The 72,089-nt window shown below is 47.2% G+C and overlaps 2 protein-coding genes and 1 long non-coding RNA gene across 3 annotated transcripts; 1 reads left to right on the top strand and 2 right to left on the bottom strand.

The window, feature by feature from the left end:
* Positions 1-16,494: 16,494 nt before the first annotated feature.
* On the bottom strand, positions 16,495-17,583 carry LOC135827254 (uncharacterized). Its single transcript, XM_065339782.1, has one exon. The coding sequence runs from the start codon at positions 17,581-17,583 to the stop codon at positions 16,495-16,497; it is 1,089 nt and encodes a 362-aa protein (XP_065195854.1).
* An 18,144-nt stretch (positions 17,584-35,727) lies between these two features.
* LOC135827253 (THAP domain-containing protein 1-like) lies at positions 35,728-36,078 on the bottom strand. Its single transcript, XM_065339781.1, has one exon. The coding sequence runs from the start codon at positions 36,076-36,078 to the stop codon at positions 35,728-35,730; it is 351 nt and encodes a 116-aa protein (XP_065195853.1).
* Positions 36,079-37,016: 938 nt separating this feature from the next.
* On the top strand, positions 37,017-70,688 carry LOC135826985 (uncharacterized). Its single transcript, XR_010555354.1, has 4 exons — positions 37,017-37,120; positions 45,476-45,586; positions 46,251-46,373; positions 70,566-70,688. It is a non-coding gene; the product is annotated as an uncharacterized LOC135826985 (long non-coding RNA).
* The last annotated feature ends 1,401 nt before the right edge of the window (positions 70,689-72,089 follow it).

Here is a 72,089-nt window from a genome sequence, read left to right as displayed (position 1 = left end):
GTGGAGTAGCTGGCTGCTGCCACAAGACCCTGGCTGTTCGTCGCCGCTTCGATCTGGAAAGTGAGCTGGAACTACTATGGCTTGAGGTTATAGTTCCCGGCCATGACTCCCATGTTATTGGTTGCTGTTACCGGCCACCTAACAGCCCAGCTGCCTTCTGGGCATCACTAGAACACAACATCGAGCGAGCTGTGGAAGGCAGGCAAAAGTCTACCACGATTGTCGGCGACTTCAATGTGGACTTTGCCCAGGATCAGCCATCTGCAGTACCTCTGCGCTCTATTATTAGCCGCTTCAACCTTTCCAACTATGTACCATCTCCCACCCGAGTGACCTCCCATACAGCTACGCTGCTGGATTTACTCCTTTCATCAGCTCCACCGGTTGGCAGCTGTGAAACAGTATACTTAGACATGAGTGACCATTTTGCGATTCTTGCCCACTTGCATATTCCAGTGCCGAAGCACAGCTCATCAGCACCAACGACCACGCGGCGGTTGCACCTCGTTGACTGGAACCGCTTCAGCGAGGACGTCCAGCGCAATCAGCAGGCATTTCCTGACAATGGCAACTTGGAGGACATGATTACATCTTTCACTGAGTCTCTTCTATCACCATTAGGCCACCACGCGCCTCTAGTTGCTCAGCGTGCTCATCGACGTCTCCCATGCCCATGGCTGACGAATGAACTAGTTGTGGCTGTACGGAAGCGCAATGGCTTACACCGGAAGTTGATGCGGGACCAGGGTAATGCAAGATTATGTGAGGAACATAAATCAGCTCATTCTGTGGCTAGGAAGCTTGACAGGAAACTGCGCAACCAGTATTTTACCACCCAATGCCAAACTACCAACCAGAGGAACCTCTGGAGGTACTAAATACTGTCACAGGCAGAAGGAAGAAATCGCAAATCCCTCAAGCGCCTTTGCCAGAGCTAAGTCGAGTGTTTGGCGGAGTACTGAATGATCCAACACGTCCACCCCACCTCCAGCTGCCGTTGGGCCCAAGCCTCCTATCCAGCTTATATGTATTTCAGCCTGTCACGGTGACAGATGTCGAGTCATGCCTGAAATCAGTGGATGCAAGCAAAGCCACGGGCAGTGATGGGATTCCCGGTTTCCTGCTCAAGCAACATGCCTCTGTTCTTGCACCGAATCTCACCAGCATTATCAATTTGTCTCTTAGAACTGGACAGGTTCCACCAACCTTCAAAGTGTCACATGTCAGTCCCTTATTTAAGAGTGGCGACCCAACACTGCCCCAGAACTATCGTCCAGTGTCTCTCCTCCCCATTATCTCCCGTATTCTGGAGACAATGGTTAAGAGACAGCTCACTGCCTATCTGGAGACACACCAGCTATTGCCCGACAGCCAGTTTGCTTATCGCAAGCAACATTTGACTGAGGATGCACTTGGTTTAGCTGTTAATCGATGGTCCACTGCTAGATGCAAACGAGAGTTCACTGGGACAGTGTTCGTTGATATGTCGAAAGCTTTCGACCGTGTTAAGCATGAACGTCTAGTTAAAGTTTTGTTTTCCCTTGGTATAGCTGGAACTGCATTAGAATGGTTCACTGACTATCTCTCAGGGCGTTTCCTGAGTGTCAAAGTTCTTGATTCTGTTAGTGAAGCCGTCAGTTGCTCCCGTTGTGTTCCACAAGGTAGCGTCCTTGGGCCACTGCTTTTTGTGCTCCACACTAGTGAACTCCACACCATACTGCCACCGTCGGTACAGCACCAAGAATTTGCAGATGACATTGTCATCGACTGCTCCCATTCTGATCCTGCTGTAGTGTGCAGAACCCTCACGCAAGCCATGACAAACCTTGCTACCTGGCTGGAGGACATTGGCCTGCTCCTCAATACTTCCAAGACACAATTGCTCTTCATCCGGCCACGAGGTGCGGCTGCAATACAACCGGAGGTCTTCTGCAATGGCGAGAAACCTTTTGTGACCCCTACAGCCCAGTACCTTGATTTAGTCCTGGATAATGATTTATCCTGGGCTCCACATGTGGAGTATATTGGTCGCAAGACAGCGCGAAAAACTGGTCAGCTCTGGAGGCATGGGCGAGGACTGAGTTTGCTTGCCCGGAGAACGTGGTTCTTGAGCATGATCCTTTCCCAGCTGTGTTATGGTTCAAACAGTTTCTTTCCAGGACTTAGCGCACACCTGCTTGGTCAGCTTGAAAAGATGTTCAAAGCTGGCATTCGTGCAACCTTGCAACAGCGGCTCTTGACTCCAACTGCCCCGCTGCTCTCTCTGCTCAGCATTGTTAGTCTACCACATACATATACACACAAAATTGTCGTATTTGTTCATCGATGCATTAACTTCTCCTGTAGCCCCTTCTTCAACAATTATTTACCCGAACGGCCCCAGAGACTGTTCCGGAGGATCAGCGCACCACACGGGGACAAGTGTCGAACTTGCTTCAAGTTCCCTTTCTTCGTGAGCCTGCGAGACAATCGACCATGATGTTTCGGGGTAGCATTCTCTGGAACGCTCTCCCCTCTGATTTTAGAGTGATAGGTGTCCCTGGTCCCTTCCGAAAAGCTCTTTCTGCCATTGATATACTTACCTTGTGAATATCCTCGTTATACCTTTATTATCTGCCATAAACTCCAACCTTCTCATCTATCAATCATTTGTGCATGCATGTCTATAAAATCAACCACGTATTCCTGACTCCATGAAATTGTCCTTCTATTCTTTGACTCCTTGAAATTATTGTCTTTCTATTTCTGACTCCATGAAATTGTCTTCATATAATTTTTCCTTTTCTTCTTTTGGTCCTTTCTGTCTTATATTATTATCATTTCTTGTTTTCCCTTGCATATCATCCGTTCATCATTCTGTGAGAACCTGTCCTATGGGTAGGTGAGAAGGCATCTCTGCCTGTTCATTTGGTGAAGTAAAATAAACAACAACAACAACAACAACCTGAGCCAGTGAAGAACGAGTAGAACAAACAAGCTGGCAAACTGCAACGGAGCTGGAGTTGACACCACCAGCAAATAAATAGGCCAGGCAGAGTACCAACATGGGTGATGATGATCTTGCACGTTCAGTGACTGGTCAGTGGTGCATACGGCTGTGGCACTGGCAGTCAAGATCACATTTCCCAAGTATATGCCTCATTTCTTGTGGATGAGAGCAACGAAGTAAACAAGAAATGCTGTTCTTTTCGAAACGCGAGTGCACAGTCCAGAGTTCACCGACTGTGCTGCACAGTGCGGAGTTGCAGCATGCACATGAAGGTGCATGCTGCTCTGAAGACAGTGTTCTTTAACTTCTTTTTGTTCTTGCACTGCTGCTGTACAGTGCGAATACCACCTGCCCACCCAATTGGATAGTCATTGCTAGAAATGTATGTGCATATGGATTTATTGGCTGAGTAAGCAGTAGTGCATGTATGTGGCAAGCATGTTTTCGTGTGTGGGCCAATTTCAGATAATTTTGTATTAAGGTAGCACATTGGCTTTAGACTGGCCCTTTTGGGGTTATTCAGCATCTCCACAATTGTCGCTGGCGGCAATTCCCATGGTATTTGCACTTCTCCATGCCTTGGTGTGATTCGTGGAGAATCCGTAAAACATACTGTTGCATGCTGGCTGGCACAATAAACCGTTCGCCCACAGAGAGGATGCCGTCCAAATATGAGATTCTGTCCCTCATGCTCCAGAATCGTCTGACACAGGGCGGTGTAGCCTTGAACGTTTCCGGCCAACCATCCTCCACGACCTTCTTCAGTAGTTGCAGCTCACTGTCTTTCTTTGTCTCTGCAAGTAGCTGGTTGAGTCTCTCCTCTGTGGTGTCTGTAAGCTCGCCCATATCATAGACCAGGACGCCGTCCTCTAGGGTTTGCGAGGCTGAGTCCACTGTAGCTCATGATAGAGGGTCTGCAAGCACCATGTCCACGCCTTTCTTGTACTGGACATCCAGCTGGTACTGCTGCAACCATAGCATCATTTCCTGTAGGCGCAGAGGAGCTTCATGAAGTGGCTTCCTCAAGATGATTTCCAGCGGTTTGTGATCTGTTTCAACCACGACATTCTGCCCCAGGATGTAATGTCGGAATCTATCGCACGCAAAGCAGATAGCAAGTAGCTCCTTCTCAATTATGCGCGTAGTTTTCTTAAGACTTAATGAGTGCCTTTGATGCATATGCGACTGGTCTACCTGCTTGAAGTAGGCAAGCACGCAGTCCATCCTTGGATGCATCTGCTTGAATCACAACGTCTTCTTTTGGGTCAAATAGTTTCAGCACGGGAGCCGTCGTCAGCATTTCCTTGATTGTCTCGAAGGCTATAGTATGTTCGTCACACCACAGCCAGTCTGTGTCGTCCTTGAGTAGCTGCCGGTGTGGTGCTGAAATGGCCGACTCATTCGGAATGTACTGTGCTAGAAAGTTGACCATACCCAGGATTCGTGTCAGCTCAGCGGCATGCGATGGTGATCATAGAGACTTGATTGCATTGACCTTCTCGGGATCAGCTCGAATGCCCTGCTCTCCAATTAGGTGGCCCATGTAGCTGAATTCCGATACTTTGTATTGAAACCTGTCAAGATTGAATTTGACTCTTTCCTCTCCTGCTCGTCGAAGTACAGTCTCAAGTACTTCATCATGTTCACCATCTGTCTCTCCAGCGACAACCGTGTCGTCTACCATTATGTGCATGTCTTCGATATCTCCAAACCTCTCGTAGTTCCATCTCCGCAAAATGTCACTGGCGGAGCGTATCCCGAAACGCATTCGGAGAAATCTCATTCGGCCCCATGGGGTGTTGAATGTGCAAAGCTTTGATGACTCTTCGCTGAGCTTGACTAGCCAGAATGATGATGATTGGTCAAACACAGAAAATACTTTATTGCCCGCCAACCTGCTTTGGACGTAGTCAAGTGTGGGGGTTGGAAATGGCTCACGGATGATGGCTTTGTTCAGCGGCTTTGGATCCAGACATATTCTGAGTTTGCCATTTTTCTTTTCAAACATCATCAAGTTGCTGATCCATTTCGCTGGCTCTCTCATATCCGTGATGATTCCGCCTTTCTTCATTTCATCTAGTGCCTCCCTCAACTTGTGAAGATGACTGTGCGGGATTTTCCTTGGTGGCTATGCGACAGGGACAATGTCAGCATCGATCTGAATGTGGTAGCTTTCACCTAACGTCCCCTGGCCAGTAAATACGACCTGATATTGCTCGATGACATTCTCCCGGTTGTCAGCTTTCGAGCTTGGTTGGAATATGCATTGAACGAGGTGTAGAGCTTCGCGCATTCATTCTGCCCAAGAATCGGGCAAGATACTTCCCGGCTGACATAATAGGTAACTGGTATGCTTTTGTCTTGGTAAGTCGTCTTGATAGTAGCCGTTCCCTCTGGTCAAACCGTGCTCTGATCAAAGCCAGAGGCAATGGTAGTAGTTGTGTCAAGCTGCTGGTCCGGCCGTATGCTCCTGAAGACCGACAATGGCAGTACGGATGTCATTGCAACATACTAGTTGATATCCAGCCCTGCCCTAGCTTCTCTTGCTTTTCAGTTCCCCTTTCATTCTTTTTCTTTCTCCCCTCTAGCTCTATCACCGCCATGGCTGGCTATCGCCCACATCACCATTTTATTGGCTAGTGCCACGTGATTGTGAATAAATAATAATAATAACAATAATAAACAAGAAGGTGACAAAACACATTTAGGCACAAGTGGCAACAACGTTGCCACACTACACAAAAGAACATTATTTGAACAATTTTAGGGTAATAACACTATCTTTCTGGACACACAAATTCGGCTTATGAATGCGCTGACAAACAGCTTCCAAAACTTGTAACTGCAAAAGATAACCATGACGAGCACGGCACAAAACAGAAAAACAGGAATCAGAATAAGTACGACAACAGTCAGTACTAGAAACCAAATGATTGTATACTGAAGACTTATTACGAGACGGACGCACACAATCTCGACTCACGCGCACACCCTCACACTCACTCTCACCCTCACTCAGCTCACCTTCTCCCTCACTGTCCGAATCAGAACCTGATCCGTCATCCACAGCGGTTCGACTCTCCTCCTCACTTGCATCTAATCACAAAACATGACAAGACCTACAATTGGCTAAGACAGAAAAGATATGGACATGTCACCATCGATCCTGATACCACCATAATTAACATGACATCACTAGAGCTGACCACTCTTCAGAAAGAGCTCCTTTGTCGTGGAACCGATTTCGGGATTCCACCAAAATCAAACAAGAAGGAAGTCATCATGACCGAGTTTGAGCTCTTTTACCGCAAGTTATTACGCTTCAGACCGGTGTCCGAGTCACAACAGTCCATTTGCGCCGCAAAGATCCGGGCGGAGGCCGAGGAACACGCTGATGCATTACCGGATAGAAGAACGTTCTCATTGAAACGCGAACATCTCAAAGCCCTGCATGAGCTACGGAATAACAAAGACATTGTCACGCGCCCTGATAAGGGTCGTGCAACTGTTTTAATGAATAAAACTGACTACATCGAAAAGATGTCCGTTATCCTAAATGACACATCAAAGTGCCGTACACTTGGTCCGGTCAAGACCTGTGATCGAACTGAAAAAGTAGAAAAGGATCTAGTAACTTATCTTAAGAAGCTAAAGAATGAAGAACAAATATCAAAACATGAATTCGATCGCATCAAACCGACTGGTACCCTTCGTCCTAGACTCTATGGCCTTCCTAAAATCCATAAACCTACATGCCCTGTTAGACCAATAGTATCCATGACCGCCTCCCCTCAATACTCTATCTCGAAATGGCTGTGCATCTACCTACAGCCTGTTCAAGATTACTATTGCAAACGCACTGTGAATGATAGCTTCGACTTTGTTGCGAGGCTTCGTGATAGTCCGGTCACTCTCAATGCACACATGTGTTCCTTCGATGTTGTAAGTCTCTTTACGAATGTTCCTATTGATGAGACTGTTGACATCTGTATGGATGTATTGTACCGTAACGATGATGTTGATACTCCATGGGTATCGGAAGCGGCGTTTCGTCATTTGATGCTGTCAGTTACAACTGGTGTCGAATTTTCGTTCAACGATGTGATGTACAAGCAAGTGGATAGTGTGGCGATGGGATCTCCTCTTGGTCCCGTCCTCGCCAATATATTCGTAGGTTATTGTGAGTGCAAGATTGATGAGTCGCTTTGGCCCGCGTTCTACGTGCGTTTTGTTGACGATTCGTTCACGCATTTTGACATTGTTGAGAGCAGTGAATTGTTTCTCGATGTGCTCAACAGCCTACATCCTTCCCTCCGCTTTACTTGTGAGCACGAGCAGTCTAGTAAGTTGTCATTTCTAGACGTGCTTGTAGAGAAGACTGGCTGTGAAATGTTGACTTCCGTGTATCGTAAGCCTACGTTCACTGGTCAGTACATTGCCTTCGATTCATATTGTTCGTCTCAATATAAGGTCAACTTAGTTCGTAACCTCGTGGACCGTGCGCAACGTATTTGTTCGCCCAGTAAGCTGCAGGCCGAGGTCGATTTTCTTCGATCTGTTTTCTTGAAGAATGGCTATCCGGAATTCTTGTTGCGTAAGTTTCTGTCCATGGAGCAGAAACCGAAATCGGTGCTGATTGGTCCACCTCGCTGTCCCGTTTATCTATGTTTGCCATGGAAGGGGCAGGAATCGATCAAAGTGTGTCGCGAAGTCAAGTCTATCGTCCGTCGTACTTATTATGCAGTACATTTTGTGCCAGTCTTCACAACAATGCGTGCGTTCACGGTGCGGAAGGACGTCCTACCAACCCTCCACCTCAGTCATGTTATCTACAACTTCGAATGCCGACATTGTGCTAGTCGGTATGTTGGTAGGACTGTTCAGCACCTGAACGCACGTATCAAAAAACACACTCCACTTCACATCCTTCCACCCAGTGCGCAATCTGAGAGGCCCAAACGCGGGAGGCCTAGGAAAAACCCATCACCTACACGGCAGGATAGTTCCCTGCCGCTGTCTGCCGCTCCCCCTCTGACATCTGTGTTGGACGGGCTTGAGCGTGGCAGCTCTTTGGAGGTGCGTGCGGAACCGCCATTGGTGCAGCCCTCGGGTGTGCCTAAGTCTGTGCCTCTGGGTGCTTTGCATGGGGCTGTGCCTCGAGTGGTGACAGCACCTCTGCCTCCCCCTGACCTTCCTCCTTCAAGGTATGTGCTGGTGGAGAGCACCCGCGGCGGTCGATTTGTCCCACCGGAACTAGAGCTGGATTCAACAAAAAGACCAACAACCATGGCTGCAACAACAACACCAGCTTCACATCCAACAACAACACCAGGTTCACATCCAACAACAACAACAACAACAACTAATCCACAAAACAAAGCAGCAAATGACAGACCACGGTGATCTACAGCAGATTACAACCGGAATTCACGGTAAAAATACAAAGGAAACAATCGGAAAGGACGACGACTGACATGAAGGCAACGGCATTCACGGTTGGCGTGGGTGGTGAAGGTGAGACGCAGGACGATGCAAGTGAGGAGGAGAGTCGAACCGCTGTGGATGACGGAGCAGGTTCTGATTCGGACAGTGAGGGAGAAGGTGAGCTGAGTGAGGGTGAGAGTGAGTGTGAGGGTGTGCGCGTGAGTCGAGATTGTGTGCGTCCGTCTCGTAATAAGTCTTCAGTATACAATCATTTGGTTTCTAGTACTGACTGTTGTCGTACTTATTCTGATTCCTGTTTTTCTGTTTTGTGCCGTGCTCGTCATGGTTATCTTTTGCAGTTACAAGTTTTGGAAGCTGTTTGTCAGCGCATTCATAAGCCGAATTTGTGTGTCCAGAAAGATAGTGTTATTACCCTAAAATTGTTCAAATAATGTTCTTTTGTGTAGTGTGGCAACGTTGTTGCCACTTGTGCCTAAATGTGTTTTGTCACCTTCTTGTTTATTATTGTTATTATTATCATTCGTTCTCACTTTTTTGTTTTTGTTGCTGATACACACTTGTCACGCTTAGTTCTTACTTGTATACCCTTGTGTTCTGCACGCTTTTGTGAGAAATCGCACCTCGATATTCCAGTGCTGTCATTGTATCGTGTCACCCTACCTTGATTGCAATAATAATAATAATAATAATAATAATAATAATTGCACCTGTGTCCAGCTTGAACATCGTCGGTCGCTGATCCAGGATAATGGTCTCCTTCCATCTGTCTGCTGATAGTTCACCGACTAGGATCGTTCCAAACGACCGCGTCTGAACGTCTTGCTCTTGTACTGCTGTCTGCTCCATTACTGTGACTGCTGATGACTTTTGTGGGTTCTGCACACCTTAGCAAAGTGGCCGACCTTGCTACACTTCGTGCATGTTTTACCGTACGCCGGACACTTTCTTGGAGGATGTGTTCCCCCACAGTATCCGCAGGACTTCACTGGTGGTCTGACTTTTATTTTCTTCTGCCATGACCTAACAGCGTCGATGTCACGTTTGTCTGTCTCTGAACCAACCGCTTCATGGGTCAAATGTCCAATATGTCGTTGAGCAGCTTCTCTGCATCTGCAGGAGGACAGCACTTTTTCTAGACTCTCGTCTTGTCGAAGACGTTCCTTGCGAAGTCTGTCATCCCGCAAGCCCAGAACGATGCCTATCAATGCCTTGCGCCCCTTGGCGATAGACTTATCCTGTGACAGTGCTCGCTTCATTGAATTTTCCTGTGTTTGAGTAGGGTTCCAATTTTTCTATCACATTCTTGCTTTCATGCAATTGTTTTCATTACTTGACTTGTGATCTATTCCTCCTATTACGGTTTACCGCCTGGTATGTCAGCGGCTATCACTGAACCCAATTATTCACAAATATTCTTAATGAACTCTTCTCCTCTCCCTTTGTAGACACCTGGAGAATAATCAACTTGCAAGCCTTCCTACAAATGTATTTGCCAACCTACAAGCCCTTCATTACCTGTAAGTTAATGCTCATTCCGGGTTGTTGGACCCAAACAGACCCCAGGGGTATGATTTTTGAAATATTTTTACTTTGCTGCATCACATCTCCCTGAAACTTCATGTATTTCTCACAGACACATTACCCGAGGTAAATACTCAATCTGCGGATGAACTTGTTTCGTCCTTTGTGGACTCATAAGCGCAGCACAGAGGATATGAGGCCAAACCTGGTGGCAATGAAATTTTTTCCAAAGCCCTATTTAAATAAACCAGGCCCGAACGTACCCTGTCGTAGTTCTCAAACTGACAAGTCAGTGAGCTCCAGGATAACGCAAACGGAAAAAGCGCTACCCCACACAAGAGTGCTCAACTGCTACATGTGCAGGAGCGAAATCCTCAATCTGCGAACAGACCTGTTTCGTCCTATGTTGACTCATCAGTGCAGCACAGAAGAAATAAGGCCGAAACTGATAGCAGGAGGAAAATACTCAATCTGCGGACAGACCTGTTCAAGACCGGTTTCGTCCTTTGTGGACTCATCAGCGCAGAACAGAGAAAATGAGGCCGAACTTGATAGCAATGAAAAATAAATTAACCCTCATGCCACACAAGAGGGTGTCACAAGCGTTTATTCCAGCATGAATAATCATGAGCCTGTGATCGGTAATCAAGTATGACGTACATGTACTCAGTATGAGGTCATGATTATTATGATGTACACATATCACACATCAGAGAGGCAAGGACAGCAGAAGCGACACGCGGTGTCGTGCGCCGTCGGAACGGCTACATGTACTACTAAGTTGCTATGGCAGCGGAACAATAAATCTTAGTACTCATGAATAGTTCACGGGTGCCGATGTGCGTGCACTATGCGGCGCGCATCGACAGCACCCTTGCCTTGAATAAACGTACCGAATGGCTTGCGACCCACAGGCTCTAGTAGTGCTGTGGCATGCCTGCAGACTTGCAAATGTACGTGCGATATGCCCTGCTGGACCAGCGGACTACCTTAAACAGGGCATACTCTGGGGCGCCTCGATCCGCCATGTGTGTGGCTCCCCCGGTGGGTAAGGAGTGGCTGCTGATGCTTGGACCTAGCACTTTGTGTAGGACAGCATTGATGTCGTTCGGCTTGAGATGGCGACCATCCTAAAACTTGAAGAGGGGTTGCTTGTCATTGATTTATTTGCTGGACCGAACGTAAGCCTCCAGGGCTCGGACGGGACATAAGGCTGGGTCAGTGTAGCGATGCAGCGCTACCTACACGCCTGTTTGTAATTGAGAACTGCTGGAGTAGGAGCGAGTATTATTGTGCATTATTGTGCACTATTGCTGGTACACACCCTATGTCACGCTTTTGTCCAGAAGCGCCATACTTAGTGACTAGTGTATTAGAACGGATGATGGCAATAGTTGCTGTTGCGCTATTCTCACTTGGATAGGCAAAATCGCAATGAAAATGCATGTCACGCTTGGAGAAAGTAAGCTTGCAGCGTCATCATCTTCTGCATACACGCATAGTAACTGATTTGGAAGTTAAGCGTGCGCGCCTACTTCTCAAACCGAGAAGTCGGCTGAGAACGAAAAACATTTGCTCCTAAATGCTTGCCAATTATGAATGTCCGTGCACAGCTTTGGGATGGCCAATAACTCGAAAACCTTCTCTGATAGACCCATAACCCATTGCTGAAGAGATCTTGTACTCCATCTCGCCCGACCTGGAACGCCACTTTTTTGAAGGTCGGCTTCCGGACTAGATGTTATTCAAGCGGGGCTGGCGACCCTGGACAGACACACAGATCAATAGACAGCGGGCGGCGAAGCCTTGGTTCCGTGGAGCCGTAGCATGCAGCGGTAGTGTCTGTAAGCAATTCTCCAGCGTGTGTTATATGCCCGGCGGGTTGTTATCCGAGCGGGGCTACCGACCCTGGATGGACACACAGAACAAAAAAACAGTGGGCAGTGAAGCGTGGGCTCGCGGAGCCGTTGCTTGCGGCGGTGGTGTCTGTAGGCGGTGGTGTCTGTAGGCGGTGGTGTCTGTAGGCGGTGGTGTCTGTAGGCGGTGGTGTCTGTAGGCGGTGGTGTCTGTAGGCGGTGGTGTCTGTAGGCGGTGGTGTCTGTAGGCGGTGGTGTCTGTAGGCGGTGGTGTCCGTAGGCGATCATCCGACGGGAGGTGTACATGTTGAATATTGTCACTTCACCACATTGCAACTTTGCAAATTTCCTACCCGACATCGCTTTCCTATAGACCTAATGGTGGAGTAGCTGTACACTGCCACGAGACCCTGGCTGTTCGTCGCCGCTTCGATCTGGAAAGTGAGCTGGAACTACTATGGCTTGAGGTTATAGTTCCCGGCCACGACTCCCATGTTATTGGTTGCTGTTACCGGCCACCTAACAGCCCAGCTGCCTTCTGGGCATCACTAGAATACAACATCGAGCGAGCTGTGGAAGGCCGGCAAAAGTCTACCACGATTGTCGGCGACTTTAATGTGGACTTTGCCTAGGATCAGCCATCTGCAGTACCTTTGCGCTCTATTATCAGCCGCTTCAACCTTTCCAACTATGTACCATCTCCCACCCGAGTGACCTCCCATTCAGCTACGCTGCTGGATTTACTCCTTTCATCAGCTCCACCGGTTGGCAGCTGTGAAACAGTATACTTAGACATGAGTGACCATTTTGCGATTCTTGCCCACTTGCATATTCGAGTGCCGAAGCACAGCTCATCAGCACCAGCGACCACGCGGCGGTTGCACCTCGTTGACTGGGACCGCTTCAGCGAGGACGTCCAGCGCAATCAGCAGGCATTTCCTGACAATGGCAACTTGGAGGACATGATTACATCTTTCACTGAGTCTCTTCTATTACCATTAGACCACCACACGCCTCTAGTTGCTCAGCGTGCTCATCGACGTCTCCAATGCCCATGGCTGACAAATGAACAAGTTTTGGCTGTACGGAAGCGCAATGGCTTACACCGGAAGTTGATGCGGGACCAGGGTATTGCAAAATTAAGCGAGGAACATAAATCAGCTCGTTCTGTGGCTAAGAAGCTTGACAGGAAACTGCGCAACCAGTATTTTACCACCCAATGCCAAACTACCAACCAGAGGAAACTCTGGAGGGTACTAAATACTGTCACAGGCAGAAGGAAGAAATCGCAAATCCCTCAAGCGCCTTTGCCAGAGCTAAGTCGAGTGTTTGGCGGAGTAGTGAATGATCCAACACATCCACCCCACCTCCAGCTGCCGTTGGGCCCAAGCCTCCAATCCAGCGTAAATGTATCCCAGCCTGTCACGGTGACAGATGTCGAGTCCTGCCTGAAATCAGGGATGGAAGCAAAGCCACGGGCAGTGATGGGATTCCCGGTTTCCTGCTCAAGTAACATGCCTCTTCTTGCACCGAATCTCACCAGCATTATCAATTTGTCTCTTAGATCTGGACAGGTTCCACCAACCTTCAAAATGTCACATGTCAGTCCCTTATTTAAGAGTGGCGACCCAACACTGCCCCAGAACTATCGTCCAGTGTCTCTCCTCCCCATTATCTCCCGTATTCTGGAGACAATGGTTAAGAGACAGCTCACTGCCTATCTGGAGACACACCAGCAATTGCCCGACAGCCAGTTTGCTTATCGCAAGCAACATTTGACTAAGGATGCACTTGGGTTAGCTGTTAATCGATGGTCCACCGCTAGATGCAAACGAGAGTTCACTGGGACAGTGTTCATTGATATGTCGAAAGCTTTCGACCGTGTTAAGCATGAACGTCTAGTTACAGTTTTGTTTTCCCTTGGTATAGCAGGAACTGCATTAGAATGGTTCACTGACTATCTCTCAGGGCGTTTCCAGAGTGTCAAAGTTCTTGACTCTGTGAGTGAAGCCGTCAGTTGCTCCCGTTGTGTTCCACAAGGTAGCGTCCTTGGGCCACTGCTTTTTGTGCTCCACACTAGTGAACTCCACACCATGCTGCCACCGTCGGTACAGCAACAAGAATTTGCAGATGACATTGTCATCGACTGCTCCCATTCTGATCCTGCTGTAGTGTGCAGAACCCTCACGCAAGCCATGACAAACCTTGCTACCTGGCTGGAGGACATTGGCCTGCTCCTCAATACTTCCAAGACACAATTGCTCTTCATCCGGCCACGAGGCGCGGCTGCAATACAACCGGAGGTCTTCTGCAATGGCGAGAAACTTTGTATGACCCCTACAGCCCAGTACCTCGGTTTAGTCCTGGATAATGATTTATCCTGGGCTCCACATGTGGAGTATATTGGTCCAAAGACAGCGCGAACAATTGGTCAGCTCTGGAGGCATGGGCGAGGACTGAGTATGCTTGCCCGGCGAACGTGGTTCTTGAGCATGATCCTTTCCCAGCTGTGTTATGGTTCAAACAGTTTCTTTCCAGGACTTAGCGCACACCTGCTTGGTCAGCTTGAAAAGATGCTCAAGGCTGGCATCCGTGCAACCTTGCAACAGCGGCTCTTGACTCTAACTGCCCCGATGCTCTCTCTGCTCAGCATTGTTAGTCTACCACATACATATACACACAAAATTGTCGTATTTGTTCATCGATGCATTAACTCCTCCTGTAGCCCCTTCTTCAACAATTATTTACCCGAACGGCCCCAGAGACTGTTCCGGAGGATCAGCGCACCACACGGGGACAAGTGTCGAACTTGCTTCAAGTTCCCTTTCTTCGTGAGCCTGCGAGACAATCGACCATGATGTTTCGGGATAGCATTCTCTGGAACGCTCTCCCCTCCGATTTTAGAGTGATAGGTGTCCCTGGTCCCTTCCGAAAAGCTCTTTCTGCCATTGATATACTTACCTTGTGAATATCCTTGTTATACCTTTATTATCTACCATAAACTCCAACTTACTCATCTATCAATCATTTGTGCATGCATGTCTATAAAATCAACCACGTATTCCTTGTCTTTCTATTCTTTGACTCCATGAAATTATTGTCTTTCTATTTCTGACTGCATGAAATTGTCTTCATATAATTTTTCCTTTTCTTCTTTTGGTCCTTTCTGTCTTATATTATTATCATTTCTTGTTTTCCCTTGCATATCATCCGTTCATCATTCTGTGAGAACCTGTCCTATGGGTAGGTGAGAAGGCATCTCTGCCTGTTCATTTGGTGAAGTAAAATAAACAACAACAACAAAAACAACAACAACAACCTGAACCAGTGAAGAACGAGTAGAACAAACAAGCTGGCAAACTGCAATGGAGCTGGAGTTGACACCACCAGCAGATATATAGGCCAGGCAGAGTACCGACATGGGTGATGATGATCTTGCACGTTCAGTGACTGGTCAGTGGTGCATACGGCTGTGGCGCTGGCAGTCAAGATCACATTTCCCAAGTATATGTCTCATTTCTTGTGGATGAGAGCATTGAAGTAAACAAGAAATGCTGTTCTTTTCGAAACGCGAGTGCACAGTCCAGAGTTCACCGACTGTGCTGGGAGTGCGGTACGCACTGGCTGCACAGTGCGGAGTTGCAGCATGCACATGAAGGTGCATGCTGCTCTGAAGACAGTGTTCTTTTTGTTCTTGCACTGCTGCTGTACAGTTGCGAATACCACCCATTCATTCTGCCCACGAATCGGGCAAGATACAACGTTGGCCGTTGATCCAGGATAATGGTCTCCTTCCATCTGTCTGCTAATAGTTCTTTGACTAGGATGGTTCCAAACGACCGCGTCTGAACGGCTTGCTCTTGTACTGCTGTCTGCTCTATTGTTGTGACTGCTGGTGACTTTTGTGGCTTCTGTACATCTTAGCAAAGTGGCCGACCTTGCTACACTTCGTGCATGTTTTACCGTACGCCGGACACTGCCTTGGAGGGTATGTTCCCCCCACAGTATCCGCAGGACTTCACTGGGGGTCTGGCTTGTATTTTCTTCTGCCGTGACCTAACAGCGTCGATGTCATGTTTGTCTGTCTCTGAACCAACCGCTTCGTGGGTCAAATGTCTAATACGTCGTTGAGCAGCTTCTCTGCATCTGCAGGAGGACAGCACTTTTTCTAGACTCTCATCTCGTCGAAGAAGTTCCTTGCGAAGTCCGTCATCCCGCACACCCAGAATGATGCCTATCAATGCCTTGCGCCCCTTTGCGATAGACTTATCCTGTGACAGTGCTCGCTTCATTGAATTTTCCTGTGTTTGAATAGAGTTCCAATTTCTCTATCCCATTCTTGCTTTCATGCAATTGTTTTCATTACTTGACTTGTGATCTATTCCTCCTATTACGGTTTACCGCCTGGTATGTTAGCGGCCATCACTGAACCCAAATATTTCTCAAATATTCTTAATGCACTTTTCTCCTCTCCCTTTGTAGATTATTATTATTATGAACAGTTTCACGTACTTGAGGACCAGCCTCTTTCCGCCTCTGTGTTCCTGAGCAATAGAAGGAGAGAGACAAAACTATACTATTATGATGATGACAAGGGAAGACATGGACTGCAAGGTACGGTTTACAAATCGACAATAAGCAAATAGCACTGAGAAGGATGGGCAACTTCTGTTTCGTCAGTGTTCACTGTGCGTTTTTTACGAAGGCCTTCCACACCTGCCTGTCGGATGCCTTCTGCCGGAGGCTCTGCAGATGCGGGCTCCTCTTGAGTGGCGTTTGTCTGTGGACGCAGTCTTGCTGGATCTGGGTGACTAAAGTAGTCAGAGGTCTTCCTGGCTTGGCTGTGTTTGGTGGATTGAAGTAGAGTGCCATGGCTTGTTGCGGTGGTGTGTCTTCGGGTAGGCGTAGGACATGTCCCAGCATGGTCATTCTTCGTCTGTGGACTTCCTCGGAGATGGGCTGGCTCTGACATCTCCGGTATAACTCGATGTTTGTGATACGATTGGGGTAATGTATGCCCAGTAGCGAGCGAAGCTGTTGCCTGTGGAACACGTCCAGCTTGTCACTGACTGCCTTTGTTGATCCCCACGTACAGCAATTGTACAATAGGGTCGGCAGAACATATGCGTTGTAGAGGCGAACTCTGCGAGCTTCTGAGACATGCTCCCTCCGCAGCCACAGAGTGTACATGTTCTTGAAGGCAATCGTTGCCCGCTGCTTTCGCCTTTGGATGTCTTCGTTAGTTGCCATGAGTGATCCCAGCTGCTTTACTGTTTTCCAATTTTCTGTTGTTGACGATATTGTGACCCATTCCGTCTTCTGGGTGTTTACGTACAGCGACCAGGATTCAAGGACCTTCGCAATGATCGGCAGTGCAGCTCGTAACCAATCTAGACTTGTGCTGTAATAGTTGACATCGTCAGCATACCTGCTCTCATGGGGTAGTAGTCTATCGCTTTCTGGACGGGGTGGCAGATGGGACAGGACATCCCTCAGGGCCGCTTCGAGATAACAGGTGAACAGGACTGGGCTTAGGCCATCGCCCTGCGGTGTTCCAACTGTGTTACTGAACGACTCTGAGGTCGCCTGTCCAACACGGACCACGAGGGTAGTTCTCTCCAGGAGCAGTCGCAAGAGTTTGCGTTCGTCTGGGCCAACTACTCCATCCATCACTTCCAATAGACGCTGCCTGTTGATAGTGTCAAAAGCACGACTCATGTCGATTCCCAGCATGTGGTAGGTGAATGGATGCCTCTGTGTCTTAGCACTCATCCAACGCTGTGTCCATACGACGTCTGCCGTGCTCCTGCCTCTTCTGAAACCTGATTGTATCGCGCCAAGGTGTCCATCGACGGTTGGGGCTATTCTTTGTAGATACCTGGCGAATAATCAACTTGCAAGCCTTCCTACAAATGTATTTGCCAACCTACCAGCCCTTCAGGACCTGTAAGTTAACCCTTATTCCGGGTTGTTGGACCCAAACAGACCCCAGGGGTATGATTTTTGAAATATTTTTACTTTGCTGCATCACATCTCCCTGAAACTTCATGTATTTCTCACAGACACATTACCCGAGGTAAATACTCAATCTGCGGATGAACTTGTTTCGTCCTTTGTGGACTCATAAGCGCAGCACAGAGGAAATGAGGCCAAACCTAGTGGCAATGAAATTTTTTCCAAAGCCCAATTTAAATAAACCAGGCCCGAATATACCCTGTCGTAGTGCTCAAACTGACAAGTCAGTGAGCTCCAGGATAACGCAAACGGCAAAAGCGCTACCCCACACAAGAGTGCTCAACTGCTACATGAGCAGGAGCGAAATCCTCAATCTGCGAACAGACCTGATTCGTCCTTTGTTGACTCATCAGTGCAGCACAGAAGAAATAAGGCCGAAACTGATAGCAGGAGCAAAATACTCAATCTGCGGACAGACCTGTTCAAGACCGGTTTCGTCCTTTGTGAACTCATCAGCGCAGAACAGAGAAAATGAGGCCGATCCTGAGAGCAATGAAAAATAAATTAACCCGCATGCCACACAAGAGAGACGAGCCCATGGGGTGTCTCAAGCGTTTATTCCAGCATGAATAATCATGAGCCTGTGATCGGTAATCAAGTATGACGTACATGTACTCAGTATGAGGTCATGATTATTAATGATGTACACATATCACACATCAGAGAGGCAAGGACAGCAGAAGTGGCCCACGGTGTCGTGCGCCGTCGGAACGGCTACGTGTACTACTAGGTTGCTATGGCAGCGGAACACTAAATCTTAGTACACATAAATAGTTCAATGGTGTCGATGTGCGTGCACTATGCGGCGCCCATCGACAGCACCCTTGCCTTGAATAAACGTACCGAATGGCTTGCGACCCACAGGCTCTAGTAGTGCTGTGGCATGCCTGCAGACTTGCGAATGTACGTGCGATATGCCCTGCTGGACCAGCGGACTACCTTAAACAGGGCATACTCTGGGGCGCCTCGATCCGCCATGTGTGTGGCTCCCCCGGTGGGTAAGGAGTGGCTGCTGATGCTTGGACCTAGCACTTTGTGTAGGACAGCATTGATGTCGTTCGGCTTGAGATGGCGACCATCCTAAAACTTGAAGAGGGGTTGCTTGTCATTGATTTATTTGCTGGACCGAACGTAAGCCTCCAAGGCTCGGACGGGACATAAGGCTGGGTCAGCGTAGCGATGCAGCGCTACCTCCACGCCTGTTTGTAATTGAGAACTGCCGTAGTAGGCGCGAGTATTATTGTGCCTTATTGTGCACTATTGCTGGTACACACCCTATGTCACGCTTTTGTCCTGAAGCGCCATACTTAGTGACTAGAGTATTAGCACGCACGATGGCAATAGTTGCTGTTGCGCTATTCTCACTTGGAAAGGCAAAATCGCAATGACAATGCATGTCACGCTTTGAGAAAGTAAGCTTGCAGCGTCATTATCTTCTGCATACGCGCATAGTCACTGATTTGGAAGTTGAGCGTGCGCACCTACTTCTCAAACCGAGAAGTCGGCTGAGAACGAAAAACATTTGCGCCTAAATGCTTGCCAATTATGAATGTCCGTGCACAGCTTTGGGATGGCCAATAACTCGAAAGCCCTTCTCTGATAGACCCATAACCCATTGCTGAAGAGATCTTGTAGTCCATCTCGCCCGACCTGGATCGCCACTTTTTTGAAGGTCAGCTCCCGGACTAGATGTTATGCAAGCGGGGCTGGCGACCCTGGACAGACACACAGATCAATAGACAGCGGGCGGCGAAGCCTTGGTTCCGTGGAGCCGTAGCATGCAGCGGTAGTGTCTGTAAGCAATTCTCCAGCGGGTGTTATATGCCCGGCGGGATGTTATGCGAGCGGGGCTAGCGACCCTGGATAGACACACAGAACAAAATAAACAGTGGGCAGAAAAGCATGGGCTCGCGGAGCCGTTGCTTGCGGCGGTGGTGTCTGTAGGCGATCATCCGACGGGAGGTGTATGTGTTGAATATTTTCACTTCACCACATTGCAACTTTGCAAATTTCCTTCCCGACATCGCTTTCCTATACTGTGAAACGACAAACTTTCGCGAGCGATTAACTTTCACGAGCAGGGTCGAATCGCGAAAGTTTGACTCGCGAATATGAAATTTTGTAGTATTACGTACTATGCAATGCCTCGATGATCGACCGTTTTGTGCCACAGATCTGTACAGTACATGCGCATGCATCACTCACTGCACTGACTATACATTCACAGCGCTGATCTATGCTTGCACGGCCGGCTTTGTCCAACCAAAGCGCGCAGCTGTTGCAACGACGGGTTACGTACCAACCCCAGTCTTGCAAGTAACCGTTGAAACATTAGTTGTCTTTGGAGTACGGCGACTTGAACCAGAAGAGAATAAAATGATCGACTGGAGAATGTCTCAGTGTTGTGGAGAGTGTTGTTGGACTTTTTGGAGCGTTTGGCCAGCTTGCTGTTGCGTAGATTTTAGTGTTGTACTGCTCGAAGAAGTCTTCTGAATTTTATCGCGATGAGTATCGCAGTGGCTCAGCAGTTCGAAGAGAAAGCCTTCCGATGTTCCCTCTTCGAACGTGCCATCCTATCTCCCAGTACTAGTACATACCTTATGGTTCTCTTTGATGCCTTGATTCCTTCTAACATTCCTTGATTCCTTCTTTCATTCTTTGATTTCTTCTCTCATTCTTCATGCGCTCTGCGCCCAGCACTCCGAGGCTTCGTAAAATATAATTCTTTGATTTTCGGTTAAAGGTAAAAATCGCTAAAATTAATTGCCGCTAACTGGTCCAGTTTGCCAAAACGCTAAATTTAGCGAAAGTTTGTCGTTTTACAGTATTATGTTTACCGCCTGGTATGTTAGCGGCCATCGCTGAACCCAAATATTCGCAAATATTTGTTTGACTCTTTCTCCTCTCCCTTTTTAGAGTCCTGGCGAATAATCAACTTGCAAGCCTTCCTACAAATGTATTTGCCAACCTAAAAGCCCTTCAAGGCCTGTAAGTTAATGCTTATTCCGGGTTGTTGGATCCAACCAGACCCCAGGGGTATGATTTTTGAAATATTTCTACTTTGCTGCATCACATCTCCCTGAAACTTCATGTATTTCTCACAGACACAATATAAGAGGTAAATACTCAATCTGCAGATAGCCCTGTTTCGTCCTTTGTCGACTCATGAGCGCAGCACAGAGGAAATGCTGTTGTTGACTTTTATTTTACTTCAACAATTGCACAGGCATGATTGCCTTCTTACCGGCCTATAGGTCTGGTTCTCACAGAAAGATGAAACAAATTATATGAGGAAATGAATAGAGATAAAGACATGCAAGTGCTATAACTATTATTATAGAAATGTTTGTTATAACATTGTGTGTATTCTGACAAATGAGGCCAAACCTGGTGGCAATGAAAAATAAATTTTCCAAAGCCCTATTTAACTAAACCAGGCCCGAACGTACCCTTTTAGAGTGCTCAAACTGACAAGTCAGTGAGCTCCGGGATAACACAAACGGCAAAAGCTCTACCCCACACAAGAGTGCTCAACTGCTACAAGAGCAGGAGCGAAATCCTCAATCTGCGGACAGACCTGTGGGTGGGTGGGTGGGTGGTTGGCAGGGTGGGTGGGTGGGTGATTGGCTGGGTGATTGGCTGCGTGGGTCTTTGGGTGGGTGAGTGTGTGTGTGTGTGGGGGGGGGGGTGCATTCATGCACACTCACACACATGTGTGAATACACGCTTGCAAGCGTGTGTGGGCGTGTACGCGTGTACACAAGCTGGCACACATGAACGTGTGAGCATGTATGTTCTATTATTGTTATGTTGCCTATCCCATGCTCTCCTTTGGTGCTGCCACGTAGAAGTCTGTCGTAGTTCCTGTCAGAAGTGCATGTGGAACTGGCATAGACTGCCATCATGTTCATTCTACCTTTCTTTCAAACAACATTTCGTTTTCAAGTTTTCAACATGATCTCTCATAGGATACACATAGTATTTTGTGCAATAGCAGCTGCTCCTTTTTCCTGGCAATCTCCTGCATGACATGGAAAGTGACCACTTTAGCCAGTTTATAGCACAGCGATCTTCAGGTACGAGTATTCCAGTCACCATCCATAAATGCAAGATCTTTCGCAAGGAGGATAGCATCTCAGCTCGAATTGGTGTTAATCACGCGAGCTCCATGACACTGCTCCACCGGAAATTTGGCCATTGCCTGTTTATTGCAGACTTTGGAGCTTTGACAAATATCTGAACTCTGCGGCAGACCATGCTGCTGGTCAACAATCTGCATCTACACCTGAAGAGCACCAGCATTTGCAGACAGAACAGCAGAACCTGCATACTGCATCTAGTGACAGCCAATGCCCTGCATCCAGTGACAGCCAATGCCCTGAGTCTAGTGACAGCCAATGCCCTGCGTCCAGTGACAGCCAATGCCCTGCGTCTAATGACAGCCAAAGCCCTGCACCTAGTGATGTCCAGCAGGACAGTGGCCAGCACCAGCCCAAGCTTCAAGATACGTCAACTGCGTCTGCTCCAGCCAAAGCCACGCCACCTCGCCCTGGAAAGCGTCATGCAGAAGATTCCCCTGGATCCATGTCGGGAATACCATGCAAAATGCAACCTTCATCTAGCTCTCAATGAGTAAGCTAAATCCAGTTGCGCGGGAGTTCTACCCTCAGGCTGCTACCGTATCTATTAACAGACTGCCACAATCTCATTCAACACATACCACCATTGGATTCCTTAACATCTGCAGCCTGCGCTACAAGATAGACACGCTGTCCGCTCTGATTAGGGAAAGGACATGGGATGTTGTTGGGATTGCGGAGACATGGCTGGACGCGTCTATAGCTGAAGGAGAACTGAACATTGAAGGATACAGTTTGGTGAGAAATGACTGAAAGGGGAGAAAAGGAGGTGGCGTCTGTATTTTTTACCGGTCCTACTTGCCCATCAAGCCACGGCCGGATCTCAACCAAGGGGACACGGAGGTAGTGTGGGTTGAGCTAAATGGAAAGGCAGGCAATCACTTAATTGGCTGCATATACCGACCACCAGATGCGCCAGTCTCCTACTGGTCCACCCTTGAGGCATCGCTGCATCAAGCTGCTATGGTTACCTCAGCCGTCACATTGATGGGTGACTTCAATGTCAATATCTCGCATTCCCAGCCACAGCATGCCCAGCCACTTCTGGATCTCTGTGGTGCATATGGCCTCACTAATATCGTCCACTCCGTTACGCGAGTCTCACCTCGGTGTCCAGCTGGCACTACTATTGACTTGATACTGACAACAGAGGATAAGGATTTGTATGATTGCCGAGTCCTGCCGCTTACACTCAGTGACCACTTTGGAGTTGAAGCAACCTTCAATGCAAGACATGCCCGGCCAGACATCCCCAAGCAGCGTGTGCGTCGCCGTTTAGATAACATTGACTTGGTTGCCTTCCGACTTGACCTAGCTGCTGCTGAACTTCATGTGTACCCACCAGACTCTGATGTGCAAGCCATGTGGGACCACTGGCATCAACGATTCCTTTCTGTCCTCGACAGGCATGCGCCATTGCAGCAATGCAAGATTAAGACAGGCAAGCTCCATCCTCCATGGTCTGACAGAGAGCTATACAAGATAAACCAGCTGAAGCGTCGCCTGCATCGAAAGTGGCTTGCTGACAAAGCCAACTCTGAAGCTCACACAGCATATAGACGTGCCCGCTCGGTTGCTGCGAATACAAACAGGTGCAAACGCAACCAGTACTTCCAAAGTCAGTGCCAAGAAAATTGCCAGAACCCACGCAAGTTATGGTCAGTCCTAAATACTGTGACTGGACGCAAGAGACAATCAATCCAGCCGACATGCGACATCGAACATGTTGCGTCCACGTTTGGCAAGGTAGTCTCTGATGATGCTCGACCTTCAGTGCTCTCTATGCCTCAGGGTCCACAGCCTCGGTCTGCCCTGACCTCATTCCAACATGTGCGTGTCTGCGATGCTGAACAGCTTTTGAAGCGCATCGACCCGCGCAAAGAAACCGGGAGCGACGGCATCCCAGGCTTACTTCTAAAGTACTGTGCCGACCTGCTAGCACCATCAGTTGCAGCACTTTTCAATGCGTCCCTGACCTCCGGCACTGTACCCGCTGGCTTTAAGCGTGCGTATGTGACCCCATTGCAAAAGGCTGGCGATCCATCTGTCGCCAACAATTTCCGTCCTGTGTCCCTGCTCCCAATTCTCTCGAAGCTGCTAGAGAAGGTGGTGCAGAAGGCACTTGTCACCTTTCTGGATATGGCTGGTTCTCTGCCCAGCACACAGTTTGCATTCCGGACCGGACATTCCACGGAGGATGCCCTTGTGTTGATGGTCAACAGGATCCTCGCTTCAAGAGACCGCCGCATGTTCACGGGTGTGGTCCTCCTGGATATGTCGAAGGCGTTCGACAAGGTTCGCCACCAGCAACTAGTCGAAGATCTCTTCTGTGTGGGCGTCACTGGAACAGCGCTCCAGTGGCTCATGTCATACTTGTCTGATCGCTGCCAGATTGTCCAGCTGGGATCCCAGCTTAGCACAGTGGCAGCCTGCTCCTGTGGAGTACCACAGGGGTCAGTATTAGGTCCACTGCTGTTCAGCCTTTACACCCGGGACATACCATCTGTTGCCCAGCAAGCTGAGTCCATCCAGTTCGCAGATGACATCGCACTGACCTGCAGTCGCCCAACACAACAGGAACTGACCGCCACTCTCTCCAGAGCAGTGACATGCATTGCTGACTGGCTGAAGCAGCGAGGTTTGATCCTTAGTGCATCAAAAAGTCAGGCATTGGTAGTACCGGCTGGGAAGCTAGAAGCGCAAACTGAACTGGACGTATGGTGTCATGCGACTAAGCTGCCATCTGTCTCTTCTGCTCGCTACCTCGGAGTTCACATTGACAGCGCCATGTCTTGGAACACCCAGATGGATAGGTGCGTTGCCCGCCTCAACAAGAAAGTCGGTGTGCTGTGGCGGATGCGCCGCTGCCTCAGCATGCAAAGCCGCATCCAGTACTTCAAGTCTGTGATAATGCCTGATTTCTCATATGGCTCCAATGCCTTCTCAGCATCGCTGGCGGGTAAGCACCTGGACCGCCTCCAAGTTCTGCAGAATCGTGCGGCTCGAGCTGTGTACGGATGCTCGCCGCGCACCTCTGCCAGAAACCTGCTAGTCCAACTCGGCGCCTACCGTGTCCGGGAGATCTTCATCCAGAAGCTCATCTTCCTGGTTTGGCGCTGCCGCTGCCGCTCCCGTGCTAGCCCCACACTGCAAGTGCTGTTGCTACCAACCAGTGGCGCTCCTACTCGGCTGCCATTATCTATGGGTCTAAGACCACCGCCAACCCGCACTGAGCTGGGTAAGGGTTGTCTCGCGTACCAAGGAGCTAGGCTCTGGAATGCGTTGCCCAGCGAGGTGCGGGCCATACCGCACCCGGCCCAATTTCGCACTGCTGCTGTTCCACACAGCATGAACCCTTGAGGTCAGACGGATCACTATCGCCATATTTTCATTATATGCCTGCCTGCTGGCCTGCTTGCCCGTCTCTCTCCCTGTTCTCTGACAACTTGCTTGTTAATTCGTGCGGTTGTTTTCAGACGTAAAGCCCTGTTGTAGAGGCTCAGCCTTCATATGTTAGTCTCTCTGTCTTTCTCTCTGTCTCTGTCTCGCTCTCGGATCTCTCTCTCTCTCTCTCTCTCTCTCTCTGTTTTTGGTGGACAAAAATATCTCTGGCGTTGATTGCTTTCTTGCTTCGACTTCTGCCGCGCCTTTGTTCTCGTACTCCCCTTTATGTAAAAGTGTTGTGCAGACCCTCCCTTAATAAAGTCTGTCTCATTTTGTCCTGAGATGTTTTGATGCATAGTGATTATGACGCTCATCATTCGCTCCCTTGTCACTGGACAGTTCTGTCCGTTTGGTTTTAGCGAATTCAAATAAAGAAAACAACAACAACAAAACAAGTTAGCTGTTGGCTGGCCATTCACAGTTACCTTGTCGACGAAAAACTTGATGGGGGTACCAAGGGAGGAAGCAGGGCAGCTGGATCTGGCAGATTGAACAGCTTTCCAACCAGCAGAAGGGAACTCGGACAGCAGTGTCTGGAAAGGTTGAGACGCACTAGTCTCAGCTTCAGAGCTCGAACTAGCCGCTGAAGCACTGCTCAAACCAGAGTCAAGGGGAGCTGATAGCAAGCCAGCCCCTGCAGAACTCGAGCTGCCCGTTTGCTTTTCGATGTGCTCTTGGACTCTGCAGATCAGAAGGAAGTAGTCATCAAAGGAGGAGACGGAAATATTATACACAAATGCACTGGGCAAAAAAATCAAAAACCATTTGAAAAGTTTTGGAGAGAAAATAATGACTTACCGCTTCAGGACATCGGGTTTCTTTCCGCTTTTTTTCAGGCCGTTGCTACTGCAGAAACCCTGCAGGACGCCTAATGTCCACTTGCTGGGGTCAGATGACAGTGACATTGCCAAGAGCTTAGTATAGAACTCGAGAGACAACTCGAATCCCTTCTTGACAGCTCTAAAAACACTGGCTGTCATGCATGAAAAACAGCAGCGCTGAGGCCACTCAAAAAGGTGTCCCCGCATTTTTCGGTGGCCATTTTGCTTGCATACGGCCTATTCTCCTATTGTTTTAGGCATAACCTGGAATTCGAACCCTCGCTATCGCCCTACATGCATTCCCCAATACACTTCACATTCATACTTATTCTTCCAAGTTGCTTCACATTATGATCTTGCATTTGAAAGCCCTATTTGAATATTGTGGCCAGCTGTTTGTGGCCAGCTGTGTTTGATGGCACGGTACGGTACGGGACAGGTACGGGATAGCGCCAGGCGTGACACAAACAAACAAATACCAGCTGTGTGGACCCTGGCTAGCGCCAGCTAGCTTCTGCATAGCTACGGGAATAAGATCAATTGCACACTCATAACACCAGGAAAAAATGAAGAACGTTAAAGGGGAAGTTCACCCTAAAATCAAAATCAGATATGTTATTCGGAAAAATCAGCTGAGTCGATTAGTGTATGTATCGTCTTCATCCTGTGACTGTAACCGGAGATATACGCAACTGAAATATCACTTTGATCCCCGGTTTTTGGCGCCGCCATGGCGTCACGAATCTGTGACGTCAAAGAGATAGAGGAGCTCATGGAGCTCGGGACTTTTACTTGGAGTTGAACGGAGAAGAAAGTGAAGTTGTGAATGTCGAAGGCGGAAAGTCAAGCAGTATGAGTGGAGACTATTCAGGGTAGGTCTAGCTCCTTGTCAGGAGATGACAGTGACTCCGAGGAGAGGGAGTTGGACGCCAGCGAAGGAACCGAAGTATACCGAGGATGAGATCATACAGATGGAGAGTCCGGAGCAAGTTGGTGTAAATGCTGACGAAGCTGCGTCGGCTGCTGCCGACACTGCCCCTACTGCTTGCTTAGAAGACTGCTGGCCACCTTGCGATCGCGCTGGCACTACGTCCTGGTGTGAATGTGGCAAATGCGTCGTTCAATTATTGCGGAACGACTGCATTTGCTGCAAAGATGTTCCGGAATCGGCAGCAATTGCTTGCGGAGTCTGGCTGCATTTTTTGCACTTCACAGTTCGAGAAAGGCTGCAGTAACCAGCATGCACTGTACATTGTACTACGCGACTATTTGGACACGATCCATCAGCAGGCGGGATCGAAGCCATCTGAGTTTGAAAACCGGTACGTGCTAATAGTGTAATACTGTCGTCGATTTTGCATCGGAGAACTGTATTTTCTCGTCAAAATAAAATACTGTTCCATGGTGCAAAGATATAACCAGGATATTTGTATGCTTTTTCAAAAATAATTGTGTTGTAGTGTGCTGCTGTTGCACTGAAATGAACATTGACATGGGAGACTAACAGCAGGAAAATCTACTCCCCTGTTCCCCAATGCAGCTCGTACCGTTACGCAGCATACCGACAATACATTTGGCTGGTATTCGTAAAACTTGGCCGAAGAGTCCGGTGGAACACCTGCATAATGGACACACGGCAAAGCAATCATAAACGGTCACTATTTGTAGTCAGCCAGGTGCTTGCACGTGTGTGTGTGTGCGCGCGCGCGCGCACGTGTGTGTGTGTTTATAGCAAAAGAATACTCATGAAAATGTACTGCCAATGTTGCAAGCATATGTACGTGTGGATTTGATCTACACAGTGCCAGTGGGTAGCATAACATTACCTCTAAATTTCCCGTGTGCTGACGGGGGTCTGTGTGCACCCATCAGCAGATATCATGCCATCGTCTGGACTCACTGCGCATGCAACTGGAGACCGAAATGCTGCTGCATACGGCACAGCATGGGCTTGAGCTAGGATCATACTCGCGGAATACACACAGATAACAGTGACAATGCAACACAATAAAGACATTCTTGGAATTGAAACTTACCAAGTAGAGGGCAGAGAGTGACCACTGTATGCCTTTTCACGACATGTAAAATTTGAATATTAAAGAAAATATATATTGCACGACTTTCTGTCTTCATTCAATACTAGTACCTTGCAATCAACACACTGCAAACAGCTTTGTACCGGTATCTGTAAACGAGAGAGCTTGGAAGCTCAGGGCCCTACGCTATGCTCTTATGCTTCTTTGCCTAGCTCATCGTACATGTTATTAGAACTGATGGAAATGTTTTTTCCGTTGATTGGCCACATCATTGTATTGCAAAAACGTTTCAATCAGTTTGAATATGAGTTAGGCAAAAATATTTGCAGAGTTTACTGCGGATTGTTATTTTTCTCTAATTTCATCCACTTTTGGTTTGCTCCTTCTCTTCTTTTTATCTCCTTATACTGTAAATCAACAAATTTTGGCTGATGAGAAACTTTCTCGAAACGAAACTCTTCACCGTCATTAAACTTTGGCCGATTGGAGTTTTGAAAAAGAATAGGAGGAGCAAACCAAAAGTGGACGAAATTAGAGAAAAATAACTATTTTGGAGTCGACGGGATGTCTGTCCTGACGTTTCCTGGGACCGGCAGTGACTCTGCCGATCACGGGCGTTCTGGACTCGACGGGATCTCTCTTCCGACGTTTCCTGTGACCGGCGCTGAATCGCCCGTTCACGCTTATTTTGGAGACGACGGGATCTCTCTTCCAACGTATGTTTTTGCTGACGTATCCTATCACCTATTCGGCAACTAATGTCCATTCTAATTTCATTTCCTCCTTGTCTCCCTATTTCTTGCCAAATCTCCCTTTATACCATGGTACGGTACGGAGGGCCTGTTTTCAGCCAATCAGCGCTCGTCTAGCCATGGTTATATTGGCCAGTATAAATCCCGCGCGGGATTTATATAGAATATAAATCCCGGTGCACGGTACGTACGCTAGGGCACTGCCACCGTACATGTTCACTGCCTGAAAGGCAGTGAACTTGTACGGCGGCAGTACTCCAGCGCACGGACCACACATAAACAGACACAACGGACACCACATGCACGTGTACACTCCACACAGAACGGCACACTGACGAGGAACAATACACAATGGAAAAGAAGAATGACCTGGAATTCGTCTACAGAGTATTCTGTTATACTGAATCTGAGGATAAAGAACGTCGAATAACCACGAAGTATCCCGAATGGGTCAGCAATGTACATTGTACTTCGAAGAGTTGAAGATCATCAACAGACTGTCTCCTTCGTAATAAGTTTATAATACCAGTCACGGTACATGTACTTCAACCCGATTGGAAAATGCTACAATAGATTGGATTGAAATGTGATACAAAACAGTGTATGCAAATGCATCTACTTGCAAGCAAAACTGATTATAAGATGCCGCATGTGAAAATCAGCACTGTACCATAATTATAGTAACACTTACTCCCAAAGAGTCCAAGCTGTAATCTACTAGTGACGGTAGTTTGATTCAACGACAAACTCCAGCACCGCAGCAATTCAGTCGACTTCCGCACCGCTCACGACTCAAGACAAGATCATGAAGATGCCACAATATGCACTGGAACTGAAAGGAAATCTTATGCCAAACATCCACGGAGGAATCTCCTTCTGATCTTGCTCGACCATTCTTTCAATTGATAACTGATAACCACCAGAAGATGTTCATGTACTGCATGATGTAGGAGATCTCCAAATAGGTTCGTTGTTCTGGAAATGCGTAGGGGTACCTGGCATAAGTAGGATATGACCCTCGTAGTCGGGTTATACCGTACCCTCATATAAATCCCTCCTGCTATCGCAGTCGGGATTTATATTCAGCCGGTATAACCCTCTGACTCGGGTTATATCCTCTACATACATCTGGGAGTCATATACATAATACGACGAATATTGTGGCCAGCTGTTTGTGGCGAGCTAGCTGTGTTTGATGGTACGGTACGGGGCAGACACGAGAGCCAGCAAATATTGTGGCCAGCTGGTATGTACAATCCTGTAGAGCCTTTGTAGTCACAGATATGGGACAGATACGGGACAGATACTGGATAGCTCCAGGCGTGACACAAACACACAAACAAACAAACACACAAATACCAAACGAGAGAGCTTGGAAGCTCAGGGCCCCTCGCTATGCTTTTTTGCCTTGATGACCTAGACAAAAAAAAGCATAGGGATGTTATAAATTCTTTAAAAAATCCTCTTTTTTAAGACATAACCTGGGATTCGAACCCGCACTCTCGCGCGCCCTGCATGCATCCCCCGATACACTTCGCATACATACTAATTCTTCCAAGTTGTTTCACATTGTGATCTTGCATTTGAAAGCCCTATTTGAATAGGCATTGTGGCCAGCCGTCTTTGATGGCACGGTACGGTAGGGGATAGGTACTGGACAGGTACGATCGAGAGAAATACGACACCGTCTCCCGTACCGTACCGTACCATCAAACACAGCTGGCCACATACATGTACAGCTGCCCGCAATATTCAAATAGGGCTTTCAAACGCGAGATAATAACGTGAAGCAACTTGGAAGAATGGGTATGAATGCGAAGTGTATGGGGGAAAGCATGTAGGGCGATAGTGCGGGTTCGAATCCCAGGATATGCCTGAAAAAAAAAATAGGAGAATTGAAAAATTTATAACATCCTATGCTTTTTTGCGTCAGATACGGATAGCGCCAGGCGTGACACAAACAAACAAACAAACAAACACACACACAAATACCACATTAAAGCTGTGTGGACCCTGGCTAGCGCCAGACGTTACTGAAGTAACGTCTTCTGCATAGCTACGGGAATTAAAGCTGTGTGGACCCTGGCTAGCGCCAGACGTTAGGGGTCGTCCGTAATTTTCGAAAAATATAAAAATCCGTCCTCATGCAAAAAGGGGGTGGGTGGTCAAGAGCGCTGGCGGAATTTTATTTTTTGATTTTTTGTGTGTACATATGCAGTATACCAGGTAGTGTAGGATCGATTGTTGCAAACGCTGCACTCCTTTGGATGTGCAGTGCACTATACCCGTACCCGGTGCGTGTACTGTTGTACCTTGCGGTCAGTGTCGCGATGAGCTGCATGCAGTCTCAGACTGTACCAGTACTCGTAGTCTACACTTGTAGTCATGTACATCATGGTACATGATGTAGAGTACAAGTCTCCGACTGTAGCGAAGTTCGGTAGATGACTTTGACACGGTTGAAGTCGTGTACCAGTGCAGTGCGGCTACCCAGTGAACTGACTGCCGACATGTCCTGGGTACTGGGGGTCAAGAGCTAGCTCGCACTGTACTGCATGCAGCATGCAATCGGAACTGGGCCAGGGCGCCAGTGTTGCACTTTGCATTTTTAGTTCGGATCTCAGGGAGCACAACTGTGCAGTAGCGCTACAAGTACGGAACTGGCAGTGAAAGTAGTGTATCGATGCTCACTTCTTTTCCGTTTTCTCCAGTGTGATGTCGAAACAGAGGACCCTCTTCGGAGGGACTCTGAAACAGCAAACCTTTTTTAGCAGGCCCCCTACGTCTACGTATGAAGAGTTTATTGAGGCACTGTGGAAGAGGAAAGGTTCAACGTCATGCCAGAAAAAAGGCGAATGGTTCGCATGGGCTCAGGACCAGTGGAAGAAGTCGAGCGAGTCCGAGCGACAGAACGTGCTTCAGAACGTGTCCGAACCTGACGATGTGGAGATCGTGGAGAGTGAAAGCACGTCTCAAGCGACTCTATCTGGTTACTTTAGCAAATTGGACAAGCCAGCAGAGAACCCTCGTCCACGTTCTTCCTTCGAAGTAACGCCTGATGCTGCCTGCGGTATCGACAGGAATAGTAGCGATGCCAATTGTGAGACTCGTGACACTAGCCGCGTACTAGTAGCTTTCCTCGAGTCGCTGGAAGTCGATCCCGACAAGTTTCTAACTCCTGACGTCCTGGGGAGAAGCGATTTGTTGGCTGCCATGGACAGGTTGAGCGACTCATGGAAGGTGCACGCTGATGTTCTGAAAGTGTACCAGTTTCACCAGAAGTGGTAGTGGAAGAAAAGCCACATCTCTGCAACGGAGGAGTCCATCAAAGTGACAATGAGTACGGTCAAGGAATACGTGTCTGCTGTTTCCGAGATTGGAGTGACAAGTTCCGCTGTCTTGAGCCTCTCTGGTATGCGTTCTGCCATGGAGAAAGCTGAGTTGGCAAACAAGCTCATTGCAGCAGCCGTTTCACTTGTCCAGTTACTGGATGACCAGTGTAAACCTTTGAGTAGGCGCACCAGTCAGATCATGGAGCGGAATAAAGTATCTGCCGCTGGCTATGTCATAGATTGTTCGTCCCCATTCCTGAGCTGGGAAGATAGCGCTGCAGATTTATGTGATTTGCAGTCTTCCAACGGCAAATCATTGGGCCCTTTGTCTGCTCAGCAGTTGCTTTCCCTGCATGCATCATTTGGAGCAGCGTCAATGATGTCCTTCAAGGCGATTTGTAGTGTGACGAACATCACTGATGACCAGATGAGTATCATTGTCAAGAAAGCCATCGCTGAGCAGCTCATGTCATGGCTGCCTATCCTGTCTGTCTTTCGGAAGTGTGACAAACAGTGGGTATTTGTCAACGTCCATGAATTCCATGGTGCCGATATGTTCAGTGACCTGCTGTTTGTTTCTGAAGAAGGAAGTGGTGGCACCAGTCCTACGCCAGCAGGCCCTGATCACAACAGAGGGACATCAACTCTGCCCTTGCCTGGTGATGTCACGACAATGGAGCCCTTGGCTCGTGGAAGAGTTCCACTACATCGAAAATTTCCTACTATTGTGCAAGTGGCCCTTGACTTCATCAAGCTCCATGGCTTCAGTGCTCAGGAAAGGCGGCGGACCGAGGCAGGCAACAGCTGTGGGGTTACCCTTGCAGACCTCCAAGCCCACCTCGTTTCTTCTGTTCCTGGCCTAGAGTCCATCTCCCGCACAGCAGTACATGAGCTGATGGTGCCTCCTCGCAAGGGAACTGTAAATGCACGCCGGTATAAGAGCTTGCTGGATGTCCGAGTTCCACCGAAGGTTAATGATGTCCATGGTCAGCATGCGGACAGTCACTTCTGTTTTGCCCAAGTCGGCTTCATGAAGGAATTCAGCCAGCAATTTCATGACAGCGTAGCTCTCTTCAGTTGCGACAACAAAAACAAGGTGAATGTCGGTAGTTTGGCGGTCAGTCGCTACCACCAGCTGAGGCACTTCTTCCCGAACGATGATGCCCCACAGTACAGTGACCATGATTTTCCAGTTGCGAACGCTAAGGTCATTCCGTCTGAATACTTGCTCTTGCAAGATGCTCATGACCGTACCGGCAGCCAGCAAAGTCGCATTCGCTCTGCGTCCTGCTCATCGCTGCCGTCACATCGTGTGAAGTCAAGACAGCGCAGTCTGAGTCTCCCTGGACGAAGTGATAGTTCGAATGCAACACCATCTGCCATGAAACGCGATCGACTGGGCAGACTACACTTCAATGCACCGCACACCGGAAAGTTGTTCGTTCGCAACCGAGCTGCAAGGTTCCATGATGCCACTGCGCAAACTCATGTGAATGACTTATCATCTATCGTTGCCAACAGCAAAGCCAGCGGCAAGTCTGGAGTATGCATGATCGTTGATGGCGGCCCAGACTATAGTACCAAGAGCACACTGACCATGTTCAATATCGGCCGGCTGTGGCGAGACCAGCGGCTTGACTTCCTGCTCATGGTCACACATGCTCCTGGTGATAGCGCTTTCAACAGCATTGAACATGCCTGGTCTCCTTTGTCACGTCTATTGGCTGGTGTCACCCTTCCACTGTCATTGTCTGCAGACGCTAGTCATGAAGATCAAGCAAAGGCCTTTGATGAAGCTCTCCAGTGCCTCAATTCGTACTGGGATGGGAAATTGTTCGATGGTTTTCCGATATCTTCCCAGAGTGTTGGGTGTACTGAGCAGCCTTCTCCGTACTCTGATCATGAGCGACTTCAGGAGCTCCTCTCTGCTGGTAAGCTCCACTCAGTGTGTTTATTTATAGGTGAATACTCTATTGATATATCGGCAATGAATTGTTAAAAGCTCTCTGCATATTCTGCAGTGAGAAATGCATGCATGTTGGGTGTGAATTCTAGGATACTCACCCTGGATTTAGCGGCATATCTATGCTTGAATGTTTTCCATTTCTTCCACAACGATGTCCAGACGATGTATATTGTCCGTATAGGTATTTTTGTATTCTGGGCAGCTGATAGTTTGGTGTAGAGGTGCTTTTGTATGTCAAGAAAAGGCTGCAAAAGAGTCTTGGACTTCTGAAGAAGGGTGTATGACACACACAAAATGGTGTATTCGCGAATCATCTCGATTATTTTACCGTACTGTGATGAAGAAATTCTTTCTCTGCTGTGTGGTGTATTCGTTTTGGTGTCTGGTGCACAGGTATCACACGAATTCGTGAGGAAGAGCACCTGATCACATTGAGAGCAGAATTGCAGTTTCTGATGCAACACTGCGTGCGCACCTGCTACTCTTTGTCCTTTGTAAAGTGCAAGTCGCCCACCTGCGAACATTGCTCGAAGAGCCCTGTTTCAGCTGAAGCTGCAACTCTTCTGCTGCAGAGGATGGGTGGCCACCTTCCAACGCCTGCCGTGTCTAGAACGCACGATGGTCACTTCCGCACGTACGTTGACAGCACAGCTCGCACTGCTACTGAGGAAGTCCTGGATATCACAGTGCCATCGCTATCGGGCAAACTGCCTGAGGACTTCATCTGCTCAGCATGTCATCGCTATGTGTTTCGGTCAGAGGCTGACAAGTCCCGACATCTGCTGCTTGTCCATGACAAGAGGTCAGAGAAGCGCCGTGCTCCTGATGACCCCCGTCCGGACCATGTTTGCAACTTTGACGGCTGTGGAAAGAAGTTCGCCACTGCGTACCAGCTGAATCGCCACAAAAAAGAAACGGGCCACAAGTGCAGCAGGGGCCGCAAGAAGAAGATTCCAAGCAGTCAGTGATCTGGGCCATGTTGTCAGTTCAATGGTATCATTCGGCATCGCGATCCGAGACGGTTTTCACGTTATAGTTACTCCACACTGTGTAGTGTCAGTTTACTCGAGCTAGATTCCTTTAACTCTCTGCTGTTTTTTTTGTGCTGATAGTACTTGATCACCTGTGCTGTGCTGTTGTTGTTCATTGGGATTCAGCAAGTCTGCATTCATGCTAGTGATCATTAAACCAATGTGCAGATTGTACCTACATGTATGTAAAATCCAATGTGCTTGCCTAACCAGCACAGGTTCCTTCTTGGAGCCCCTACTCAGGCTTCCCATCTTCCCATCTACGGGAATAATCTTCTCTAGTACGATGTACTCAACACAGACTCAGTGGGTGAAACTGCTCCCTCCAACTCGCGATGTACAGACAAAATTAATTTTCAACACGCTCTCAAAGCACGAAATTACCAAAACCATTCACTCACATCTTCTCTCTCCTGCCTCTCCTGATACTGCGACATCGTGCGCATCGTTGGGGGATGCCTGTCCGGGAAGATCGATGGCACAGCGTCTGCTTTCAGCTTTCCGCGGCACGCTTTGCCCATCTCTCCCTGCAAGTTCCTCTGGAAGGCATCCTCCTCAAAATGTGCGGAACAAATTGCACTACTCTCCTCAAACGTAGGTGGCAAATTCTCGCGGTGAATCGCTGCAACCCATTCCGCTCGGAGAGCTTTATCCCGCGGAATACGATGCACCGTGGTCCCAAGGGGCTTGCCAGACTGGTTAGAGCAGCCGACAGCACAGCAAACCGGCATCGTGGTTGAAACTGTTCAGGTCGCAAGAAAGAAACTATACAAACGCCACTCTTCCTCGCTCACTGAAAAGCAAGCAGACCGGGAGCCTGTATCTCTTTGACGTCACAGGGTGTGGAGGGGGTGTGCGCCGGCCGCATGACGTCATTTCGCATGACGTCATGGTACATTTCAAATTCAAATATCTCCAGAACGGCGTTTCGCACGGGGATGGGACCACTCACCACCGAACTCAGCGCCTCGAAATCTACAAACTGTGAAATTTTGATTTTTAGGGTGAACTTCCCCTTTTAAATGTTCCATAACGTGTTCTTGGGATTTTCATCAGTGGAATACCGTCACATAATAATAACAAAAACACACACCTATACACCTAGGTTCGTACATATTAGTGATAATTCCAAAGAGCGTCATCTCTTGAATTATCAATAATATCCAAGGATCTTCCAAGTTGGAAGGCCGTTGTTTAGCGCTATCCAGCAGTGCTCAAGCTCACTGCTTTGCCGTGGAATGTGGAATGTATCAGAACTCCTTTTCAGTCTAGTGCTACCTTGTTCACGTCTGACTGTTTTAGCGTGGGCTCCATTACTGGGCAGTGAAAAATAATCCGACACCACTCCAGCTCGTCCTCCTTGATGCGATACTTAAATTGTTTTCTCCTCGAGGAATGTTTTTGCCTTTGTCTTGTCACATTCCCAAACGGGTTCAAGCCTGCCCACTTTCTGTCTTTCCAGGGTCAAAAGACGTCTCAGCTCTGCAGTTGTTTTGTCGGAGATGATGAATTGTTTCCCAAGGCATGTGAATCTTCCTACAACGTCAGCCACTTCCCCATTGCAGGGTGCATATAGGTTGCATGTAAGGTTCATAGAGTTTTCATAATGAATTAGCAGGGTGTCAGTAACTCAAACTGTCATGCACTTCGTTTTCGTGTTCAGGAATATCGTAAACAACAGCCTAACTGTGGGTCATCAACTTTGCAGAGCGTTTCCTCAAGGTCTACCTCAGGTAACCAACTTTCAAGCAGACTCTGAAAAATACATACAGAGTAAGTGTTTTGTTGTCACATGGGGGATTCAAAGCAGTAATAGAGATCTTAAGGTTGACTTTGTTTATTGCTGGCTTTTTCGGGATATATTTTAGTGCTTTGCCTCACCTGTACAATGAGAATACGTTTTATTTGGGAAAGCGTACTGTAAGGTCTTAATGATTATTATGATCACTGATTTGTTCGTTTGAACGCTCTGGCAAGGTATTTTCGGGCTGCCTTTGGAGTGAAAACTTGTCAGTGCCTTCTAGGTTCAGCCCTGTCCCATAGCTCAGTGGTTAGAGCATTGCTCATGACAAGCAAGGTCCCGGGTTCGAGTCATGTTGGGTCTGGCGATTTTTTCTCTTTTCAGGTATTTCACTTCCCCAATTGATCCTTTGAATTTGATGTTCTCCCAATCCTTTCAAACATTTATCACTCTCTTTCACTTCTGGTAGGGTCCAGAAACTGACCGTGGTTGGTCCCCTGGGGGAGGGAGAAAGACCCAAGTGCCATCAGTATGTGTGGCACGTGTTGGGAGCTGCCTGAGTGAAAAACTTGTCAGTGCCTTCTAGGTTCAACCCGGTCCCATAGCCCAGTGGTTAGAGCATTGCTCATGACAAGCAAGGTCCCGGGTTCGAGTCCTGTTGGGTCTGGCGATTTTTTCTCTTTTCAGGCAGTTTACTTCCCCAAATGATGCTTTGAACAATAATAGTAATAATAATCATCAGCATCATCACAAGCCCATAGCCCTAAGGCCGACGGGGCGTCACAGAGCAAGTATGAACAAGCGAGCGCCATAAAAATCGATCACGTGCAGCAGCGAGCAGGAACTGCACGTCAAGTCATCATCAGCATCAGCCCTTTCGCGTTGGTATCGGCGTTAGCCTAGCCCTCGCTTGAGTCACACCCAATGTTAGACATGATACCAGATGAGAAGGGGAGAAAAAGAGAAAGAACGCAAAACGAAAAAGAGAAAAAATATAGGTGAACTAACACTTGATCATATGCATACTATTCAAAGACATTAACAATGCAACACGCTGGTGCGGCACTGGCACATTGCAAGTAGCCATAAGTAAGTTAGACCTGTTCAGTGATACACATATTTATTGTCAATGATGTCATTAACTAGTTGACGCCACCCGGATCTCGTGCGCGCAATTTCACGCAATCTGCAGAGGTCTGTACGGTTGAGCGACCTCTCGATACTCATCAGATCATTGTGTAGGACGATTTGCAGTTCTGTTCTCGGTCGTCTTCTGTAGCCGGTCATCAAGTGCAGTCCATGAAATAATATTATCAAGCCATGACATTCTGGGCCTGCCTTGGCCACGACCTCCAGGAATACAACCCTGAAGAGCAGTCAATGACAAACAGCCGGAACGAACAATATGACCAAAAAATTGAAATTTCCTTTTACGAACAGAAACCATAAGTGGGACTTGTTTGTGAATACTATTTCATAATAATAGTCATGTACAATCATGTATGTCCGCGGCCTTTGACCCTCTGTACGTCTACTTCGACAATCTGTACAATGTTGTTGTTGCTGTTGTTGACTTTTATTTTACTTCAACAATTGCACAGGCATGATTGCCTTCTTACCGGCCTATAGGTCCGGTTCTCACAGAAAGATGAAAAAAATATATATGAGGAAATGTTTAGAGATAAAGACATGCAAGCGGTATGATTATTATTATAGAAATGTTTGTTATGACATTGTGTGTATGCTGACACCCAATTTGTGTGAATTTTTTATCAATGTCATGACAATGTCTTGACTGTATCATTTGAGAGGTTTTTCATTCCGAATTTTTTGAATGTTTTTCAGCTGTGCTTTCCGAAAAATGTGCTTGCCAAAAAACGGCATTTTCAGTGTTTTGCAATCCGAAAATCGTATTATTTTAACTACGTTTCGAAGGGTTGCCATGCAAAACAAAATGAGCGTAGAAGGCGACAAAACCTATAACCTTTTTGCAATTGAGGCGTGTTGGTCCAACGGCAGCAGCGTGTGGTCTCTGACGGACTTCCTAATGGTACTAGCAAACTTTGGCTAAGACGAGGCTGGAAATTTTGCAGTCTCCTAGAATCCCACAGAGCCGCAAACAAAGGGGTTGAGCACAAAATAGGAGTTGTGTCAGCAGGATCAAATCCATGTGCAGGTCAAAGCGAATTTGGATGCGGTTTGAAGACGAGGACGAACTGATGGTGGAGTGAGTGATCCAACAGCTGAAGACGAGGTTGGCGACCTGCTGTCTTGTACTGCCAGTAGTAGGCTCCATGGCAGAGGAAGATGGAGTGTGAGAAGATCTAGTCAACATGGGGAGAACCAGCAAAACCAAAACTACACACTTGGGAAATTTTCAAATAATGATAAGCGAGAGCAGCAGAAAACATAATACACACATGTTCAAATATGCGCTCCCAACCAGGCAAGAGCCGAGAATGTATTTTTTGGAAAACCTTGCACTTTCGCAAAAACACTTCCGGAAGTTCTACTACTGTTTCGACTCCTTTTTCGACTCCTGCCACCACATTCTGAAAATAATTCCGAAATTTAGAATCCAAAAACTCTCTAGTATTACAGTACAGTACTCAGCAGTTTTTCGAGTTTTATTTGTTGAAGTAAATTGTTGACCGTTCTTTTTTTGTTAGGACTGTTTTGATATTTTCTTTTTCGCCTATTCTGCAGTTGCATGCGTATAAGTATCTCATTCCAGCTCGTACCCCATTCTTCCTTCCATTTGGCTAATGCTGGTTTTTGTACATTGCGTAAATACTCAGCGTTGTATGCAATAATGATACTTTGGAAGTAATAATATGATGCAATAATAATACTTTGGAAGTAATAATATGATGCAATAATAATACTTTGGAAGTAATAATATGATGCAATAATACTACTTTAGAAGTAATAATATGATGGCAACAACGGGTAGCAACGTGTCGACTGTGAGCGAATGGAGGAGAAGAAAAGAAGAGAAAAGCTAATTATGTACGGGTTGACTAATGCTGCTGCTGAGTTGGATCGTCCATTTAACAATGTTCAAAGCCCTTGACGCATACATCTTCGTCATTGCTGTTGCTGGTGTATATTGGATTTGAGTGGATCTGTGTCAGTGTACATTGTACATTGGAATGTTGAAACTTAGTTACTGCTGTTGCTTCCGGAATGCGGTGCTTCGATCATAGGGTAAAGTCCGACTTATGCAGTGGCGTAGTATAGTTGGTATTCCCAATAAGCCCATTGAGCATTGCCTAATATGGAATGTATGAATAATGCATGCGAGTGCGCTGGTATGAGCAATCATTATACATTTGGCTGTCAGGGCTGTTGGTAGTATAAACTATGTTATTCCCGTAGCTATGCAAAAGACGTTACTTCAGTAACGTCTGGCTCTAGCCAGGGTCCACACAGCTTTAATTTGGTGTTTGTGTGTTTGTGTGTTTGTGTCACGCCTGGTGCTATCCCGTATCTGTCCCGTACCGTACCATCAAACACAGCTGGCCACATACATCTGGCCGCACTATTCAAATAGGGCTTTCAAACGCAAGATGATAACGTGAAGCAACTTGCAAGAATGAGTATGAATGCGAAGTGCATGGGGGAATGCATGTAGGGCGATAGTGCGGGTTCGAATCCCAGGTAACGCCTGAAAAAATAGGAAACATCCCTTTTTTCTTTTTTTTAACGCCGGAAGTTACAAACCGGCTTTATACTGGTTATGTCCGACCCACCATCGAATACGCCTCGCCACTGTGGCAGTTCCAACTGTCTGCGTCCCATGCGGCGGTGCTTGAGCGTCTGCAGGCCAGATTGGCACGCATCGTCTTGAGACAGTACGGTGTGTTTCCCTCCGCTACTGAACCGAAGGCATCTCTGTTCGCGCACCTGCAATGGCCCAGTCTGGCATGGCGGCGACACATCCAGTGCCTCCGGGAGCTCCATCACCTGGACCACCACCAGACCACTGCCCTTATGGAGCTGGGCTATAGTCTCTCCACCAGCGCGCGGCGCCCTCTCCAACTTGTACCGCATGCCAGGGCGAACAGCTACTCGCGTGCCACCTTCCTCTTTGTTACCGCTGCCACCTGGAATTCTCTCCCCACTGACATTAGAACCACCCAAAATAGTCATTGCTTTGTGTCTCGTGTCCGTACCATCTTTGCCAACACCCGCTTTGAACCCGCTGGTTTCATTCCTTCCAGAGTTTCTATAACATAGTAAAGAATGGTATGGCTGATTTATACAGTATGCATTTGTTATAACCCTTCCTCTTCTCAATCTATATGTTATAATTGTGCAGATATATTCCCAGCAAGCCATGAACGGAGACCCCCTCGACTTAGGCCTCGGCCTTTGGGGAATCCATAAATAAAATAAAATATTTTTTTTTTTGAAATCATCAAGGCGGTAGACGGTGTCGTATTACCCTCGACCGTACCTGTCCAGTACCTGTCCCGTACCTGTCCCATACCTATCCCGAACCGTACCGTACAATCAAAGACGGCTGGCCACAATGCATATTCAAATAGGGCTTTCAAATACAAGATCATAACGTGAAGCAACTGAAGAATTAGTATGTATGCGAAGTGTATCGGGGAATGCATGCAGGGTGATAGTGCCGGTTAGAATCCCAGGTTATGTCTAAAAACAAAAAGTAGAAACTTATAAGAATTTATAACATCTAGTGTTGAAACGAGCGTATCTATAACAAACGAGCGATCAGTTCCACTAACGAGCAAGCTATCGAGCGCGCTAACGAGTTTCATTGATGTGGCAAAATATGATTATTTTTTTGAATATTTTTTTTCGAAGTATTAGTTCGATTTTTTCAGCTGGTTGAATTATCACCACCGGCATTTGGGGTTGCTGCTGCTTCACTTCGGACTGCTGTTTGGTGTCGAGATGTCTTTTCAGCGCCGTCGTCGATTAGCCTTTGTAAGAATAGACCGTTTTGCAAAGATTGCAAGTAGCCCTGGTCTTCGCTGCATCGTGGGAGAAAACTTCCAAACGACTGAGCGTAACTTTCACTCGAATGGAGAGGTGACTGAAGCATATCCTGCGACAGGTCAGCAGATGCGGAACAAGACATCAGTAGAGTCCACCAAAGCTGCCACGACAACTGAAACAACTCAAGTGTCGTGCAGGCATACAGTCACCTGCGAGTGATTTTCACTTTGCGCGGGACTGGACTCTCGATCGACCAGGGAGTAATAGTTTACGACTCCCCAGTCGACATGTACTGCCATGTGTACGGAGTACGGTGTACGGTGTTCGTTAGTGCAAACGAGCTGGCCGCACAAACGAGCCGAGTTTCTGGCGAGCGAGCTAACGAGTATCCGGTGAGATCGTTTCAACACTAATAACATCCCTGTGCTTTTTGTCTAGGTCATCAAGGCAAAAAAGCATAGCTTAGGGCCCTGAGCTTCCAAGCTCTCTCGTTTGGTATTTGTGTGTTTGTGTGTTTGTTTGTTTGTGTCACGCCTGGCGCTATCCGTATCTGGCGGCAAAAAAAGCATAGGATGTTATAAATTTTTCGATTTTTCCTATTTTGTTTTCAGGCAAATCCTGGGATTCGAACCCGCACTATCGCCCTACATGCATTCCCCCATACACTTCGCATTCATACCCATTCTTCCAAGTTGCTTCATGTTATTATCTTGCGTTTGAAAGCCCTATTTAAATATTGCGGGCAGCTGTATGTGGCCAGCTTTGTTTGATGGTACGGTACGGTACGGGAGACGGTGTTGTATTACCCTCGATCGTAAATGTCCCGTACCTATCCACTACCGTACCATGCCATCAAAGACGGCTGGCCACAATGCATATTCAAATAGGCCTTTCAAATGCAAGATCACAATGTGAAACAACTTTGAAGAATTAGTATTTATGCGAAGTGTATCGGGGGATGCATGCAGGGCGCGCGATAGTGCGGGTTCGAAACCCAGGATAATTATGTCTTAAAAAAGGATTTTTTTAAAGAATTTATAACAACCCTATGCTTTTTTTGTCTAGGTCATCAAGGCAAAAAAGCACAGCGAAGGGCCCTGAGCTTCCAAGCTCTCTCGTTGTGATATGACTTTATCTAGAGGCAAAGTTGCAAGAACATGTCGACCGAAATGTCATATTTGTTAGCAAATTTGACAATGTATACAGTGGGTTTTTCATCTTACCTCTACCAGTAAAGAAGCAGAAAATGCAGTGCAACAAAGCCATCAAAATACTTGGTCCGACTTATTAAAATGTGCGCTTCACTTCAAAACTCAAGCATATGTACAAAGGAGCACCTCTACCAAAAAATCAACCAAGAGACGGTAGATAGATAACTACTGTGTCGTTTCTTGACCTGACCTTCTAGTTTTCATCGCTGCTGGTGTCTCAGGGCGCATCTGCAAGTGCGGCAACCTGCAAAACGTCGACATTTTTTTCATCTCCTCCAAGCTACACTGCGCTTCTTTGATTTTTTCACTCCATAGGCACGATTTCCACGATCGACTTCGCCTCCTCCTCGTGCAGTGCGACTACCAGAATGGTGGCTGTAGGTGTTTTCGCCTGAAGCTCCCACCACACCTTCAAATGAGGCGAACAAATAAACCACCACGCATAAAAAATCACTTCTGACCACCGTGTACCGCGCGCATACTGAGTCTGATCTGTGTCGACATGTCATGCAGTCAGACCATGCATGCTCTTCCTTGCCTGTTTCACAAATCCACTGGCCCCGGAGACTGGCGATCTTGTGACGCATCGCGATCGCGGCTCCTCGCGCGGATCCGAGGACTCCGCACCGTATCCGCCGGATAATTCACCCTTCCTGCGCTTCAGTTTTCCAGCCAGGTTGTCGCCTGAAAGTCGACCTCAAGGCCGGTTATTTATTTCGATCAACTTCTCGACGATTTCTTCTGTGATCTTGATTCGTCGGCCGCCACATCGTGAACGACTGCGAGAGATCAGCAAACTGGACGGAGCGATGCTGGTGCTTTCTGCACGAGTTTCTGGATGACGTGTTTGCTGAAATTCTGCCAAGGAAACAGCGATTGCAGCGATTTCAATCCGCCAGGAGGCACTCGAGAACGATCGCCTAGGAGGTTCTGGTACTCCTTGACAATCCCCCATTGCAGCGGAGTGTTGATTTCAGCACCAGGCCTTCTCTGTGTTGCGCGAGAAGCAACAGGAGTCCTCTGACGACAAAATTTGGACGCAAAATGCTCGAGTCGACTAGGATCCTGAGCCGCTGCCTCCTTTGGAGTTGGAGCCATTTCTTCTTCAACATCACAAATTGACAACTGAATGATAGTGTTAGATAGCTGGAAAGTTTATTCCGTCTTGAGATTATTTGAATTTGTTTGGTTGATGTTCGAAGCGAAACGCACATTTTAATAAGTCGGACCAAGTACGAGCGATCCTAATTCTGTTTTTAAGGCCGCGGTCTCACCAAGTTCAGCTGTTTTTGGCTTGCGCTGAAAGTGCCTTGCGACTAGCGACTTGCCAGCTGACGGTCACACCAAAACTAGCTGACGCGGGCCTGTTGACTACAGGTCAGAAAGAAACATCGCAATAGGTTCCATCATCTGCCTCCGACACCAAAAAGCAAAGGGGAAAGACGTACATGTACCTTCACGACTGACAGGCACGACTGATACAAGTGGAGAACACAAGGCAAGGAGACACAGGAGAAAGCACAGGCACGGCACGGAACGAATCAAGGAGAGGGAAGCGGTGTCGCGAGGAGATGGAGACATATGACGACGATGGGATAGATGGCGGTATTGGAATGGAGGTGGAGGATGAGAGTAGTGATGAGGAGGAGTTTGATGTTGACAAGAAGAAGTCCGCAGTGTACAAGCATTTGGTGTCCAGTCCAGAATGTCGTAAGGTATTTGACGATTCCTGGTTTAGTGTTATTCGTTGCGCACGTTTCTTCAAGCAATTGCAGGTGTTGGAAGCTGTGTATATTCGTACTCGTGACTCTGTGCTATGTAAACAGAAAGAAAAGTTTGTATCACTCACAATCTTCAAGTAATACACAAGCACCATTACATTCTTTCACACAGTATCACATTCATCTGCCACTACCTTTCTCACATACACTATATTCACAAATTGCAAAGGTGCAAACTTCGCTTTTTGTACTTGCTGGCTGCTGTATTTCTACCTGAAACCATATTAGCTACATGTATATAAGTGTGTGTTTTAGTTATTACATTTTTGTGTGACGGCGTTCCACTGATGACAGTCACAATAAAACGTTATGGAACTTGACTTTCTTCATTTTTGCTGTTGTTATGAGTGCAAAATTTATCTTATTTATTGCCATTTTACGACTATTGTCTCCTCGTCGATGATTTAGCTTGTGTTCGTTCTTGCAGATCTCAATTCAACATTTTGTTCCCAGAGCTGTGACAATGCACCAAAAGGAGAGTTTACTTGCAACACTGGCTATAGATGTATCGGTGCTTTATGGAACTATACATGCCACAGTAAGTACCTACTGTTAGAACACCACTCTATACATGTCAAAGTCAGTATCTACTGTTAGAACACCACTTTATACATGCCAAAGTAAGTATCTACTGTTAGAACACCACTCTATACATGCCAAAGTAAGTACCTACTGTTAGAACACCACTCTATAAATGCCAAAGTAAGAACCTACTGTTAGAACACCACTCTATACATGCCAAAGTAAGTATCTACTGTTAGAACACCACTCTATACATGCCAAAGTAAGTACCTACTGTTAGAACACCACTCTATACATGCCAAAGTAAGTATCTACTGTTAGAACAACCCTCTATACTTGCCAAAGTAAGTATCTACTGTTAGAACACCACTCTATACATGCCAAAGTAAGTATCTACTGTTAGAACACCACTCTATACATGCCAAAGTAAGTACCCACTGTTAGAACACACCTCTATACATGCCAAAGTAAGTACAGAGCCTTCAGAGCCTATAGAAGTCTCTACCCAATGCCCTTACCTCCAATTGTTTGCAAGAGATGAGAATGGTCAAGATTATTATACCAAAGGCTGAAATGTTATAAATGTTTGTCCCACACTGACAACAATGGTTAAGCAAGGTATTGAAGTGTTTCAACATGCAACAGTTACCACAATATTGATTACTTTTGTCTTTCTGTAGATATTGACGAATGTGTTGGTGGAAGTCATACATGCCATAACAATGCCACGTGTAATGATATGGATGGTAGCTTCACATGCCGATGCAACGTCGGTTACTCTGGAGACGGGGACCAATGTACAGGTATGCTGCTCTACGACTATTGGTGTTGGTTTCCATGTTGATCTTTAATCTGCTGATTTTATGGTCACTTGCCACTCAAGAAGTCGTATATATGTCATTTGTCACTCAAGAAGTCGTATATATTATGTCATTTGCCTCTCAAGAAGTCGTATATATGTCATTTGCCACTCAAAAAGTCGTATATATCATTTGCCACTCAAGAAGTCGTATATATGTCATTTGCCACTCAAGAAGTCGTATATATGTCATTTGCCACTCAAGAAGTCGTATATATGTCATTTGCCACTCAAGAAGTCGTGTATAAGTCATTTGCCACTCAAGAAGTCGTATATATGTCATTTGCCACTCAAGAAGTCGTATATATGTCATTTGCCACTCAAGAAGTCGTATATTATGTCATTTGCCACTCAAGAAGTCGCATATATGTCAGTTGCCACTCAAGAAGTCGTATATATGTCATTTGCCACTCAAGAAGTCGTATATATGTCATTTGCCACTCAAGAAGTCGTATATATGTCATTTGACACTCAAGAAGTCGTATATACATGTATGTCATTTGCCGCTCAAGAAGTCGTATTTATGTCAGTTGCCACTCAAGAAGTCGTATATATGTCATTTGCCACTCAAGAAGTCGTATATATGTCATTTGCCGCTCAAGAAGTCGTATATATGTCATTTGCCACTCAAGAAGTCGTATATATGTCATTTGCCACTCAAGAAGTCGTATATATGTCTCTACATCAGACTGTCTACCTGGTTGTGCATACCTTTAACTTGTTCTTTAAATTTATCTCTCTCATGGAATAGCTTTGAAGCATCGCATGATACACAAGTGATAATATACAGTGAGATAGTGCGACAACAAGGCACAAAACGATATCTGTCAGCTAATAACGTCTTTGAGTTTCGTAAAAGATGAGGAAAGACGGATATGAAAAAAGGTTTTTGTGGAGCGCGTTCAAGCCACATTTCATTCATGAACCTGTGGCAATCATCTTCTCAAATTGTGTTCAAACACTTGTTTGACAGTGTAGTTCAAGTAGCTGGCGAGCAAAGACTGACAATGTTTGTAGGTAGTGACACTAAAGCAACTCGCAGGGCCAGACGATCGCAATGCACGGCACAGGTTTGGTCAGGTGTCAGCAAGTTGGTGGCGGCGTTTTTGCAGAGGCTGGCAATTTTTTTGGGATCTCAGTGATCATGTTGATGTTGACAACTAAGCTGAACCGCCTCGTCATTCCCGTGTAGCAAAGAGGCACAAGCTGTGGTCAAGTACACTAGGCCACAGACTGACTTACGACGTTACGTGCCTTTCACCTCTCATGAGTGCCATTCTTGCTTCACAAAGCACGCAATCTCACCGTGCATCTTGCAATAAAATTCAAACTGTGCTCAGAACTTCAGTCACTTTTGCGTCAGCGGTCGCAACTAAAATTGTTGTTGGTGCTAGGGGAAGCTTGTTGTTTGGTGGGACAAGTGATCGCTACTGCATTTACTTGTCACAGTCAACAAAACACTTTGTTCTGCAGCATTGGGAGTAGTGTTGGAGTAGAAATCGCCGAGGAGGCAAGCTTTCCTATCCAGGTATGACCCAGCCGGGCCCAGTGCTGAAAGGATTATATGGATTACTCGTTACTTACTCGATAAGAAATAGATCCAGCGGTTATTTTGATTTTATCGGTTTAAGTCGCCAAACGAGTAGAATGGTACTTACACTCGGCACGTGATTTCCCCCTTTTGGGGGGTCGCACAAAGTTTGCATGCACCGAATGTGTGACGAGTACGACATGAATATGTATATGTACATGACTGAACACTTGCAACATCGATGTACGTGTAAAAGTGCAAGCACGATCTGAGAAACATCGACGCGATCACCGTCTTTTGAGCTTACTGCTTTTCTTACATACAGCATGTAGGACTGGCAGGCTCAGTATTATGTGTCTACACTAGCTACAGGGGCTGGAGTTGCCTCCACGTGCGAGTAGTGTTGTACTGAAGACAGTAAGATGGTCGTCAGTTTCGTGTTTCCTTTCTGTTGACGGTTCCCGAACCAGTTTTCCCCACGACGAGCTAGGCTTGGCGTCTGGGTTGTTGGCGCGCCTCAAGTCAGCGCATCCGTCGAAATCCGCCGATCTGCACCCCTGGCCTCAGTCAGTAGGTGCAGTGGGTCGCATCTGTCTTGTTTGTATTCGTTTGGTCAGTCCGAAATGCTAACGGACTTGTTGCGAGATCGTAGGATCTATGCGCCCACTTTCCGTCGTTGGCGATGTTGGACTGGTAAAACAGAATGTACATGTACTGATGTAGTTACAGTAATAGTCGGTTACCCGATAAACCGATTGTTATGGTATCAGCTAAGCCACTAAGGAAAAAACGTAATCTTTTCAGCAAGTTAGTTTGCTGTTGTTTGTTAGTTGTGTTTTTATTTATAGTCGTTTAACCAAACATTCAATAGTGCCTTCTCCAAAGGAGACGACTTAGAAGAGGAGAGGGGAAAAATAAAATTGGGAGAGGAGGAAAAGCATTCACGGACGGGAGATCGAGTGGAGATAATAATGTAGTATAGATTAAGAACTTAGAAGTTGCGACTTCGGCGGTATTAGTCATGAAGTTGATTGTTCCCACTAGGAACACACGCTTCTTGCCGAACTTGACACTTGACTGACTCACGACTGCCATCCAGAGCACACAAGAAGTCCATCGAACCTTCGACTCGGCAAACCTGCAAGAAAGCACCACTCCCTGCTCAACACACAGTGTTTCGGGGAATTCACCCCTGATCAGTTGAGCTTGAGTGGGCTGAGGAAGATTGTCCCTGAAAAGCACCACTTATATACTGCTCTCCAGGCACAAACATCACCAGGGATACAAACTTACAGAGACGCTTTGTTTCCAGCGCGACAAACACCTCGTGAAGCTCTAGGTAGCAGCGTGAGTCAGAGTCGCTCATGGAGTTGTGATAAACAGACGTTGAGAGCCAGTATAGCTATTCGCAACGCTGTCACCTCCAACAACTAGTCGCACGTCCGCGTGAGGGACAACAATACGAACTTAGAAGTTGCGACTTCGGCGGTATTAGTCATGAAGTTGATTGTTCCCACTAGGAACACACGCTTCTTGCCGAACTTGACACTTGACTGACTCACTCCATCAGCGACTCTGACTCACGCTGCTACCTAGAGCTTCACGAGGTGTTTGTCGCGCTGGAAACACAGCGTCTCTGTAAGTTTGTATCCCTGGTGATGGTTTGGCCTGGAGAGCAGTATATATGTGGTGCTTTTCAGGCACAATCTTCCTCAGCCTACTCAAGCTCAACCGATAAGGGGTGAATTCCCCGAAACACCGTGTATTGAGCAGGGAGTGGTGCTTTCTTGCAGGTTTGCCGAGTGGAAGGTGCGACGTGCTCCTCGTGTGCTCCGGATGGCAGTCGTGAGTCAGTCAAGTGTCAAGTTCGGCAAGAAGCGTGTGTTCCTAGTGGGAACAATCAACTTCATGATAGATTAAGAAGCAGGAGTAAGATCCAGATCTTTGGAACAGTACAATAAGCAGTTTAGGCGACTGGAAGAATAAGGAGGTCTTGCGAGAGCAATGCATCACGCAACTGCTTCTTCTCTCCAATGGATCGCAGTTCGGCCGCGAGACTGTTTCGAAATACGCTTCCCACAAACTGGATTGATGATCGGCTATAAGGGCTTTTTAGGAAGGGTATTTGTAAGATATTGAAGGAACGATCACGAGTTATGCGGCGGTTAGGCGGGCATGCAGCATTAATTAGACTAACGAAATTGACGAAAAGCGGACTTGTAGCAGACTGGATACAGCCATGGACGTGTACTAAATGTTTATTATGTGGACAAGAGGAAGGTTGCGTGTCTGTGCAAGCAAAGGAGCGGTAGGGGTAGCAGTTGGTGCCAGCAAAATAGACCGCACCCCTGCCTTGGCCATTCGCTCCAGATGACCAAGTGCATGCTGAGAAAGAGCTGGGTTGAAGGCATTGCTAGCATAGCAGAGTGTGGACTGAATCATGTCAATGTATCAAGTGCGGTGGGCATTCACTGTCAAGCCATGTCCATGCCGCCATAGCTTACCAAGACTTGTTGTCATCCACGTGAACTCCAAGTTACTTCACACAATGTACAACTTGTAGAACGTTCTGACCACACTGTACTGGAGTATTGGATGTATTGGATGGTGGATGTCTTGCAGAGCACGCGGCGGGGGAGGGGGGGGGGCTTTATGAACATCACTTGTGTCTTCTTGGTGTTTGAAAGTAGACCTAGATCACCTAACCAGGCTAAAACACTAGTGGGTCCATCAGTCAGACATGGGCACACGGCTTGTGCGACACGACTCCAGGCCTCCAGGAAAATGTCATCAGCGAACTCTTGGTGAACTATGCTACCAGGAAGGATTTCTTTGAGTTGACGAGTGAACAATATGAACAGAAGTTGTCCAAGCACACTACCCTGGGGAATACCTCGGAAACAAGGTACTGGTTTGGACAATGTGCCTCCGATACGAACTTGCTGGTAACTATCAGATAGGTAGCTCGTGAACCATTCCAAAGCTTTACCAGATAGGCCAACAGAATACATTTCGGACGACAACTGATCATCGAGTACACGGTCAAATGGCTTTGACATAACCACGGGGGGACTGCCAGTAACTTTGTGATCAAAACGGTTCTCGAGCCAGTGATTAGCAGCGAGAGTGAGAGCATCTTCCGTTGCCAGATGTTTTTGACATGCAGATTGTGTACTAGAGATAGCTCGGCACTTATGCCGTATTGCAGCATGGTCGAGTAGAAAAATTAAGCACAATTTATTTCAAGAAAACCTCAAAAATGAAGATGGAGGACATGTCCTCAGCGCTACAAGAGGTGTTCTACTATCTGCCTGTACCAGTTTTCCTCTCCACACTCTGCTCCACCACTACCTGCATGCGCCAGATCTAACACCTTACTTTTACACCAACAGTATGCACCATACTCGTCAACACGCACTATTCTTATCTATGTGCCAAGCTTTCACCTCATCCCGCGGCTCTTGCTGATTGGAAGCTGCGTTGCGTTCACCCTATATTGTTCACTGCTTAGTTTAGTTTAGTTGTCTTATTCTGAGATTCTGAAAGAATACTGTTACATTGGTAGCAGAGGATGATTGAACAAGAATACTTCTCGTTGTATGCTCTTTGCCTGGTTGTTTCTTTCCTGCCCTTCTTCCTTTCCACGTTGATCCGTGAAGTCAAAGAAGCGTGTGGTGATTGAAATTCTGCCTCTAGCCGGCTGCCTCAGCGTCCCTGTTCTTCGCCTAGGACTCAACACACCAATTGGCTCTCGATCTTCAATGGAAAACCTTCTCAGTTCCAAAAGTCGGCCTTTTCCATGGAGCTGGCAATGAGATCGCTTAGAGTTAGCGAACCAGCAGCTATGGTGGACCATGCAGTGAGATTTTTGAGTGGAAATGCCAAGATGTGGCTGATAGCTTCCCTCGATTCTGGCAAGCAGTTTTCATCATGGTCAGTCCTACGAACAGCGCTTGAGGAAATGTATGGCCCAGTGCACGACTGGATTCAGGTGCAGGAAGACGCTCTGAAAGTCGCCAAGGACGCTTTGGTTGCCGCCCAAGCTGGTGGATACAGTGTTGGTGTACAAAGACTTTCTCCTTACTGCCGAAATTCGGAACTAGCCTTCCACTAAGCTACGCCTTAACTGGTTCAGCCCATATCCAGTGACCAAGAAGGTACGACCTAATATCAGCTGGAACTCCCTCAGGTTCTGCGCGTTCATCCAGTTTTCAACGTTAATGCCTTGCGGCGCTATGAGCAGGGGCACTTGGGGCACTTGTCACTCCTGCTCTCGTGCTGCGGCGAGCAGGTGCTGTGAGAATTGTGGCCCTGGTCGAGATAATCGTTGTCGAAATTTTGGCTATTCATATCTTCGAACTTCTATTGTCGATGATGCTCATGTCCCTTCTGCGCCTCCTAGTTTGGTTCTGCGGAGCATGAGGTCACGGGGTGCTGGAAGCTCGTGTGCTGGAACGGACGTTCCATGCGCTTACCCATCATCTGATTTGAGATCGAACTGTAATAAGCAACATTATGCGTCTAAGAACCAGATTGTAGTGGGCGATATGTCGGACGTTGCTGTTCAGGCGGCTGGTTCTGTGTGTCGCCCTGCCTATGAGTTGTCAATGCCTGCTGAGTCTGCCGTTCATGACTCTGCTTCCGTCGTGGCAGGGCAATCTATGGTGGGTTCTCTTCCTATGGCGCCTGATGATGTGCTTCAACGGCAGCCAGCGTCCTTTCATGACATGGTTTCTGGTGCAATTGTGCTACGTGTGGCGCTACCCTGGAGAAGTGTTGCAACTCGGCGTCACAGTACCTCTGTTCTGCTCTAGATTTGGTTCTATGATATCAAGCCAGGATGAATGGCGGATTGTGCATTTGCCACAGCCCACGGAAACAACCTTCGATGGTTTCATCATAAGTGATCTAACACCTGTTCATTTGAATTTGTTCAGAACACTTATGATGAACCTGTACATTTTGCATCATTTTCGCCGCAATGCTTTCCACGTACAAGTACCAACAGGAGGTGTGGGTAACTCTTTCGTGACACAAACAACAACTTACCTTTCCTGTTTCGGTCATGGCGGGCCTTACGAAGGAATTGCTATAAAGGTCGCAATGGTATATCAACAGCTCTTGTTAGCGGGCACGGCTTCCTATGGCGTGCTAACCATGGCCATCGACACGTCAAAGATCAAGTGTCCACGAGGACGACCGAGGCTTCGGTGGATTGATTCCAAATTATTATTATTATTATTAATATTATTTGCACTAGTGTGAGGGAAAGAGACAAGAGACAAACAATATTATTATTATTATTATTATTGTTACAGAAACCATGTTGCTTGAGGTCTGACTATGCAGAAGCATGTTTTAAATGTCGTATGGTGTTATGGAACGAGATTTGGGAGATTTGGGAGCTCTGTCATCAGTGCAGAACAATCTACCACCATGATGATCGGGCAAAAAGAACTCGTCAGTCCAATATGAATGATATGGCCAGGGATTTTGCCTCAAGGGTGAAATCAGGCAAACTCAAGTCGGCTTTGTGAATTTTTGGGTGGTAATGACCGGGGAGGTGAACTGCGACTTGACGATGAAATTGATGGTGAAACGGTGCGTGATATTCTGAAGGGTAAACACACGGAAGCAGCACCTATTCAGCCCGGATCTGTACCTTATTGGTGCCCTGCCACAACCTCCATGTCCAAATCTATTTACAGCCATAGCGAAGAATTGCATTCGACGAACTGCTCTGAAAGTCGAGACAGCTGCATAACAGTGTGCAATTCATGCAGAACAGTCTACCAGTCTGATATCAGATATCTGGCGGCATATGTTCACTTTGTTCCGTCAGGCGTCTGATGGTGAATGTGATGCTGTCGCCGCCTGTGCCATTCGCATCGCCACCGCTTATGTTAATCCAGTCAGTTAAGAAGCCTACACCGCATGTCGACTTATTCCTCTGGAGGAAATCCAAGCGTAAGGCCCATCGGGTTAGGCGGGGTAAGGGGACGCACAATATTGATACAATTATCAAGATTTTCGAAGTAGCGGTTGCGACTTAGGCGATGATTTGTAAGAAAGGGTTTGCTCCCCACACCGGAGCTCGCGCTATGCCGCCGACTTTACTTGACACTTGACTGACTCACGACTGCCATCCAGAGCACACGAGAAGTCCATCGAACCTTCGACTCGCAAACCTGCAAGAAAGCACCACTCCCTGTTAAATACACCGTTTTTTCGGGGAATTCACCCCTCATTAATTGAGCTTGAGTAGGCTGAGGAAGATTGTGCCTGAAGTGCACCACTTATAAATATAGTGCTCTCCAGTCTACTCAAGCTCAACTGATGTGGGGTGAATTCCCCGAAACACTGTGTATTGAGCAGGGAGTGGTGCTTTCTTGCAGGTTTGCCAAGTCGAAGGTTCGATGGACTTCTTGTGTGCTCTGGATGGCAGTCGTGAGTCAGTCAAGTGTCAAGTAAAGTCGGCGGAATAGCGCGAGCTCCGGTGTGGGGAGCAAACTCTTTCTTATAATTATATCAAGATTTTCCTTTAGATTAAACTATTTCTACTTTTCATTTTGATTTAATCGGCGTGTTACATCTTGTATATTTTTGTATTCTTCCTTCTTTCCATATCATGTTGAATAAAAACGGCGTTTCAGTAACAGTGGTAGACATATCCGCGACGTCTGCCATACTGAGTAATCTCACAGATGTGCAGCCAACACCATCCTCACTTCCCCTATCAGACCCCTGTAAGTTACACATTAATACAGCCTTATTGTAGGCGTTAATACAGCCTTCTTGTAGGCGTTAATACAGCCTTCTTGTCGGCGTTAATACAGCCTTCTTGTAGGCGTTAATACAGCCTTCTTGTCGGCGTTAATACAGCCTTCTTGTAGGCGTTAATACAGCCTTCTTGTAGGCGTTAATACAGCCTTCTTGTAGGCGTTAATACAACCTTCTTGTAGGCGTTAATACAGCCTTCTTGTAGGCGTTAATACAGCCTTCTTGTAGGCGTTAATACAGCCTTCTTGTGGGCGTTAATACAGCCTTCTTGTAGGCGTTAATACAGCCTTCTTGTAGGCGTTAATACAACCTTCTTGTAGGCGTTAACAGTGGCGTGCACCGAGTCTTGAAGGGGGGAGGGGGTTCCTAGAGTTGGTAATTTTTTTCTGGGGCCCCATTGTATAATTATGTATGAATTTTGTGCACATGCGCATCCCCCGAACATCCCGTCGGAGATAACGGCGAGGGCAGCCGGCTAGGGAGGAGGGAGGGGGGGACTCAAGATCAGGGGTGCAGGGCACCAATGAACACTGGTGCTGATGAGATGCGGGGCGAGTCCGACTGCTATCATCAGATCATGCCGGCACAAGCCCGTCGGAGATAACGCCGAGGGCAGCCGGCTAGGGAGGAGGGAGGGGGGGGGGACTCAAGATCAGGGGTGCAGGGCACCAATGAACACTGGTGCTGATGAGATGCGGGGCGAGTCCGACTGCTATCATCAGATCATGCCGGCACAAACGCGTCTGAGAGGAACCAGGTACAGGGGTAGAAAGGACAGAAAGAAGAAAAAAGAGGAATGGAGGGAGGGGACGATGCCGGTTACATGGAAATGTTGGTACATGTATAATCGATAGCAGGATAAAACGGGTTACCTTTTACATACCAGCACTTCAAAAAGCATTTGCAAAGACGGTGCAAAAGTCAATGTACTCATATACATGTTTGCCATAATTATTGAACACGTAAAGGTTTGATAGGCCTAGCTGCCCAGGCTACACTACAGTCTATAACACTATGTCTATCAGACTATGGTACTTCACTAGTCCACTCCAGGCTTGTTTGTTTCATCAAAACACTGCTTACATTCAACGTATCTTTCTTTCTGTTCTTATGAAGAAGTTTTCAGAATGTATTGGCAATGTTCCACATGATTTCAATAGAGAGTTATGGACCTTGCTTCGATGGAAGCTCGCGGAAGAAAAGCGAAGCCCCGCGTCCTTGAGTCACGGCCGGAGCAGCACTTCGTTCTGAAGCAGCGCAAGTGGATCATGGACGCAAATTTTTACGTCTTCCAGTCGACAACGTTTTTGACGAACATCTCTGCTGCGAACATGAGCGAGAACGAAAGGCTGTGGCGATTTTGATTTGAGTCAACGGTTTGGAAGGAGATATCGTCAATCATATCCTTGAACTGACTTGCATCGCGCGTGCTTGTTTCAAATTTCGAGACAAAACGGATTTCTTGAACGTCATCGCCAATCCAGGAACGAACCAGCGCTAGAGATCGATCCCTCCGTGGCTACTCTCCACTGAAGAAAAAGAGAATCATGTATTTAGAATTGCATGCAAAGCATCTCTCTCCCACTTTGAAATAAGGACATAGTCACTGTACTGTAAACTGCCCGTCGATCGATACGTTTGCAGGATCGATAACCAATCCAGTACTACACGCTTTTCTTTTGGCAAGATTGCCCGAAAAAAGGTGGTTTCCAGACACCAAAAAACTCACACGGTGCACGCGCCTGGTTAATACAACCTTCGTAGGCGCTCTCAGCATTTGCAGCCTCAGGAACAGAGTTGTATAAGTACAACACGGTTTGCATCATTTTAACCAATATATATTTATTTTAAACAAGAAGTGAGGCAGAAAATATTAGAAAAATATACAATCTACGCGTGCATCTGCGCAAGAAAACCCCAACAGCCAATTAGGATATGTGAAACAAGTATTGAACGTTTTCGTTCCCTTCTTCTCAAAATGCTACAGGTGGTGATGGCAATTAACTAAGAGACTGAAAAAAATACAGATGATGAGTTCAGAAACACTGCAATCCATTTATCCTTCTTCTTTTTAATCAATTTACATTAGCTCTCCCTCCGAGTCCATTCTTGCACACCTGATGACGTCCTTTTCTATACGGCGAAACCATCGTCGTTTGAAACTGATGCTTGCTACTGCTGCTTATCATCCTTTTAAATTTTAAAAGTCGAAGTACTATTTCACTGAGGCGTTTGGGTTTGCATGATTCGCGTTTCCATAGCTTCCCATGTTATTGATCTTCGCATCCTGAACCCACACAAGTTGTGTGGAAGGTTGCTTTGCGTCCTGGAATTGTGTTTTGACCGTATTGTCCAATGGTCTTACCAGTATCGCCATCGACTTGCATGAACGTCCACCAACGTCCTTCTCAGCTGAGACTTTCAACTCGTGCTTGAATTGGTTGCGCTTACCCCTCCCTTCCCCCCCCCCTCCCCCACGTTATCATATACCTTAGAACCTTCCAAGTTGGAAGGCTGTTGGAGTGCGCATCCGAGATGTGCTAGAGCTGTTAGTCAGTTAGTTGTATATTGTCAGTACCGTCGGTCAGTGTCGTGCAATGTTATCGCATAATGTGATTGTTTAGTAGCTGGTGGTGTTAGTGAACATTTTAGGGCAACTTGTAATTCCCCTGGAAGCAAAAACTTCGTGGCTTTTTGACATGACTTTTCAAGGAGTTACTGTGGTCAACACAAATGCTTCAAAACATTCAATCGACATATCTAAAATATCTACAGGATCGAATAGTGAAAGTAGAGTCTCAGTCTGGGTTGCCACCACTCCACTCATCACCGCTGAAATCGTTCCAAGTGGTAGGTCGATCGACGCCATGTCGTATGTCAAGGCGAAGCTTCTCCGCGTCCCTGATCGTCTTCGCTGTTATCTGAATGCCTCCTCCAACATCTCCGCGGAGACCAAGGTAGCGCCGCAGCGCTGGCACTCATCACCGCTCGAGGATGCCCAGGAGCAAAAAACAGAGGCAACTCCAAACATTTCAAATTTCCTCCGAGAGATATCATAGTCGTACCACCACTTCCCGACATTGGCAATCAGATCTTGCCTTCTCCTTTGCGACCAAGGAAACATCATCTAGGCTGCTGGAAAAAGGCGATATCAACCACGTTCAGGTCTGGGCTCTTCAGTGGCTGAACGACTTCCATTTTGAACTTGTTCATCTTGCTCTGTTGCACGAAGTGACGATTGTCACATCTCTGCGTTTTGAAGTTTGGACATCTTGCTGACCTGTTCGCATGCAGACAGTCGGTCCAGGGATAGTGAAGATTTCAAAACGCTAGCTGCTAATGCTATTCATTTTCCATTCTTCTTGCACCTCAATGCCATTTTCTTGCTCTGTAAAGTTCTAAACGAAAAAATAACTACAACGAGCAAAATTGAGTAGCAGTGAGCGCAGTACTTTTCTTCCCATGGCGCCTGAAAATGAAAAAAAACATACCTAACACCTACTTAAACCAGCACAGCCCAATAGATGATAAGTGGTCGCAGATCAGATGTTCGGTTTCCTTCAAGCGATGCATTAGCTTGCTGAGAGACATTGTCATAAACACTTACAGTAAGTGTTTTATAGCCAGAGCATTTTCTGCGCCGTGGCTGTGGATAGCACTAGACTAATCATAATGGAGTAGTATTATCAAATCAGCAATGCCCAGGGTATGGCGGAAGCCAACCTGACTGGCAGAGAGGTCCCTATCATATTCCAGAAGGTTGACAATGGTCTGATCGATGATGGCTTCCACAATCTACGGACACATACTTTTTGATTTTCCAAAAAGTTGGAAGAAAACATTCACCCGAGCTGGAGGAATCTCATTTGTCGAAAACATTCATATACTTGTAGTCCCAAAAGGAAGGTAAGTTTTGGGTCGCAAGTATGCACGCAAAGAAACATCCAGTGAAATAAAGCACTTGTATCCGAACGTTTTCGGTCCCTTTTCATCAAGGATTGTACAGGGAATGGCTCAAGTTGGAAAGACTAATACTTATAGTATAGCGTAAAGATAATGAGATCACAACACTCATGACAAGGTGTACAATTATCAAGTTCAGCACGACACAAAACTCGAAGGAATATACTGATAGTGACAACAACATAGTGGGCAAGTTAAGTTACATTGTTAACACCTCGACGAGGAGTAACACCAAACAACTGTAGCGACAACACATTTTCTTTCTGTACGTAAAGTTCAGGATCTACCTTACGGGTATACAAAGCTTCTAGCACAGCCACCTGCAACGAAGATCTACCACGTGACAATATTGAGAAAACATTATCACTGTACAACTCACGACAATTGGTACGGGCTGACAGATGTTGCTTGATTGACGAAGTGCGATTCTTAGCTCCGGTGGGTGTTGTCTCCTCCAATGTTCCGTCATCTCACGTCTTCGCGCCACCACCACTATCCGTATCTGTATGATTCAGCAGCCTTCCATGTTTCCTGACACTGGCCGTCGTGTGTGCGATGCCCAGAGTCCTTTCACCTCCTATGTAGAGGTTTGTTTTCGCGGTCTACCACGTTTACTCGAATGCTCACTGTTGTTGTCACTTCCGTTGTGCTTGTACGTGCGTCCTCACTTGTCCGTATTTTCTAGTGTTGAAACGATCTCACCGGGTACTCGTTAGCTCGCTCGCCAGAAACTCGGCTCGTTTGCACTAACGAACAGCATACACCGTACTCCCTACACATGGCAGTACATGTCGACCGGGGAGTCGAATAATATTTTACGACTCCCTGGTCGATCGAGAGTCCAGTCCCATGAAAAGTGAAAATCACTCGCAGTTACAGTGACTGTATGCCTGCACGACACTTGAGTTGTTTCAGTTGTCGTTGCAGCTTTGGTGGACTCTACTGATGTCTTGTTCCGCATCTGCTGACCTGTCGCAGGATATGCTTCGGTCACCTCTCCATTCGAGTGAAAGTTACGCTCAGTCGTTTGGAAGTTTTCTCCCGCGATGCAGCGAAGAACAGGGCTACTTGCAATCTTTGCAAAACGGTCTATTCTTACAAAGGCTACTCAACGACGGCGCTGAAAAGACATCTCGACACCAAACAGCAGTCCGAAGTGAAGCAGTAGCAACCCCAAATGCCGGCGGTGATAATTTTAACCAGCTGAAAAAAATCGAATTTAGAAAAAAAATATTCAAAAAATCATACCGTAGAATAACGCGGATAAGCCCATGGGCTTATCTGTTTCACAAGGACATTTCGGTGGGCTTATGAGAGAACATGGGCTTATACGCGAGCATGGGCTTATACGCCGACACCAAGTTGTGCTATTGAAAAGTATTGTAGTGGTTCTACAAACGCACCAAAGACATCTTGTAACTAGCTTCGTTACTACAAATCACAAGTGTGTGGGAATACAGAGAACGACAGAGAGATCAAAGGAAAAGCCAGGCAGGCAAGTACAGCTAAAGTGCGTACGGTACAACTGGCATGTCGCACAGCGCGGCCGGATGAATGCATACATGTTACATAAAAGGATACAATGACAAACAGTGGGATGTGCATCCACTACATCTCCCCTCTGAGATTAAACAGGCTATAATAGAGAAGATGAGGAGTCCAAAGACTATTCGATAATGTAGGTATTGTTTGTAGAGCAAGTTGCAGTGAAAGAGTGATGTGCAGAGACGACGGCAGATACGTCTCGGCACGTTGCTGAATTAGCATGATTCAATGAGGCGGTTGACAGGCTGAGGAGCTCTAGCAGAGCGACGGACTGGATCAGCTGCTGTGCCACCGTACTCAACCTCGACTGTCGGCTTCTCTGCTTCTAGCAGTGGCAGTCGGATCAAGTGACGACGATTGCGGCGAACAGTAGAGTGACCAGACTCAACGAGATAAGAACGATTGGACACTTGCTCTACTATCTTGCCCTCCCGTTCGAGATCGGTGATGAATACACGGTCATGAAGCTGTAGAGTCGCGAGAGGCTTAGCTGCATGCCGTTGGTCGTAGTGCAACTTCTGCTGTTCCTGGGACTGAGTTTCCGATTCCAGAATACTAGGGAGATCAGGCCATTTCGGTTCCAGCTGTTCAGTCGTTGCAGGTAGACCGGTACGGAGCTGGCGGCCATACAACAGCTGACATGGGGCATAGCCGTTGCTCAGCGGTGTCGTGCGGTAAGCCAAGAGTGCATCTTGCAGGCTTTCGGCCTTCCGCAGGAGATTCTTGGCGGTGCGAACTGCACGTTCCGCTTCGCCATTCGACTGAGGATACCGTGGACTGGAAGTGCGATGGGTGATGTCGTTTGCTGTGCAGAACTCAGTAAACGCTTCGCTGGCAAACTGAGGACCGTTGTCTGTAACCAAGGTGGACGGGAAACCATGCTCGGCACAGATGCGGTGCAGATGCTTGATGACAGCAATCGAGGTTGTGGCAGTCAGCGGTACGACATCGAGGTAACGCGAGAGATAGTCAACAATGACGAGGTAAGTCGTGCCGTTGAATTCCATCAGATCTGCACCAACCGTGTGCCACGGCAGTGTTGGGCGTTGGACGGGTTGCAGTGGTTCGGTCGACTGGACGCGGTGTTTGGTGCACACTTCACACGTAGCGACCATCGTGTCGATTTGCCTTGACAAGCCTGGCCACCAAATGGAATGGCGGGCGCGAGACTTGCACTTCGTTGCACCTTGATGTCCCTCGTGGAGCTTCTCGAGCATCTCAGGCTGCAGAGAGGGTGGCATGACAATGCGGAAACCATGGTACAGCACACCTTGCTCACAGGACAGTAACTGGCGTTCATGGAAGTATGGGCGCACAGTGTCGTCGACATCACGTGGGTTGCACGGCCATCCGTGTTGGACGAAGTGGAGGACTTGCTTGAGTGTCTCATCTTGTGTGGTGGCGTCAGCAATGTCACGGGCTTTACCATCCGACACGATCTCGCCGATGTAAGACGCGAGGTTGATGCTGATCTCGTCTTGGAGACTAGGCGTGTCGTCACAGGCGAGCGGAGCGCGAGACAGAGCATCGGCAACAACTAGCTCTTTGCCAGGGACATACACGGCGGCTGGATTGTACGTGAGCAGGCGCATCAGGAGGCGTTGACATCGCATCGGGACACGGTTCAAATCACGCGTATTGATCAGCGGGATGAGTGGTTTGTGATCCGTCTGGACAGTGAGGGACGAGTTGCCGTAAATGTAGCCGTGGAATCGCTCACAAGCCCAGACAACAGCCAAGCACTCCTTCTCGATCTGCGCGTACTGTTGCTCAGTAGTGGTGAGGCTGCGTGAGGCAAATGCAATGGGGCGCATTCCGTCGTCATGCTCCTGCAATAGGACAGCTCCCAAGCCGTAACTGCTGGCATCAGCGCTGATGACCGTGGGCTTGGTTGGGTCGAAGAACGTGAGGCAGGGCGCATTGGTGGCAAGCTGTTTGAGCTTGTCCAGGGCCTGTTGTTGTGTAGCAGACCACTCCCATGCGGTGTCATGCCCCAGTAGAAGACGCAGTGGAGCGCTGACTTCCGAGAGATTGGGAATGAAGCGTGACATGAACGCGAACATGCCGAGAATGCGCTTCAGTTCCGTGACGTTCTTGGGCGGCTTCAGATTAGCGACGCTGGACACTCTCGCTGGGTCAGGGTGGAGACCTTCGGCGGAGAAGATGTGACCAAGGAACTTCACTTCGGCCTGACGCTTGTGACATTTCGTCATGTTCAGCGTGACGTTGGCTTTCTGCAGGATGTCTAGTACGGCAGCTAGGTTACGGTCGTGTTCTTCTCGCGTACGGCCAGAGACAATGATATCGTCCATGTAGACGAACACGCCGGGGAGCTGGTCCAGAAGGTTAGTGAGACGCTTCTGGAAAATCTCAGGTGCTGATGTGATGCCGAATGGCAGTCGCTTGAAGTAGAACCTGCCGAACGGCGTGATGAAGGTGGTCAAACGGGCAGAGTCGGGGCTGAGTGGGACTTGCCAGAATCCGTTAGCAGTGTCCAATGTCGTGAACACAGTCGCTCCGGCCAGTGAAGACAGGGCATCTTCTAACGTTGGCAGCTGAAATGTCTCCCGCTTGACAGACGCATTAAGACGCTTCAGGTCGACACAGATGCGTACCTTGCCGTTAGGTTTGAGGACGGGCACCATAGGCGAACACCAGTCTGTGGGTTCGTCGACACGCGCAATGATGTCGCCATCTTCCATGCGGTGCAGTTCTTCACGTACTTTCGAATACAGGTGATGAGGAACTCTGCGAGCTGTGAGGCAGTGATACGGTGTGGCGTCGGAAGTCAAGTGAATCTGCGCAGCAGGACCAACCATACACTGTACGAGTGGGACTGGACCTTGCACTTCAGCCAGACGCTGGACTAGACCCAGTGCTGTGCACGCAGATCGGCTGAGCAGGCTAGTGCTGGCACCATCTAGAACAAAGATGGGTATGGTAGTGGACTGGGATTGAAAGGAGCAGTGAGCCTCAAATACACCCAGGACCTGCATAGTCTGGTCATTCGCTCCTCTCAGCTGAGCACTAGTAGCAGATAAGGACGGCTTGGGCTGCAGTGTATTGTATGATTGCACGGACATGGTAGAGACATCAGCTCCAGTATCTAGCTTGAACTGGACTACACTCTTTCCGATAGCTAGATCTGCCAACCAGGGTGAATCACTTACACTTTGTGCGCACGTCGTGTGGCCAACAAATAGAGAGTCCGGAGAGTCGTTCGTGACGGCAGAGGTGGACGGTTTCGATCGGCAAACTCGCGCGAAGTGGTTGCGCTTGCCACAGGCTTTGCAGCACTGGCCTCTGGCTGGGCACTGATCGCGTTGCGAGTGGTGGCTTCCACCACAGTTCGGGCACTTCGATTCGGTCGCAGGCGGCGTTGCTGCAGATTTGTAGCTACCATGCGGTCTGCTCTTCGGCATAGATCGACCACCACGGTGCGACTGGACAGCTGAGGCTGAGGCATCATCGTCTGAAATCGAGCTGGCGGCGGCCAAGCCACTGCGCGATTGGGCTGCAACCTGTTGCTGGACAGTTTCGGCGTGCCGTGCGAACGCAACAACTTTGGCGAGAGTTTGCTCGCTCTTGTCTTTCATCTGCAGCTCCCGACTCACCCGCTTGTCCAGCATGTGGGCGACGAAGCGGTCTCTGATACGCTCATCCTTCGTGCCAGCAAACTCACAATACTCTGCAGCTTTGTACAGAGCACGGACAAACTCCTCTACGGTCTGGCCGGGTTGTTGTACAAGCTGTTCAAATTTAGCCCGTTCATGAACAACATTGGTAGAGGGGCGGAAGTACGTGTCGAAAGCACTGACGACCTCGTCATATTTCTTCTTGTCGTCCTCGGATAGTCCGAGTTGGTACTCGAACAAGGAGTCGGCGTTGGGTCCGAGAGCATACAACAAAGTGGCCACCTGAGTTTCTCCCGGGTCGGAACTCAGTTTGGTGGCAGCACGAAAACGGGTGAAACGGAGTTTCCACGCGGGCCACTGGTCCGGTGAGCTGAAGTCGAAAGGCGCTGGAGGGTTGAAACGAGCCATCACCGCTCACGAGGCCAAAGACTACAGGAAAACCAATTCTGACACCATGTAGTGGTTCTACAAACGCACCAAAGACATCTTGTAACTAGCTTCGTTACTACAAATCACAAGTGTGTGGGAATACAGAGAACGACAGAGAGATCAAAGGAAAAGCCAGGCAGGCAAGTACAGCTAAAGTGCGTACGGTACAACTGGCATGTCGCACAGCGCGGCCGGATGAATGCATACATGTTACATAAAAGGATACAATGACAAACAGTGGGATGTGCATCCACTACAAGTATCAAGGAAGTGAGAAGTACATTGCTGAAAACCACTGTGCAAACAAAACAACCGATGATTGTGCTGAAATGTACAAAAAAACTATAATGTGCATGTACTACGTACATGGTATGGCCAATAGTCAATAATTTATGGACTCTCGGTATGACCTAGGCCCATGGGCCTTTACGATGAAGCTTTGTGATGTTCGAACTTTCCCTGGGCTTATGCGCGGGCATGGGCTTATACGCGGGTGGGCTTATCCGCGGGATTCTACGGTATTTGCCACATCAATGAAACTCGTTAGCTCGCTCGATAGCTTGCTCGTTAGTGGAACTGCTCGCTCGTTTGTTATAGATACGCTCGTTTCAACACTAGAATTTTCACTTGGCTTCGCGTAACCCTTGCCGACACCGACACATCATTTGTCAGTTTTGGTGGTTTACGTGTCGGTCTTTGAACATACTTGTAGTCCATTATATTATATTAAACATTGTCCATTTTAGAGATCTAGTAGAAAATTTACTACTCAACGATCGCTCAAGGTTTAATGTGCAAGGAAGGCTCTGACCTTTTTGCAGGATTTCTGTTCGCATTTTGGATACCTCGGCCAAGGAGGTAGGGAGATATTCCCACTGGATATGAGTATTCAGAAGGTCGTTAGCGAGCTGCACCAAGATTAAGAGATGCCTTAATGCCTTCAATACGGCGATGCAGGCAGCATTGCAGGACAGCCAGATGACAACTTCTTCAAGAACTGGTATTTACCCGTGTAGGCACCATCACGACTTTCACTACACCTTGTACCTCTAAGTACTTCTTGAACCAGAATTTGTCCAGAATACCCCCCCCCCCCACACACACACACAAAAACAACGTAAACAACAGAACGCTTGGTCTTTGGTGGTCCTGCAGAGACGAACTTCCAAGAGCAGTGTTACCAAGTGCCCTCTACCCCCATCCGTATTGCCCAGTGCCATTTTGCGGAATTTTTCAGCGTTTTCCGTACTCGTTTTTTCAGGTCAACATTCTCACTGATTATTAGTGTAATTTCGATTTGATCGTGGAAATCGCCAAGTTCTTCGCTTGAACTGTAGCCAGCTGTCGGCTGTTGAGATCGACAGCTGGCAAAGGGATCTCGATTCGAAGAAGGTCGTTGGCCTCGTTCTCGCAGATGTGAGGAAGGCGTTTGACAGCGTTAACCATCAGCTGCTACTGAACGGACTTTTTAATTGTGGAGTTGGTGATGCGGCTTTGGCATGGTTCAAAGATTACCTGAGTGACAGGACACAGCAGCTCATAGCGCCGGACAATCTGATTCGTGCATCGTGCAGCCAAGGAGTGCCGCAGGGGTATGTGTAGGGCCCAGTGGTATTCCGCATTTACGTAAGAGGCCTTCCTGGATGTGTGAGTGCCTCATCTGTACTTTAGTTCGCTGACGACGTTAACATGTATGCAGCTGGTGACACTACTGAAGAAGTCGTGGACAAATTGAACGGCGATCTTATTAAGTTATCGGATTATCTGAAAGGAAAGCGAATGAAATTAAATCCGGCTAAAACGAAGTTCATACTGCTCCAAAGCAAGACCACCGATGTCCCGATGTCTGCCTATGTCACCATTGATGGTGTCCATGTTCCCTGCACGCAGTCTGCTCGCTACTTGGGTATTGTACTTGACGAAAACTTGACTTTTGGCCCACAAATAGACAACCTTGTAGGCTCTGTCAACAGGAAACTTGGTGCATACCGCTTATCCCGCCATCTTCTGCCATACCATGCTCGGCGTACCTTCTATTTAAGTGTCATTCAGTCAACCTTGGAGTATGCAAGCAGCGCTTATATCCATTCCCTAAGTTCTATGAACTATGATAAGTATGTCCGTTTGTTCAATAGATCCCTCAGAATAGTATTTGGTTTTGATAAGTTTACCAGTGCTTCTCACATTCTTAGCCTTTACAGCCTTTATCATATTTCGGTGCGTGTCAATTTGAAATTGTTCATTCTTTTGTTCCGGTGCATCCATAGCGGAACATGCAGCTCTTTGGTTCAAGAAATCTTTACCAGCCGCTGCTGTAGCTCTCACACCACTGCCACTACGAGATCCCAGGTGTCTTTTTCTTTGGCATTACCCCCAGCACAGAGTACGGCTGGCTTTTCTCGGATTGGCTATCTCGCTGCTGACCGGTGGAATATGCTGCCTTCCACTGTTCGTACTTGTACCGATTACCGCTCATTTATTCGCTCATGCATAACCTTCCTAGGGGCTCCCGTAAGAAGACCATAGGTCTGTGGGAAACACCCTAGTAAAATAAAAGTTTATGATAATGATAATAATAATAACTCTTCATGTTCCGAACTGCTATTCTATGGAACTGTTTACCCCCCAGTCTAACACTGATCGGAAACCTCGCTCTATAAGTTCAAAGCTGCCCTCAGGAAATTTACAGCTGACCATGCTTATGCAATCAACGGAATTCCGCCACCGTGCAGTTGATTTTCCCCATTTCTCTCCTCATCAATCCCTACTTGTCTTTGTACATACATCTACATCTACTGTTCTTTCAATCAAATGAACCCCATGATAGGCACATTGCCTTTGGGTCATTTCATAATAATAATAATACTAAACTGTGAGCTTGACGACCTCCACGGCTGCGCTAGTAATCGTTGTCTCTGCCGCTCAGAACTCTCCAGAATGCCATGGAAAGAGCCATACGGACACAACCAAACGCTCCTCATCTTGGCAGCGGGGTACTCGTGCCAGTACGTTTCCACAGCCTGGAGAATTTCCTTTCTGGTCTCCTTTTCCACGAGTGACACGTCTGTCTTCAGGCTGTGGAAGAACGCCAAGTCGTCGACGTTGGGATCGGGCCTTTGCGCAGGCTGAACAACAACCTGAATGTCGAACCCTTTTGCTTTCCGCTGCGCCGCAAACACACGTGCATTGATTTATTTTGGCTGTGTGCGGACGCGCATCGTGCTGGTACAGCAGTGGCTGGCCTGCTTCTGCATGAGCCACGCGGTCTTTCGAACTGTTACTCATTTTCGCACTTCGGTGTCATGCGCCTGGGTTGTGTTCTGGAACTCCACGCTTTTTGGAGGTGGAAAAGACATGTACAACGCATGATACAGCGCATGATGCACATGGCATGCACTCTGCGATCCGATTTGGGGTACTTCAAGTAGATCGAACGATGGCACGTGGATGGGCGCCTTCTGCACCATTTTTCCCTCCTTTCGAAGACACCGAGTTTTTTTCGCTTTTCCGGGACAATTCGATTGAAATCCGTACTGCGGACAAAACATCGTTTTTCCGTAAAAATACGGACAAATACGGGCAGTTGGTAACACTGCAAGAGTTGCCTGTGATGGTGCAGGACTCAATGGGCTTGGAGGTCTTGAAAGGCTGGAGTACACGGGTAGCATCCTCTGTGTCAGAGCACTCTGTTTCCTTGTCCACTGAATGTGTATTGTCTGTGTGCCAGGCTGTGTCAGCACCATCATGGCCAGCATAGGGCCCGGTGTGTGTCCCCACGTGGTTTTCCTGCTGCTATCAAGATTAATTTGCCATAATCGTTAAATGTGATCCTTTAGGAGCTATTTAGCTTTTTTACTTCGAAGTAGTGTAGCATATGTACAATAGTGTACATAGGGTGTTGCACATTTTGGGTACAAGACAGAAAACAACAGGGTTCAACATCTGTAGCACAGTGGCTGGGTGCTATAATATTATTATGTTGCTTGAGGTGTTTAATGTTGCAGGTTCGAATTGCACTTCTTCTCTTTCCTTGTTGTATTTTCTGCAGGTTTTCTTTTTGAAATGGAGAGAACATCTTTAAAGCGGGTTTCACAGAAGCTGTTTTGCGATGCGACACGCGATGCGATAGGCGCGAAACCGGGAAAACCCCAAATCACAGCCATGTCACACTCCACGCAACTGGGCCATCGCAGAAGTTGAGCTTGGCTCAACTTTTGCGATGCGATGCGATCAGCGATGTGGTGTACGATTTTGACCTTTTCCACAGCAAAGTTGTACAACGGTTCAAGAGTTAGTTGCCTATAAATTTGTACAAGTTGTATCAAACCGCGCGGATATCATGGTGACGTATCCAAATCAGCAAGGTGTTGTCGCATCACTGACTTCTTCTGTGAATGGTATTTCGCGAGTTCGCATCGCACACGTACGTCGCAGATCGCTTCGCATCGCGTGTCGCATCGCAAAAAAGCTTCTGTGAATCCCGCTTAAGTCTTTCCAAAGTCGAAAGATTACAATGCCTAAAGTGAATATAAACAGTCAATATAGAACAGTTGATATTGTGGCTATGCGGGTAATATAGAACCAGTCAAGGATCACAAGAATTAGTGGAGGGAGCTATAGAAGAGTTATAAATGTACTTATACCCCACTCCATATACACTTACAGTCTTAGGCATGCTCTCCCTTAGTGGTGTATATATCTCCATATACACCGCTAAGGGGAATTAGCAGTAGTTGTCAGCGAGGAACAAGCCATTAGGAGGTCACACACAGTGAATATGGAGAGGTATAAATTATTATAACAAAGGAACCTCGCGTATATCGAGATTTATCGCCTTCTTAGTATTTGACCCCACTAATTTCCCTGATACCTAAGCGGTCAAATATATCGCGTATTTGACTGCTTAGTCAAATACACAATATATTTGACTACTAATATTTGACTCCTTAGAATTTTATAATAGCTATAAAGAGAACAAATTCTGCTGTCATCGCCACACTACAACAAAGTCATGAAGGTTTACCAAAATCGATTTTCGTGTCACAATCATCAGTCGAAAGCTGTGACTGAAGAATAACCATGCCAAATCAATAATTTATATACATTCAATAATGTGTTATGGGAACAAAACCAAGTGCTAAAAATAGAATGAGGGAAGGTGAGACAATAGAAGTAAAGTGAGAGCTAAGTGCAATAGGGGTGAGGAACTAATTGCAACGCTAGAACTATGTAGTGAGACAAACAATCATGCTGTGCACCTACGAAAACAATCTTAACGCAACTACATGTTTCTTCTGCTTACAAAGATCAGGCTTATGCAAACGAATACAAACAGCCTCAAGTACTTTCAACTGACTAGCGTACCGTGCACGACAAAGAACAGAAAAACTGAAAATCATCATACACCTGCAGACACTTAAGGTGAGACAACAGATGAAGAAAAACGGCAGACTTCTTACGATCACAATCACCATCCGATTCCTCGTCTCCACCAACCGCAACCTCGTCCCCCGTCTCATCTCCCAGTCTCCGCGTCGATTATTTATTCCTTAGAATTTCTTGGACTTAGAAATTTTCTCTCCAACTTAGAAAAAGAAATTTTTGAAGAAATCAGAAATACACAAGATGGGATTTGAACCCACAACCATGTGAATCTCAGTCACTCTTCCTTACCACCCAGCACCTGTGCTACCGATGCTGAACCTAGTTTAAACAATGACCTTGATCCTGCAATGCTGTACAATGCGGTATATGCTATAATAATACTAAAATTACAAGTATATTTGTCGTATATGAAGAGAAAAAATTGCGTGGAGAACACGATAAATAGATTATAGACCTCATAGTTGGTCTATACAGGATATATAGACCTCGTAAAAGACCTCGGGGGACCTCGGTCTTTTACTCGGTCTATATATCCTGTATAGACCTCCTAACCGGTCTATAATCTATACATATACACCATTAATAAAAACCTCGGCTTCGCCTCGGTTTTCATACTGGTGTTTATCACTCCCTTAGTATTGACTCGCATACATTTTTGCCATACCTAAGCAGTCAAATATTCCTGCATATTTCACTCCTTAGGGCTATATTGACTGCTTATATTGGACTGCTTAGAAGTTGCGCACTCGGTTCCTTGCTATAATATATACATATACAGATTGTACTCTAGTCATAGCTGACATAATATATGTACTTACTTGTGTTTCTCTCTTCTTTTCTGCCCATGCCCCTCTTCTCAACCTGGAAGATGTTGGCGCAAATGTTACAAGTGATTCACCCGGGATGCCCAGGAGCGGCCCATTCCTCCTTCCCACCATTTGTATCACCATGGTTACATTTACCTTGGCAATTATGACACTGATCATGTGATTCATGGCAGTGCTGATAGTTGTTTTGGCTTCTCTGCTTTGATTTGAAATTCCTAGCATGATGTTCACGAACTTTTCGTTTCCATTTATTATCCACCCAGTATATTCAATCTGTGATCTGCAGAGGGTTAATATGCAAAAAAAATACACTTGTAAGCATGAAGGCCCAACGCCAGCTTTTGATGTAATCCCGGTCTCCCTCTCATATGTTTGTGTAGGAAGATTTTGTGATTCAACCATGTAAGAAATTAGTTGAATAGCTGGTTTCCATCAAGTGTAATCCTAGTTCTATGTGTATGGTTGTGCTTGCATGTGGATATGAGTATGCATCAGGGTGAGTGAGTGAAAATGTGTCTGTTTGTGTTTCTTTATCAGTGTGCATGGGTATATGTGGGTGTGGGTGGTTTTGCTCGCCTGTCTACGTCTCTCTATGTGTCATATACGTCCGGCCCGGAGCTAAGCCCCGGAACAGTGGTAGACATGAACTAACTCATTGAACTTTTACATCCGGCTATGCGGTAGTGGTCACCTGAGGAGAACCCAGCAATGGAATTACCGTTACGCATGCACACATGCCAAGGCTCACTCTCAGACGCACCCTGGCATATACACACACATGCACAACCACCAGTGCTCAGGTTTACTTGCATGTTCCAAGGAGATAGCGTACTACTCAAACTCCGACCAAAACACGAGAATGATGAGGGGATGCATGAGGGACAAAAGCCAAAGCTTCCTCCTCGAGGGCATGAGGCAACAAGAGTTTACTGTTATCACGTTGCTCCATAACTTATAACTTTCCAAGTTAAAAGGCTGCTAGTTTGCGCATTCACAACGTGATGCAGCTAAACATCGGTTCGGTGCATGTCAGTATCACATCAGTCGTTTTTGTTCGTATTGATGCTAACTCTGACTCGAGATTATCCGGCCTTTTATCGTTAGCCCAGAAAGTGGTGGACATCACACAACTGCATTGTGTGAAAAAAGGAGGTTTGTCAACTGACAACCGCTCTATTTAGTTGCTTTTCCCTTTTTAGATGAAAATTATTTTAGATGTTGCAAGATTATCGACGTTTCGCGGCAGTCACCCATCGTCAGAACAATATACAAGGAGCGAGCCTGGCCTTTTAAAACGAAAGCAAGCGAGAGCATTTGTATAAAAAACGCACAATAGCCGTAAAATGCACTGAAAAAGTGGGTATGCAACAGCTCAGCAGATAAAGTGCAGGAAATGTGTGTACGAAGGTGTATACCACAATCATTGTGTGTACAATCCTGTATAAACACAGCAAGATTTAGCAGTTTCACTGTGAGGGTGCTAGCGCCTTCAATGGCCATCCGAAGGAGATATTGATCTCCGGACAACACTCTCGAATCTCTATGGACTCCCTAACTTCCCTTCT

This window comes from Sycon ciliatum, chromosome 11 (assembly GCF_964019385.1).
Source record: "Sycon ciliatum chromosome 11, ocSycCili1.1, whole genome shotgun sequence".
Classification (NCBI taxonomy): domain Eukaryota; kingdom Metazoa; phylum Porifera; class Calcarea; order Leucosolenida; family Sycettidae; genus Sycon; species Sycon ciliatum.
Note: the sequence above shows the minus strand (reverse complement) of the source record. Positions and strands in the feature narration are given on the sequence as shown.

Coding starts and splice junctions, on each gene's coding strand:
- LOC135827254 (XM_065339782.1), bottom strand. CDS start 17,583: ATGAGTGCTAAGACACAGAGGCATCCATTCACCTACCACATGCTGGGA.
- LOC135827253 (XM_065339781.1), bottom strand. CDS start 36,078: ATGCCGGTTTGCTGTGCTGTCGGCTGCTCTAACCAGTCTGGCAAGCCC.